At 36.7% G+C, this 72,089-nt stretch overlaps 2 protein-coding genes across 2 annotated transcripts; both read right to left on the bottom strand.

Moving 5' to 3' along the window:
- Positions 1-9,994: 9,994 nt before the first annotated feature.
- LOC112723165 (uncharacterized) lies at positions 9,995-10,456 on the bottom strand. The gene has a single exon (XM_025774424.1). The coding sequence runs from the start codon at positions 10,454-10,456 to the stop codon at positions 9,995-9,997; it is 462 nt and encodes a 153-aa protein (XP_025630209.1).
- Positions 10,457-43,720: 33,264 nt separating this feature from the next.
- LOC112723155 (uncharacterized) lies at positions 43,721-64,826 on the bottom strand. Its single transcript, XM_025774412.1, has 12 exons — positions 64,822-64,826; positions 64,499-64,735; positions 64,290-64,408; positions 63,945-64,175; positions 63,562-63,770; positions 62,740-63,153; positions 45,362-45,367; positions 45,028-45,242; positions 44,744-44,760; positions 44,402-44,424; positions 44,119-44,215; positions 43,721-43,836 (listed from the first exon to the last, which is right to left on the bottom strand). Exons 1-12 carry the CDS (start codon positions 64,824-64,826, stop codon positions 43,721-43,723), a joined length of 1,689 nt encoding a protein of 562 aa, XP_025630197.1.
- Positions 64,827-72,089: the final 7,263 nt, after the last annotated feature.

The following is a 72,089-nucleotide window of genomic DNA, read 5'->3' as shown; positions in this document are numbered from 1 at the left end:
TTACAATAACTAATAATAAGGCACACGTTTGCAATTCCCCGGCAACGGTGCCATTTTGATGAACGAATTCCTTGCGTGGTCTAGAATTTGCAAATACATTCTCGTTGAAAGTATAGCCTCTAGAACGACAAGGAGTCCTTTCATACAAAAGTTTGGTTGTCACAAGTAACAAAATCCTAATAAAATTGATAACCGAAGTATTTGAACCTCAGGTCGTCTCTCAAGGAATTGCAGGGAAGTGTTCTTATAATTGGTTATGTAAAGGTATATTTTGGGGTTTTTGAATAAGGAAACAAGAAAAGTAAATTGCAAAGGAAAATTAAATGACTAGAAAAGTCTTGGCAAGGTTTGGTGGTCAAGGATCTCTATCGTTATCACTAACCACAACATGAGAAGTGGCAAGGATCAATCCCATTAAGTCATCCTCTAACTAGTAGTAAAGGAAAGTTAAATGAGCTATATTGAACCAAGTCCATAAGTCCTAGCTCTCCACCAATTTAATTAGTGAGAACTAGAGTTAATAGCTCCTAATCATCAATTCCTTCGACATTAGTAACTCAAAAGTTTCTAAGTTACCATCCCAAGGCAAGAACATAAAAGTCTAATTTGAGATCCTCCCAAGCATTTTGTCAAACACTTGGAAGGCACAAAATAAAAATATAAAAAATTAATACGAGAATATTAAATCCAAACAATCAATTGAAAGCATCAATAACACAAATTGAAGAAAGCAATCATAAATATAAAATACCTCAAATTGCATTAAATAGAAAATCAAATCTAACATGAGAATTCATAAACTAAATAAGAAGATAAAGTAATCAACAAGGGAAATAAATAAACTAAAATGCTAAGACAAATAAGAGTAGAAGAGAAACAAGGAACATTGAACCTGGAATTAGGAAGAAATAAACCTAAAGACCTATGAGAAATCCTAAAACCTAGAGAGAGGAGAGAGAGACTCTCTCCCTATAAACTACATCTAAAACCTAAAATTATATGAATGAGAAGTGTGTCTGAATGCCTCATGATTCCCCCACTCTGCAGCTTCTGTTCTGTGTTGTTGGGCTTGGAACTGGGCCAAAATGGAGCCCAGAAATCGCCCCCCGCATTTTCTGTGTTTTCTGCACGTGGCGTATGTCACGCATACGCGTCAGTCACGCATACGCGTCGATGGTCTTCTTCGCGTGTCATGCGTACTCGTCAGGTACGCGCACGCGCCGCTGTGCAAATCCCCAAATCACGCGCACACGTCAGGTACGTGCACGCATCGCTCCTCACTGGTTATCTCCTTTAATTCTTGTGCTCCTTCCATTTGTGCAAGCTTCCTTTCCATCCTCTAAGCCATTCCTGCCCTATATAGCCTAAAAACACTTAACGCACGGATCACGGCATCGAATGGTATAAAGGGGGGAGTTAAAAATACACAATTTAAAGGCTTAGGAAGAAAGTTTTCAATCATAGAACAAAATTGGGAAGGAATTGTAAAATCATGCAAATTGTATGAATGAAATACAACCTATTTGTATGAATGCAGATAAATGAAAAATGCTTTTACCTACTTGGTGAAAAGTAAATAAATCTTTCAAGAACAAATATGAACTGGATTTCACTAATTCAAATCATAAAAATGAAGTACAAATTGACTTTCAGAAGAAAATAGCTCATGAAAGCCAGAAACAAAGATTGAGCATCGAACCCTTACCGGAAGTGTATACACTCTAATCGCTCAGGTGTTTAAGGTTCGATTCTCTCAATTCTCTACTAAGATTGCTTTCTAAGACTTGCTCTTCATCTAATAATCAACAAAAATTTAATGCACAAACACACAAATCAAGAGGTCTTTTAACGGTTATAATGGGGTTAGGGTCAATGTAGGATTGTATTTGGTCAAGTGGACTAAAATCTGAATCCTTAATTAACCTAAACTTCCCACCTAACTTAAGACAATCCATGTAATTACAATGCAAGATCTAACTGCCCATTAACTTTGTTTACCACACATTCATGCATCCCAAATTTAAGTACAACTCATATTCATTGATATTATTATTTAACTTGGGGCATTTTGTCCCCTTTTTATTATTTGTTTTTTTCTCATATTTTTTTATTTCTCTTTTCTTTTCTTTTGTTTTTCTCAATGCATATGATTAAAGTATTGCATGCATAAACATGTGCTTAACATTCTTGTTCATATTCTCTCAAGACTACACAACACCCACTTCTCAAACCAAATGTTTCCAAACCCAACTTCCCCACACTTAAATTATGAACACTCTCACTATTCTAAGCTAACCAAGGATTCAAATTAAGGACACTATTGTTTTCCGCTTAGAGTTAGTGATGTGCTAAAGTAAAGAACAAAGGGGTAAAATAGGCTCAGCTTTGGTTTGCAAAGGATAATGAAAGGGTAAGGCCATATGGGTATGTAAGCTAAGTGAAATAAGGCCTCAATCGTATAGGTATATGCATACATTAAACCATGGAAATATAGAATCAAGAAAGATATAGATCACAATTTTAGAGAGAAAAACACACACCAAAACAAAATATTGGTTGATAAAATGAAACCAATCAATACGAGAATATTAAATCCAAACAATCAATTGAAAGCATCAATAACACAAATTGAAGAAAGCAATCATAAGTATAAAATACTTCAAATTGCATTAAATAGAAAATAAAATCTAATATGAGAATTCATAAACTAAATGAGAAGACAAAGTAATCAACAAGGGAAATATATAAACTAGAATGCTAAGACAAATAAGAGTAGAAGAGAAACTAAATTAAAGGAATATTAAACTTGGAATTGGGAAGAAATAAACCTAAAGACCTAAGAGAAATCCTAAAACCTAGAGAGAGGAGAGAGAGCCTCTCTTCCTAGAAACTACATCTAAAACCTAAAATTATGTGAATGAGAAGTGTGTCTGAATGCCTCATGATTCCCCCACTCTGCAGCTTCTATTATGTGTTGTCGGGCTTGGAACTGGGTCAAAATGGAGCCCAGAAATTGCCCCCAGTGTTTTCTGCATTTTCTGCATGTGGCGTATGTCACGCGTACGCGTCGACGGTCTTCTTCGCGTGTCACGCGTATGCGTTAGATACGCGCATGCGTCGCTGTGCAAATCTCCAAATCACGCGCACGCATCACTCCTCGCTGGTTATCTCCTTTAATTCTTGTGCTCCTTCCATTTGTGCAAGCTTCCTCTCCATCTTCTAAGCCATTCCTGCCCTATATAGCCTGAAAACACTTAACGCACGGATCACGGCATCGAATGGTATAAAGGGGGTTAAAAATACACAATTTAAAGGCTTAAGAAGCAAGTTTTTAATAATGGAACAAAATTGGGAAGGAATTATAAAATCATACAAATTTTATGAATAAGTGTGAGAATAGTGGATAAAATCCACTCAATTAAGCACAAGATGTACCACGAAATAGTGGTGCATCACTTGTCCTCAAGCATCCAAAACAATATAGGACTAAGAAGAGAAGATGCTTAAGACTTTGAGTTGTCATTTAAGTTCAGGTCTAGTCACTGAATGGGGCTAGTGGCATTCTAATTCTGAATAACTTCAGCATCTCACCATCCTTTGAAGCCCAAAAATATCAGTATCATTCAGAACTAGGACTCGGATGATATTACAGATTCTCTTCTTTACGCTCTAATTGATTCTTGAACACATTTTTTTTCTTTCTTTTCACTGGTGCTTTACATCTTGAGCCTAGTCGTGATTTTAAGTTTTTTACTTGAAACAAGACCAACACAGGCATTAACTGGGGAACTCTTGAGTTCTATTTTTTTTTATTTCTCCCAAACAGTGGTGCTCAGAGCCTTAGACCTACTCTGTAACAACAATAGGTCATCATGACTTTAGGTGTTTAGTCTCAAAGGCTACTTGACACTTTCACACCAGAAGCATATGGTTAGGGAAAGCCACTCTTTTGAGCTTCAGATCCGTTTTGACCCTTAAAACCATTGATGCTCAAAGTCTTGGACCTTTTTTTATTTTTATTTTCTTTTCAATTCTTTTTGCTGTTTCTTTTGCTTCAATTATCAATCTTTTTATTATTTCAGAGAATTAACAATACTTTCCTAAGTTTATGCACCTCAAGAACCAATATTCTCAACTCCAATATCAAGTATGCACAGTTAATTCATACATTCAGAAATAGAGATAGTGCCACCACTTCAAAGTAACTAGAACACGCATAATATATACTCAAAATCTCATACATTTTATTATTTCTTTTCTCTTTAAAAATTTTATTTAAGCTTAGTGGGCAGTACATGAGACATCTTTTTAAAATAAACATAAAATACTAAAATAAAGAACTTAACTAGAAAATAAGGAAATCCTACTAGTGATCATGCAACTCAGAATAAAAAATAGAAAATAGAATAAAGTACTGAAAAACAGAAGTAAGATAAGGGAGACAAGGGTAAAACTCAACCACCTTAGTCATGGTGGCTGCTACTCTCTCCGGAGGGTTCTTTCTTCACTTCAGTTCTTCCAACTCGTGCCCTTGCTTCTTCTGCTGCTCTATCATCTTATGGAGGATGGTGGACTGCCTCTTGTGCTCTTCTTTCAGCTGATCCATAGTGGATATCAGCTGTCCAATACATATCACCAGCCGAGTCCACTACTCATGCGGAGGGAGGTCTTGCCCTTGAGGCCATTCAGGCTGTTTCCTCTGAGGAGGGAGAATTGTCTTCTGAGGTGGTGCTTGCGCAAGTCCCCGGGTGTACTCCATGTTCTTCTTAGTGATTGGGCTATCCACTGCAATAAGTACATCTCTGTCAATCTGGACCTTGGCCGCTTCACACAAGCGGGAGATAAGATGAGAAAAAGTTAGCCTAGAGAGGGTCAAGGTCTTTGCTACGATATTGTATATCTCTAAAGTGATCACTTGATGAACTTTCACCTTATTGCCAAGCATAATGCAGTGGATCATTACAGCTCGCCTCATAGTTACTTCAGATCAGTTACTAGTGGGGAGGATGGAGCATTGAATAAATTCCAGCCATCCTCTAGCAACTGACTTGAGATAATTCCTTCTCAGCTGAAATGGCTGGGCTTTAGCATCCTTCTTCCATTGTGCTCCGGAGAGGCATATGTCTTTAAGGACTTGATCTAACCTTGGATTGGCTTGGACTCTCCTATTGAAGGAGTGAGGGTCATCTCTAGATGGAGGCAACTGAAGTATCTCCCACATTCTTCCCATTCCGAATCGCAGAGTCTTCCCTCGAATCATAGTGACCAAATCTTGAACTCGGGGTGCTCCATCTTGTGTTTGTCTGCCATCCACAAATTTGCATAAAATTCTTGAACCTTTAGAACTCTGACTTCAGTTACGGGGTTGGCCAGAACTTTCCAACCCCTAATTCAAATTTTTGGGTACTCATCAGCCTTTAATTCGAATTTCACTTCCGGTATCACCGTCTTCTTGCTAACAATATTGTAGTAATGTTCCTCATAAAGTTTGGTGTAGAATCGGTGGAGTTCATGTAGGATTGTTGAGGGAGCTTTTTCTTTCCTCTTTCTTGAAGAGGATTCTCCAACCTTTGGTGCCATGGAGAGTTTGATGTGATTGAATAGCGGAGTGGGGGATGTAAATTCGGTCATGAGAGGGGGAGGGAAGAAAAATTATGTAGTGAATTTTGTATTAAGGATGAGATGATAAGAAAAGATATGAGTAGAAGATATGGGGAATATGAAAATAATTTGGACATGGAGGGGAACAAGTAATGGAGGAGAAAGGGGGAGATAAAATAAAAAAGATGTGGTATGAAAAAGATATGAAATGGAAATAAGAAGACATGGTATGAATTTAGAAGATTTGGTATGGAATTCACCCCTTGGTGGCGCTAAACGCCCTCCCTGGCATTTAGCGCCCATGGGGGGTCTCTGCCCCCTGCTGGCGTGAAATGCCACCACTGGCATTAAACTCCCCCAACGCTCCTTTTTTTAATCCCTTGGTGGCATTAAACGCCCATTTGGGACGTTAAACGCCCCAAGGGGATCCAAATTTAGAGTTGGGACGTCCAAATTGGGCGTGAAACGCCCAAATCATTACTCCCCCGCATGGCGTTAAATGCTCTCTCTGGCATTGATGAGCCACTATTTTATGGTTTATTTTGTACTAAATTGAGTGGATTTTATCCATTATTCTCACACTTATTCATAGAATTCGCATTTTTTACCTTTTCCTTCCTAATTTTGTGCTATGATTGAAAACATGCTTCTTTAGCCTTAAATTTACTAATTTTTATCATCTCTTATTACCATTCAATGCTGTGATATATGTGTTAAGTGTTTTAAGGTTTTATAGGGCAAAAATGGCTTAGAAGATGGAAAGAAAGCATGCAAAAGTGGAAGGAACACAAGAAATTGAAGTTTTGAGAAGCTGATCGTGACGCGCACGCATGCCTGACGCCTACGAGTGGCCAGTGAAAAGTCCTGCGATGAGTATGCGTGGCAGACACGTACGCGTGACGAGCGTCACATGCTGCAATTTACAGAAAAAGCTGGTGGCAATTTCTAGGCTGCTTTTGACCTAGTTTCAGGCTCGAAAATACAGATTAGAGGTTGCAGAATGGAGCTAGAATGGGGAATCCATCATTCATAATTCATTCATACACAAGTTTAGGTTTCAGATGTAGGTTTCTAGAGAGAGAGGCTCTCTCCTCTCTCTAGGTTTTAGGGTTTTTAATCTTGTTCCTTCTCAAATTCAGATTTCTACCTCACTTTAATTCAGTTTTCTTCTACTTTTATTGGTTCTAGTACTTTAGTTTATCTACTTCTCTTGTTGATCTCTTTATGTTGCCAATTTAGTTTATGAATTCTTCTTGTTTCCTTTAATCTATATTAATGCAATTTATATTTTCATGTTTATGATTGCTTTCTTTACTTTGTTGTTATTGTTTCCTCTTGCAATTGTTAGTCTTTGATTTTGCTATGTCTTGTTAATTTTTTACGTTTTTATTTTATGCCTTCCAAGTATTTGATAAAATGCTTGATTGGATTTTAATTTAGATTTTTATGCTCTTGACTTGGATTGATTATTTAGAGACTCTTGAGTTATCAAAAGTCTTTTATTGATTGATGATTGAATATTGCCGGTTAGCTTGAACTTCACCAAAGCTAGTCTCTCACTATGAGTTGACTAGGACTTGTGAACTCAAGTTGATTGTATGCATTTGACCTTCCTCCATTGGTTAGAGGTTAACTAAGTGAAGGTAATTCATATTTACCATCACAATTGACAATGATAATGAGGATATGACTTCTAATTCTCTTTCCTTGCTAAGAGCTTTCTTAGTTATTAGTTTATTTTCTCGCCATTTTACTTTCTTGTTTCTTATTACAAAACCCAAAAATATACTTTCCCATAACCAATAACAAACTACACTTCCCTGCAATTCCTTGAGAGACAACCCGAGGTTTGAATACTTCGGTTAATTTTATTGGGTTTATATTTGTGACAAACAATCTAAATGTTGATTGAGGTTTAATTGTCGGTTTAGAACTATACTTGCAACGCGATTATTTTATGAAAATCTTTACCGACATTTTTCCTCCGTCAAGTTTTTGGCGCCGTTGCCGGGGAATTGCAAATATGTGCCTTATTATTGGTTATTGTGAATATGTTTGCTTTTTGTTTCTTTGTTAGTTTTTGCTAGTTTTAGGAGTTTATTTTCATTAGTTTTTGTTAGTATTTGTTTTTATTTTCTCTCGCTATCTTGAATTCTCACCCTTTGGCTATGAGTGTGGTTACAATTATGTTGTAGGAAGTGGAGATTACAGTGAAGGCTTGCATCAAGGATGGGACAATCAAAGATGGGAGGAACCACAACGATTTGATCAACCCTCTTGGTAACAACCCCCTCCAATGTACTATGAGCAACAACCATTCCATGATGCATACCAAGACAATGGTTATGGTGGACCTCTTTGTGACAATCAACAACCACCACCATATACCTATGAATTCCCTCCTCAATATATCCCTCAACCACCATACTCACAAGCTCCCTACAACGAACCACCTTCATATGACCCTAATCCTTATCCACTATAACAACCACCTTTTGAGCCATATGAGCCATACTTAGAACCACCCACATCCCAACACAATTACTTTCAAGAACCACCATTCTCACATATACCACCTCAATATACACCATCTCCATACCCTTATCAAGATGAACCACCTTCCTATTATGAACTCTTTCTTCCAACCAATGAACCCTCATATCCACCCCAAGCCCTAATAGATGATTTTCTCGCTTCACTACTTCATGAGCAATGTGAAACTCAAAGGAAGACACTAGAATTCGTGGCTACCTTGACCGAGGTAGTAAATAATTTAGTCTCCCTACAGTTTGACACTCAAAGTACACCCATGGCCGCATGTGGAGAATTTAATGAGGAGCGTAGCATGAAGGAGAGATTAGAAGCTCCGATGGAAAATGAGGAATGTGATTTTGTACTAGAACAATTGGAGAAAGCCGTAATTATTGAAGAGGAAGAAGTGGTTGAAGACTTGGGAGATGTTGAGAATCCATGGGAACCTCAAGTCATAGAGCCTCCTTCCAAGAAGTTTGAATTTGATGATGAGGAGGGTGTACAACCTTCCAAAGCATATCATGGTTGAAGACTTTGAGGATGTTAATCAAGAGTTGGATTCAATAATTGATGAATTTCTATCCACAATTAAATCCCCCTTTATTGGACTAGAAAAAGAGCTTAAGGAAGAAGGTGCACAACTTCCAAGGCATATTCCCTATGAAGAATTGGATGGAATAGCTCAAGAGGCAAGCTCCCTTGGAGATGATGATCATGAATCAAATCCTCCTAGTGATGTGGAGATGGAAGTCTTTCGAAAAGGTTGGACGGGAGTTGAATATGCTTTGTCAAGATCATTGGGGACTTTTCTACCTAGGTTGCCGTCTACTTCTTTATTTGAGTGGGTAAAACTTATCTCTCTTAGCTTTATTGTCCCATTTAAGTATGGTATGCTTGAAATGGATGACCAACTTAAGGGGCTTTGTGGAATTAAGCGTAAGAGAAGGATGTTTAGTGGTTGGAGTTGCAAATCAAGACTCATCAAGGTTGAGATTTCCAGAGCTAGATGCAAGGGTTGGACTAGTGATCAATTGGTTGGATTTTAATTTAGATTTTTATGCTCTTGACTTGGATTGATTATTTAAAGACTCTTGAGTTATCAAAAGTCTTTTGTTGATTAGTGATTGAATATTGCCGGTTAGCTTGAACTTCACCAAAGCTAGTCTCTCACTATGAGTTGACTAGGACTTGTGAACTCAAGTTGATTGTATGCACTTGACCTTCCTCCATTGGTTAGAGGTTAACTAAGTGAAGGCAATTCACATTTACCATCACAATTGACGATGATAATAAGGATAGGACTTCTAATTCTCTTTCCTTGCTAAGGGCTTTCTTAGTTATTAGTTTATTTTCTCGCCATTTTACTTTCTTGTTTCTTATTACAAAACCCAAAAATATACTTTCCCATAACCAATAACAAACTACACTTCCCTGTAATTCCTTGATAGACGACCCGAGGTTTGAATACTTCGGTTAATTTTATTGGGTTTATATTTGTGACAAACAATCTAAACATTGATTGAGGTTTAATTGTCGGTTTAGAACTATACTTGCAACGCGATAATTTTGTGAAAATCTTTACCAACATTTTTTCTCCGTCAGGCATTTAGCACCCATAGCATGGATCCTCCAGGGTGTGTTATTTTTCTGTCTACGTCACCCTGTCCCTATTCTGAGTTTTGTACATGACCACAGAAGTTAGAAAGCCTAGGAAAACTATGGAAATCAATGAAAAATAAAATGCATTTCAATCAAAATGAAACAAAACTGAATTAATCTGAAACAGATTAAAGGATAGTTATGGTTGGGTTGCCTCTCAACAAGCACTTCTTTACTGTCATTAGCTTGACATTCACATCTGCTATGTTAGCAGATGGGTGGATATCTGGCGATCAATCTCATCTCCAAGATAGTGTTTCACCCTTTGGCCATTAACTATGAATTTGTTGTCTGAGTTCCTATCTTGAAGTTCTACATGACCATAGGGTGACACTCTAGTGACCACGAAGGGTCTTGACCATCTTGACTTGAGCTTTCCAAAAAAGAGTTTGAGCCGAGAATTCAATAGTAAAACCTTCTGGTCAGGCTTAAATACTCTTGAAGCTATCTTCTTGTCATGCCACTTTTTGGCCTTCTCCTTGTAGAGCTTGGCATTCTCATAAGCAGAGTGTCTGAACTCATCAAGCGCATTCAATTGAAGCAACCTTTTTTCTCCTGCAACCTTGGCATCAAAGTTTAAGAACCTTGTTGCCCAATATACTCTGTGCTCCAACTCCACTGGAAAATGACATGCTTTACCATAGACAAACTGGTTTGGAGACATTCTAATAGTGGTCCTGAAAGCTATCCTGTATGCCCATAGAGCATAATCAAGTCTCCTTTTCCAATCCTTCCTTGAGGTACTCACTATCTTCTCTAGGATCCTCTTGAGTTCCCTGTTTAAGACCTCAGTCTGTCCACTTGTCTGTGGGTGATAGGGGATTGCCACCTTGTGACAGACTCTATATCTTTGCAGAAATGAGTCAGCTGTCTATTGCAAAAGTGGCTGCCTCCATCACTGATCAGTGTCCTTGGGACACCAAATCTGCTGAAAATATATTTCTCAAGAAATTCAGCATGACTCTGGTGTCATTAGTGGGTGATGCTATTGCCTCCACCCATTTAGACACATAATCCACTACCACCAAGATGTAAGTGTTTAAGAATAGGGGTGGAAAAGGTCCCATGAAATCGATTCCCCATACATCAAATAACTCAATCTCCAAAATCCCTTGTTATGGCATTTAATGATTATGAGGAAGATTTCCGGCTCTTTGACACTTGTCGCAATTTCTAACAAATTGTTGTGAGTCTCTGAAGAGGGTAACCCAATAGAACCCGCTTTGAAGTACCTTGGTTGCTGTTCTTTCTCCCCTAAAGTGGCCTCTATACTCAGAACCGTGACAATGCCAAAGGATCTGTTGTGCTTCCTCCTTTGAGACACAACGCCTGATCATCCCATCTGAGCATCTCTTGAAAAGTTATGGGTCATCCCACAAGTAGTTCTTGGCATCATGTAAAAGCTTTCTAACTTGTTTCTTAGTGTACTCCTTGGGTATGAACCTCATTGCCTTATAGTTTGCAATATCAGCAAACTATGAGAATATCTGAATCATAAAGAGGTATTCATCCAAGAAGGTCTCAGTCACAACAGTTGGGGGTGGCATCCTTCCTTTAGGATCAATCCTGGATAGGTGATCCACCACTTAGTTTTCTGATCCTTTTCTGTCTCTAATCTCAATGTCAAATTCCTGAAGAAGTAGTACCCACCTGATCAATCTTGGTTTAGAATCCTGCTTGGTTAGAAGGTACTTGAAAGCAACATGATCAGTATAAATGATAACCTTGGAACCAATTAAATAAGATCTAAACTTATCAATGGCATAAATAATAGCAGTAATTCCTTCTCTATAGTGGTGTAATTCTTTTGCGCATTATTCAGAACACGACTCGCATAGTAAATGACGTGCATAAGCTTGTCTTGTCTCTGTCCCAAGACAGCCCCTATAGCATAGTCACTAGCATCACACATCAATTTAAATGACAATTTCCAATTGGATGGGGCAATGATAGGTGTAGCGACAAGCTTTTCTTTTAAAGTTTCAAAGGCATGCAGGCATTCTTTGTCAAAAACAAAAGGAGTGTCAGCAACCAACAGTTTACTCAGGGGTTTTGCAATTTTGGAAAAGTCTTTTATAAACCTCTTGTATAATCCTGCATGTCCTAAGAAACTTCTTATTGCCTTAACATTAGCAGGTGGTGGTAATTTTTCAATTACATCCACTTTGGCTTTATCAACTTCTATTCCCTTGTTTGAAATCAGGTGTCCAAGAACAATTCCCTTAATTACCATAAAATGACATTTTTTTCAGTTCAAAATGAGGTTTGTTTCTTGACACCATTTCAAAACTAAGGCTAGATGCTTAAGGAAAGAATTAAAAGAATCACCGAAAATAGAGAAGTCATCCACAAATACCTCAATGGACTTTTCAACCATATCTGAAAAAATAGAAAGTATACACCTCTGAAAAATTGCTGGGGCATTACAGAGTCCAAAAAGTATCCTCTGGTAAGCAAATACTCTAAAAGAATAGCGGTGAACAATGTCTTCTTATGGTCTTGAGGGTCTACTACAATCTGATTATAGCCGGAGTACCATCTAAAAAGCAATAGAACGCATGGCCTGCTAGCCTCTCAAGTATTTGATCAATCAAGGGTAAAGGGAAGTGATCCTTCCTGGTGGCGTTATTGAGCCTCCTGTAGTCAATACACATGCGCCATCCTGTGACAGTCTTTGTTGGAAAAAGTTCATTCTTCTCATTATGGATTACTGTCATTCCCTCTTTCTTGGGCACCACTTGCACTGGACTTACCTATGGGCTATCTGAGATAGAGTAAATGATTCCGGCTTCCCAAAGCTTCATGACCTCCTTCTGAACCAATTCTTTCATGGTTGGATTCAGTTGCCTTTGTGGTTGCAGAACTGGTTTAGCATCATCTTCAAGCAAAATCTTGTGCATACATTTGGTTGGACTGATCCCCTATAAGTCACTAATGATCCATCCAAGAGCTGTTTTATGACTTTTGAGCACCTGGATCAGCGCCTCCTCTTCCTCCTATTATAGGGCGAAACTTATGATCACTAGATAAGTGTCTTTGTCACCAAGGAATGCATACTTCAAGGAGGGGGGCAGTAGCTTTAACTCAAGTTTTAGGGGTCCTTCCTCAGTGCTAGGCGTGCAAAGCTTCTCCTTCTGAGGTATTGGTTCATCAACTTCAAGCAGAGTGTCTTCAAGGGAGGCATCTAGGTCATCTTCAAGCTTTTCAGCTTCAAACACTTCTTCAACTAGAGGTTCAATGATGTCGATCCTCATGCATCTTTCAGAATCATCCAGATGTTGCAAAGCCTCTAAAATGTTTAGCACAATCTCCTCTTCATTGACCCTTATTTTTACTTCGCCCATCTGTATGTCTATAAAGGCTCTTCCCAAAGCTAAGAAGGATCTTATAAGAATGATGGAAGTTTTCTTATCCTCTTTCATATCTAGTATCACAAAGTCAATAGGGAAAATAAAAGACCCTACTTTCACAAGTAAGTCCTCCACCACTCTGAACGGGAACTTGACAGAACGGTCAGCTTATTGGAGACAGATGTGGGTAGGCTTTACTTCCTCAATTTAAAGTTTCCTCATCAATGATAGTGGCATGAGATTGATACTTACTCCTAGATCATAGAATGCCTTCCGATAAGAGTGTTTCCAATGGTACAAGGAATCACAAAGCTCCCGGGATCCTGCAGTTTCTCAGGAAGATTCCACTAAATGACTGCACTGTACTCCTTAGTAAGCACCATTGTCTCTACTTCCTTCCAATCCCTCTTATTATTTAATATTTTCTTTATGAACTTAGCATATAGAGGAATTTTTTCAAGGGAATGTTTATCTCAAGCTTCCGAAAGATTTCCAAAAAACTTGGAGAATTGTTTGTCCTTTTCTATTTTCTGAAGCTTCTGAGTGTATGGTTGTTTAGCCTTGTACTCTGGGGCCTTGGGTAGTGCAGGGTGAGTGTCTAGAGTGACCAAAAGGTATTATCAGGGTGTCTAGGGGGACATCCTTCAAAAATTCCCATTCAGCATCCATATTGCTCCCTTCTAGGCGTTCAGCACCCTTGGTGGTGTCCTTTGCCACTGCAATTTCACTCTCTGGTGTTTCTTTTTCACCTGGTTCCTCCATGTTCTGATGTTGAGTGACTAATATTTTGCCACTCCTCAATTGAATTGCTTAGCATTCCTCTTTTATTTGCTCAGACATTCGCTGGTCCATTTGGCTCACTTGTATCTTGATGTCCTTAAGGGAGGCTTGGGCATCTTGCATAAAGCTTTGTTAGCTCTTTGAAAGTTTTGAAACCATGGATGCTAGGTTAGAGATGCTATGGGGTTGTTCTTTCAGTCCTTGGTTAACGCTCTGCGAGTAAGGAACATCATTGGGACTTCTAGGGGAACTTTCCATGTAATTTGTAAGAACCCGCGTTTTCACGTAAAAAATCATTTTAATAAAATAATTTTAAGTGCCCAAGATGGATTCAAAATTTAAAAGTCTTAATTTGAAAATATAAAGGTGAAATTTGGTTTCAGTGAATTTTTCTAAGTCAGAAAATGTATTTTCTGAAAAAAACCGAGTAAAGTCGAGAACCGGCAGCCGAACCGGTCGAACAGGTTTAAGCTTGTCCGGTACTGTGTTTTGAGAAAAATAAGATTTTGGAAAATTGGTTTATTGTTTTAAAAGGAAAAAAATAATTTAGAATTGAAAACCGGGCACTAATCTTAAAAGTTTTGGCCCAAAGTGGGCCAAATGAACCAAAACCACTTAGCGGGTTAGACCGGACCCAAGTGGACCCAAGTCCAACATATAAATGCCCTAACTAAGAGGCATTTGGCCTCATTTTTCAGAAATGAGGGAGAGATGGACGGTGAGAAGAGAGGAAGAGGGAGAGTACTATTCACTCCCCACTTCCGGAAGCCATAACTTGAGCTACGGAGCTCTGATTGACAAGCCGTTTGCGGCCATGCGAAGCTCTCGTCGAGCTCTATGTTTCTATTCAAAGATATCTGGTAAGATCTCTCTCTCCACGCTCCAGTTTCGTGCCATAGGTTCTACGCATTTTTATGTTTGGTTTTTGAGTAGATCTTGTGGTTTTGCTTGTTTAGGTGATCTCTAGTAGCGGGTAATGGTTAGATTTTACCCCTACTCACATTGGATATGGTAAGGTTCTACTAAACCCTTGTGTTTAGTTATTTTTTGTATCTTAAGTTTTGATTTTTGGTGATATATATGTTGTTAGTTTGAGATTTGGTGTTGGTTGAAGTTGGTTGAGGCTTTGGATCAAGCTTGGTGGTTTCGTTTTGGTGTTTGGTGCGTTTGGAAATTGGCCAAGGTATGATTTTGGTTTCCTTTATGTAATATGTAATGTTCATGGACACTTAGGCTAGTTGACCCTAAGATAGGATTGAATGTTGTTGGTGTATGAATGATTATATATGAATTGGTGCTAATTGTTGGTTGTATTGGATTAGTGTGGTGGTTTGGAATGAAGGATATTGATGATTATGATGTGTGATGATATATGTTATTGGTGATTATTTGTATTTAATGGTTATGAAGGTTGATGATGAATGTGTGAATTATTGTTGTTAATGAGAGTAAAGGTTTTGGTTGTTGAGGGTTGGTGGTGATTATAAGTGTAGGTTCATGATCGGATTGGCAATTATGATTTGATGGATCATTGATGTAGGAATTGTGTAAATTGTTCATGATTGAGAATTTTGATTGAGGATTATGGTTTTGTGTTGGTTTATGGAGAAAATGTTAAGTGAATTAGGTATGGAGATGATGAAAGTGTAATGGAATATTATAGTGTAGTGTGCAGTAGTGTTTTATGATGTTTGAGTATGTTTTAGATTGTTTTGGTTGTGAAAATTGGAAAATTGTGAAGTTTGAGATTTTGGGTAAAAATGGATTTTCGGTGAACCTTGCCTGATCATAACTTTTGCCTTGGTTTTCAAAATTTGTTAAAATTTGATTTAAATTAAAGCTTATTGAAAACTCTTCAAATTGATATAAAGTTTGTAAAATTTGAAATTTTGTAGAGGGAGTTATGATCATTCAAAGTTGGTGTTGAAAATCTGAAATTCTACAGAGTTGCAGAATTTCAGAATTTTCTGATACCACAGCCTTGTGCGCACACACAGCCTTGTGCTCACGCACATCCTTGTGCGCACGCACAACCCTGCAAAAATTCTATTCTGTGTGGATGCACAGAGGGAAGGGGCTCTGGTAGCAATGCTAGCACAGCTTGTACGTGCGCACATCAATGAAGAATTACGACTTGTGCGGAAGCACAGCTCTGTGCGCACGAACAAGTCGGGAAGGGACGTCTGTTAGGGGCGCTCGCACAGCTTGTGCGAGTGAACAAGCTTTATATATTTTAGTACCTGTGTGTACGCACACCCCTGTGCGTACGCACACTTTCAAAATATTCCTGGGCGTGCGCACGCACACCCCTGTGCGGACGCACACGCCCTGTTTCATAATTTTAAACTTTGTTTTCAACTATTTCACCTTGCCAACAAGGTTGTAAGCTTCTATGACACCATTTTAAGGCTTTTGGACTTAGATTTGAGTATGGGAAACGGGAAATAGGCTAAGAGCTTTAGTTGATGATTATATTGAAATGTTAGAGAACGGAGATTTAGGTTTCTGATGTATTGATGTTGAGTTTGGTTGAGAGAGAAGGAAGGGTAGTGAACTTGGTGATTGCTAATGATGAATTGAGAAACTAAGGGACTAATGAGTTCCAAATAGAAATGGTGAATGGCTAACGTTGAAGGAATGAGTATGAGTGGAAGTGTGTTATGAAGAGTGGCCTCTGAGATTGAATATGTAGTTATACTATGCATTGTTCTCCGTCGTATGGGCTGTGGCAGAATCCCGCCTATGTTCGGATGTGAGAGTTGAAGCTGGGCTTCTCACTCATACTTTCTCAACCAGAGGAAGGTAGTAGGGCACACTCCCTCAGAATATTTCTCTCTGAGAGGAGAAGGTGGTAAGGGACTTATCCCTCGGAATTATTCCTCCTAAAAATGCGACTTCTCTCAGATTGCAAGGTGGTAGGGCACTAACCCATGGAATCATGCGACAACCCATGGACACTCTCCCACGAAATTTTCCTCCTTATGCGCCACAGAGAGATTAATCCCGGAGTTGTCGACCAGATTTGCTGTAGGTTTGGCACAATAACTGACATGTGATATCACAGCCAATAGGACAAACATTCATCATGTGCATCTTCTATCTGCTTGCTTGCTTTGTTTACTTAAGTTTGCCTAATTGTATAACATGCTTACTTGCTTCTTGAATTACTTGCTGTATATGAATATTATCTGTGATTTACTTGCCTGCACTTATTGTGATTGTCTGGTGCTGAGGAGGTTAGGTAAGTGGTGTCGATGAGATCGCAAGGAGAGTAGGTTGGCGAGGGCTGTGGGATACAGCGGTGTGACTAGTTTAGTTAGAATTCTCCTAAGATTAGATAACCCTGTATATGGTTTAAGTTCTTTTATTTATTTTGCTCTAAGCTTGAATACCTGTATGTGATGTGGAGTTCTAGGATTGCCTTCGGCATCCCGGAGCCTTACATCTTACATCATTGGGCACTGTTACCATACTGAGAACCTCCGGTTCTCATTCCATACTTTGTTGTTGTTTTTCAAATGCAGGTCGTAATCTACTTCGGTGAGATTGCGGATATGGTGACAGAGCGAAGTATGGTTCCTCCTTGGTTTAATTTATAATGCTTTGTTATAGTTACTCTCACATCTTTTTGTGTTTTATCTTTATGGCCCTAGAGGCTTACTTGAGAGATAGGTTGTATAAGCTGTTTTAATTCTAAAACTTTGTATCTTTCTATTTGTAACTAGTCGGCTTAAACTCCGCAAGCTACGGCTAGTATTCTATGATTATTATATTCTTATATTTATATATGTTTTATTCTCTTATACCTATACCTCGTATCTCATGCGTTAGCTTTGTGTGAACGTCTCACAATTTTCGTAATTCGGTAATTTGAGCTTAATCCTTCATTAGGCTTCTAGAATATACTACTTCCTTATATATATATATATATATATATATATATATATATATATATATATATATATATATATATATATATATATATATATATATAATATGTATAAGCCTTAGAACTGTCATAACCTCTGATTAATCTTTGCTTTACGGCTAGAGGTAAAGTTTAGGGTAATAAGGGTGTTACATAATTGACCTGTTCAAGTACATACTGAGCATTATTGTAAGTTTCACCTTGTGAGTAACCACCATTCATATTACAAGGAACGACACCTTGAATTTTTGTTCTTGAGCTCTGCATGCTATTCAGTTGTTTAGTGAGAAGACTCATCTGCTGAACTATAAGCTTGTTCTGAGCACGAAGTTCATCTACAGCCTCCACTTCTTGAGCTCCTTTCCTAACTAGAGTCCTCTCAGATGAGTATAAGTACTGGTTTTTAGCAACCATCTTAATGAGCTCATCCGGATCTTCGGGTGTCTTTTTCATATGCAGAGAACCACCTGCAGAGTGATCCAATGACCTCTTACCCATCTCAGAGAGACCTTCATAGAAGATGTCTATTGATGCATGAGCATCTTTCCTATCTTTTCCTAGTGAATTTGCATCTAATTTGTTGAGTTTAATTAAGAATTAATTATGTTTTAGCCACCATGGATGCTATTTTGAGTTTTGTGAAATATTGTTTATTTTAGGTAGCATTCGACTGGATTTGATGGAGTTTCTGCAGCTCAAGAATCAAAAGAGATTTCAGCAAGGCGTGACGCGTACGCGTGACTAACGCGTATGCGTGATTTGGAGCTTTCCATGGCGACGCGTGCGCGTGACTGACGCGTACGCGTGATTTGAAGATTTGCTCAGCGACGCGTGAGCGTGAACGACGCGTCCGCGTGACGTGCGTAAAAGACCATCGACGCGAACGCGTGACTGACGCGTACGCGTGACATGCGCCACGTGCAGAAAACGCAGAAATCGCTGGGGGTGATTTCTGGGCCCCATTTTAGCACCCAAGTTAGGCGCAGATCCAGTGAAGCCAAGTGGTCCCCACGTTACAAGACGCGGAGTAGTTAGTTAATTCTGATTGAAATTGAAATTTGATTTTAAAATAGGAAAAGATATTATCTTAATTTAAGATATTAGATTTTAATTAGGATTAGTTATAAAAAGGGAAGACTTATCTTCTATTAGGTACATTACAATAGAGGGATTCCATTAGGAAATTCTATACAAATTTACATTCTACATTCCATGAGCAACTAAACCTCCACTGTTAAGGTTAGGAGCTCTGTCTATTTGTATGGATTGATTTTATTACTTTTTCTATTTTAATTTATGTTTTGGATTTATATTTAAGAATTGTTTTCGCTCTTTATCTTATGAATTTGGGTGGAACGGAAGTATGACCCTCTTTCTATTTGAGTTCTTGTAAAACTTGGAAAAGCTCTATACTTGAACAACAGCTTGAAAACATATTCTCCTAAATTCTAATTATCTGGATTTAACGGGATACGTGACATATAATCCTTTTATTCTTTGGGTAATTAGAGTTTTTGTGGCATGCAAACTGGAATGTGATCATGTACCCTTTAATTGGAATTAATTGACCAAGGAATTGACAGTTAATGAATTTTAGAGGAGACTAAGAAGGTCTAAGGAATTAGGGTCTAGTCACATATAGTTTGCCTAAATTAAATCCTACATAATTAAAATAGTTAGTAAGAAAAATTAATCCGGAAAAATAGATAACTCTAAAGCCTTAACTGTTTTCCCATATATATTTCTGAATTTCTTAATTTACTGTTTAATGCTTTTTGAACACCAAAACACTCTTTTCTGCTTGCCTAACTAATCATATCAAACGCTATTGTTGCTTAATCCATCAATCCTCGTGGGATCGACCCTTACTCACGTAAGGTATTACTTGGTACGACCTGGTGCACTTGCCGGTAAGTAGTGTGGGTTGTAAAATACCGCACCAAGTTTTTGGCGCTGTTGCCGGGGATTGATAGTGATTAACAACTATTTGTTGTTTGATTGCTTAGATTAGGCGTTTTAGTTTTAATTTTTATTTAAATATTGTTTTATTATTTTTCGAAAAAAAACTTATTTAATAGCACTAATATTTTTGGTAATTTTTGAAATTAAGTTTGGTGTCCCCGTAGTAATTTTTCTCTAAAAAAAATATTTCTGTTTTGTCTTCTTTGCTTTCCTGTTTACCACATGGTGCGTTTAATCCTTTTTGGTGTTTTGTGCTAAGGAAAAATATTGGAAAGAGATCACATGGGTTACTACTTACATCCAAGTAGTGATTCATACTATGGTGGATGGAGGAACTATCAAAATTTTGGTTGGTAAAGCCAAAACCAAAGAAACTTCAGTGCTCCATGTTCCAACTACCAAGAACCATCATCTTTCTACCCATGTCAAGAGCCACCATCAGATATTGAGACTTCTCAGAAGAAGAGTGTTATGGAAGTAGAAACTCTTAATGCTATTCTTGCCCAGAACAAGCTTATGACTCAGCAATTAAGTCTACTTACTCAACAGATGAGTGGCATGCAAGTCCCAACTATCAACACCCAACACCAAAATTTTGAGTGGGGAGAGCAACCTCAGAGGCCACAAAATTTTAATCATAGTTATCAGGGTGTTTTTCAACAGAATAATTCTAATAACCACCAGTTTCAGTCTTCTCAGTCCCAACAGAACAATGATTTGGAAGCAATCTTGAAAAGTTTTATGCAGGAAATCAGAGCCTCAATAAGAAACTTGGAAGTGCAAATGAGCCAAATAAGCAAGCAATTAGAAGAAGAGGAAGATGCACAACCTCCAATGCCCTTGGTAAGTAATGAAGAAGAGATTGCATTAGAAGAAAGCTACCAAGAGGAAGAGGTTGAAATTGAGAAAGCTTGCAAAGAGGTAAAAGAATTCAAAGAAGAACACAGGGAGTGGAGCTTGCAAAACCACCATCACCATCCAATACAACATTCAAGTGGATAAAATTTCTACCCTTAATCCTTACTTTTCCACTTGAATATGGCTACTAGAGACGGATGGTCAACTTAGAGCTCTTTGTGGCGTTAAGAGTAAGAGGAAGATGGTTAATGGTAAGAATTATCAAGCAAGGTTCAATATGGTTGCATGCTCCAAATTGAAGTGCAAGGATTGGTGTAGAGCTAATTTGAATGGGTTTAGAAGGTTGTTTGGATGACTCTGTGAGAATTCAGATTGCTTGCCACCAAGTGGAAATAATGGTGATCCACAAGAAGACGGACGTAAAAGCAAGATTTGGGACCCTGGAATTCATTCCCACAATCAACTCTTTTGGGGCCTTGTTACTTGCTTCAATTTGCTCAAAGGCATTATGCGCCTAGTTTGGGATCCCGGTAGCCATTGGAATTACAAATATTGGTGGCGATTCCTAGATCAGTACAAGCATAAGCCACCATGACAAGGAGATCACCACATGTCCAACTTAAGGACTTTAACTAAAAGTGCTTGGTGGCAGACAATCCACCGTGGTATGATCGTTTCTTTTCATTCTTCGTTGTTTTTCGTAGTAGTAGTTTTTGCATTTATTTTATTTTTATTGAGTTCTTACTAATTTTCTGATCATGCAGCTATTTTATCTCAGGAACCGAACACCTCAAGCTAAAAAAAAACGTGCACACGACGCGCAAGCGTCGCTGACGCGTACGCGTCAGAGGGGTGTGTGTGAAAAATAAATTTGACAGAGAGTTACGCAGGAGTGGCGCCAGAATGGAGCCTTTCACATAAACGATCCCACGCGTTCGCGTACCTGATGAGCGGATAATTTATACGCTTTTTGGCATTGTTTTTAGGTAGTTTTTAGTAAGTTCAAGCTACTTTTAGGGATGTTTTCATTAGTTTTTATGTTAAATTTACATTTCTGGACTTTACTATGAGTTTGTGTGTTTTTCTGTGATTTCAGGTAATTTCTGGCTGAAATTGGGGGATTTGAGCAAAACTCTGAAAAAGGCTGACAAAAGGACTGCTGATGCTGTTGGAATCTGACCTCCCTACACTCGAAATGAATTTTCTGGAGCTACAGAACTCCAAATGGCGCGCTCTCAACGGCGTTAGAAAGTATACATCCAGAGCTTTCCAGCAATATATAATAGTCTATACTTTATTCGGAAATTGACGACGTAACTTGGCATTGAACGCCAAGTACATGCTGCTGTCTGGAGTTAAACGCCAGAAAAACGTCATGATCCGGAGTTGAACGCCCAAAACATGTTATAACTTGGAGTTAAACTCCAAGAGAAGCCTCAGCTCGTGGATAGATCAAGCTCAGCCCAAGCATACACCAAGTGGGCCCCGGAAGTGGATTTAAGCATCAATTACTTACTCATGTAAACCCTAGTAGCTAGTTTAGTATAAATAAGACTTTTAACTATTGTATTAGTCGTCTTTTGACCACGTTACATCTTTGGTCTCAGTTTTGTATTATTCTTCATCTTAAGAGGCTATTGATCATGTTTTAGGGGCTGGCCATTCGGCCATGCCTGAACCTTTTACTTATGTATTTTCAACAGTGGAGTTTCTGCACACCATAGATTAAGGGTGTGGAGCTCTGCTGTACCTCAAGTTTCAATACAATTATTATTACTTTCTATTCAATTCTCTTCTATCCTTATTCCAAGATATACGTTACACTTAACTTTGATGAATGTGATGATCCGTGACACTCATCATCATTCTCACCTATGAACGCGCGTGATTGACAACCACTTCCGTTCTACTCTAGGCCGGGCGCATATCTCTTAGATTCCCCAACAGAATCTTCGTGGTATAAGCTAGATAGATGGCGGCATTCATGAGGATCCGGAAAGTCTAAACCTTGTCTATGGTATTCCGAGTAGGATTCTGGGATTGAATGACTATGACGAGCTTCAAACTCCTGAAGGCTGGGCGTGATGACAAGCGCAAAAGAATCAAGGGATTCTATTCCAACCTGATTGAGAACCGACAGATGATTAGCCGTGCTGTGACAGAGCATAGGAACGTTTTCACTGACAGGATGGGATGTAGCCATTGACAACGGTGATGCCCTACATACAGCTTGCCATGGAAAGGAGTAGGAAGGATTGGATGAATGTAATAAGAAAATAGAGATACGAGAGGAGCACAACATCATCACACACTTATCTGAAATTCCCACTATTGCTTTACATAAGTATTTCTATCCCTTTTTATTTTCTATTTATTTATTAATTTTCGAACTCACCATAAACCAATTTAATCTGCCTAACTGAGATTTACAAGGTGACCATAGCTTGCTTCATACCAACAATCTCTGTGGGATCGACCCTTACTCACGTAAGGTATTACTTGGATGACCAAGTACACTTGCTGGTTAAGTTGAACGGAGTTGTGGAAAGAAAAAGCTTCTCTAACAGTGCCTGGAACCCTTGTATCACAATTTCGTCCACCAGTACCCCACGCGTTCGCGTCGTTTGTGATGTTCACCATTCAAGCGGACGCGTCATTGACGCGGACGCGTGACCTGCAAATTCGATGTAAAAGAGTGTTTGGGCAGAGAGTTGTGCGGGCTTGGGGCAGGAAGTGTGTTAGAAGCACAAATTTGGTCATGCGGACGCGTTTCTAACACGGCCACGTCAATTGCACATTTGACCATCCACGCGTGCGCGTGCGTGACGCGAACGCGTCGTATGAAATTTTGGTTCCCAAGCCATGCGAACAGAAAGTCGCGCGGGCACGCGGCTGGCTTCGCGCGAATCGCACAAAATCCAGGGCACGCGGACGCGTGCTTGACGCTAACGTGTCATTAAGAACTTTCGCGACCCACGCGTATGCGTGCTGCACGCGTCCTCGTCGCTTGCGCCGCCCAGTTTTCTTTCTCTCTCTCTCCCAATCCTAATTCTCTCTTATTCTTTTATCCTTTTATTTTTCTCTCCTCATAATATTTATCTCTTCTATTTTCAGTTCTTCTTTGCTTGAGGACAAGCAAACCTTTAAGTTTGGTGTTGACGCTGCGCTTATTGGTTTTCTGGCACAAAAGGGAGGCGAATCATCTTCATTGAGGAGCACAACTTGAAGAATAAAGCGACAGCTAGGATAACTAAGGTGGTTGAGTTCCTTTCATTTTTATTCCTCCCCTCTTTTTCTATGTTATGTTCCGGTTTTTCTGCTATTTTGCGTTGTTTGTTGTATGATCCTTTATTAGTGAGAATCCTAGGTCTAGTTTAGTTTCCCCTTAAGTGCTTTAATTCTGAAAGATGTCTCATGTATTGCCCACTGAGCTTGAAATTTTTTTTTTTAAAAGTGATATATTGCATGAGAAATTGAGTTAATTTTAAGAATACTCTTATTTACTTAAATGTGGTGGTATTAATTATAATTCTGAATGTATGATATGAACAGTGCATATTTGAATTTGAATTAAGGGATGTTGATGTATAAGGAACATGAATTTAGAGAATTATTATGACTTCTCTGAAATAAACAAAAATTTAATCCTTGAAGCAAAAGAAACAACAAAAAAAATTTAATAATCAATAAATAAAAGCAAGGTCCAAGGCTCTGAGCATCAATGACTAGGGAGGTCAGACATGATTAAAAGCTCAAAGAGTTGTTTCCCTAGTCATATGTTTGTGGTGTGATTGTGTCAAGTAATCCTTGAGACAGAACACTTAGAGTCGAGACCAAGTGCGTGTAACAGAGTATGCCAAAGGCTTTGAGCACCACTGTCTGGGAGTAACTGAAAGAAAAATCAGAACTCAAAGAGAGTTCCCCAGTTAAGTGCTTGTGATGTTTCTGTGTCAAGTAACTCTTGAGACAAAACATTTAAAGTCACGGCTAGGCTCAAGGTGCAAAGCACCAAAGAAAAAGAAAAAAAATTATTAAATAAATAAATAGATAAATTAAAGTAAATTTTGCTGTGTTCAAGGATTAAACTGAAATATAAAAGATCACAAAATTCATAATATTATCCGGATTCTAGTTCCGAATGACATTAACATTCTTCTGATTCAAAGGAGAGTGAGATGCCAAAACTATTCAGGATTGCAGTTGTACACCCCACTATAAGAAGAGACATGAGCTTAATCGAACTCCCATTCTCATGCAAATTCACATCTTAAGCTTATATTAGTTTTGGTTGCTTGAGGACAAGCAACAGTTTAAGTTTGGTGTTGTGATGCGTGAGCATCTTTCCTATCTTTTCCTAGTGAATTTGCATCTAATTTGTTGAGTTTAATTAAGAATTAATTATGTTTTAGCCACTATGGATGCTATTTTGAGTTTTGTGCAATATTGTTTATTTTAGGTAGTATTCGACTGGATTTGATGGAGTTTCTGCAGCTCAAGAATCAAAAGAGATTTCAGCAAGGAGCGACGCGTACGCGTGACTGATGCGTACACATGATTTGGAGCTTTCCATGGCGACGCGTGCGCGTGACTGACGCGTACACATGATTTGGAGCTTTCCATGGCGAAGTGTGCGCGTGACTGACGCGTACGCGTGATTTGAAGATTTGCTCAGCGATGCGTGAGCGTGAACGACGCGTTCACGTGACTTGCGTAAAAGACCATCGACGCGAACGCGTGACTGACGCGTACGCGTGACATGCGCCACGTGCAGAAAATGCAGAAACCGCTGGGGGTGATTTCTGGGCCCCATTTTAGCACCCAAGTTAGGCGCAGATCCAGTGAAGCCAAGTGGTCCCTACGTTACAAGACGCGGAGTAGTTAGTTAATTCTGATTTAAATTCAAATTTGATTTTAAAATAGGAAAATATATTATCTTAATTTAAAATATTAGATTTTAATTAGGATTAGATATAAAAAGGGAAGACTTCTCTTCTATTAGGTACGGGATTCCATTAGGGAATTCTATACAAACTTACATTCTACATTCCATGAGCAACTAAACCTCCACTGTTAAGGTTAGGAGCTCTGTCTATTTGTATGGATTGATTTTATTACTTTTTCTATTTAATTTATGTTTTGGATTAATATTTAAGAATTGTTTTCGCTCTTTATCTTATGAATTTGGGTGGAACGGAAGTATGACCCTCTTTCTATTTGAGTTCTTGTAAAACTTGGAAAAGCTCTATACTTGAACAACAGCTTGAAAACATATTCTCCTAAATTCTAATTATCTGGATTTAACGGGATACGTGACATATAATCCTTTTATTCTTTGGGTAATTAGAGTTTTTGTGGCATGCAAACTGGAATTTGATCATGTACCCTTTAGTTGGAATTAATTAACCAAGGAATTGGCAGTTAATGAATTTTAGAGGAGACTAGGAAAGTCTAAGGAATTAGGGTCTAGTCACATATAGTTTGCCATAAATTAAATCCTACATAATTAAAATAGTTAGTAAGAAAAATTAATCCGGAAAAATAGATAATTCTGAAGCCTTGACTGTTTTCCCATATATATTTCTGAATTTCTTAATTTACTGTTTAATGCTTTTTGAACACCAAAACACTCTTTTCTGCTTGCCTAACTAATCATATCAAACGCTATTGTTGCTTAATCCATCAATCCTCATGGGATCGACCCTTACTCACGTAAGGTATTACTTGGTACGACCCGGTGCACTTGCCAGTAAGTAGTGTGGGTTGTAAAATACCGCACCATCTATCTTGACCCAATCTGAGAACATATCAGGGGGCACTTCCTGAGCATCAGCTCTTACATTTTCCAAGCATCATAGAAGGACTCACTCTCTCTCTGCCTGAAGATCTGAACGTCTGTCCTTAGCTTAGTCAGTCTCTGCGGGGGAAAGAACATGTTTAGGAACTTGCTGACAACTTTATTCCAAGTGTTCAAGCTCTCCTTGGGTTAAGCATCAAGCTATTCCTTTGCTCAGTCCCCCATAGCAAATGGGAAAAGTATTTGCATGTAGACCTAAGAGTCCACTCCATTGGTCTTCACGGTATCATAGATCCGCAGAATGTTAAAGATGAACATATTAGGATCTTTGCGCGGGAGTCCCTGAAATTGGCAATTTTGTTGCACTAGTATGATCAGCTGTGGGTTGAGCTCAAAATCATATACTTTAATAGGAGGCACACTAATGCTCCTTCCATAGAAATTAGGAGTGGGGGCTATGTAAAAGCCCAAGGTTCTTCTAAGTTGTGTATTCCCATTTGGATCCATAATGAACTATCCATGTTCCTGCACACACCAACAGAAAACCAAAGAAAGTGGGAGTGATAAACCACTATTTTATGGTTTATCTTGTGCTTAATTGAGTGGATTTTATCAATCTTTCAAACATTTATTCATATCATTTGCATGTTTTACAATTCCTTCCCAGAATTTGTGCTATGATTGAAAACATGCTTCTTTGGCTTTTATTTTCTTTTATTTAATCTTTTCTTATTATCATTAGATGCCGTGATATGTGTGTTAAGTGATTTCAGGAATTACAGGGCAGGAATGGCTTAGAGGATGGAAAGGAAGCATACAAAAGTAGAAGGAATACAAGAAGTTGAAGGAACTGCAATGCTGTCAGCCTGACCCTTTCGCACTAAAACAATCATAACTTGAGTTATAGAGGTCCAAATGATGTGGTTCTACTTGAGTTAGAATGCTAACATCCGGGGCATCGATTTGATATATAATTTGCTATAGTGTCCGTACAGTTAAGCGACGCGAACGCATGCTCTATACGGACGCGTCGCATCTGCGAAAATCAGCATGGCAGAATTCGTTTCCAGCGAATCCTGGGCTATTTTCGGCCCAGTCTCAAGCTCAGAAAACACAGATTAAAGGCTGCAAAGTGGAGGAATTAAGGGGACAATTTGGAGACGACTCATAATTCACTTTTCATAGTTTAGATGTAGTTTTTAGAGAGAGAGGTTCTCTCCTCTCTCTTAGGATTTAGGATTAGGATTTTTAGAATTTAGGAATATTTCTTCTTCATCTCAGGTTCAATGTTCTTTCTATTTATTTTCTCTTTTATTTGTTTAATGACATTCATGTTATGATTTTCTTAATACAATTTGAGGTATTTCAGACTCATAATTGCTTCCCTTTCTTTATATAAATAATTTAGATTTTTCCCCCTTTTGGCTTTGGTTAGGTAATTGGTAACACTTGAGTTGTCAAACTCAGCAGTGGTTGAAATTGGCAGATTCTAATTGATCTAGATCGCTCTAAAGCTAGTCTTCCCACAAGGATTGACTAGGACTTGAGGATCAAGCTAATTAGTCCACTTGACCTTTCCTTGTTTAATAAAGGATAACTAAGTGGGATTAAAACCCAATTCTCATCACACCTGATAAGGATAACTAGGATAGGAATTCCGATTCTAATATCTTGCCAAGAGTTTATTTTATCATTACTATTTTATTTTTCTTATCATTTAACATACTTGTTCTTTACCTTCAAAACCCCCAATTTACAAGACTCATAACCAATAATAAGAACATACCTCCTTTCAATTCCTTGAGAAGACGACCCGAGGTTTACTTGTGACAACCAAAACGTTTGTAAGAAAGGACTTTTGTTGGTTTAGAAGCTATACTTGCAACGGGAATTTATTCTGAATTCTAGACAACGCAAAAGTTCTCTCTTCAAAATGGCGTCGTTGCTGGGGAATTGCAAACGTGTGCCTTATTATTGGTTATTGTAAATATTTTTCAAAAAAAAATTTCAGATTTTTATTTTAAAATTTTTTATCTTATCTTATCTTATTTTTTAAAATTCAAATCTTTTTTAAAAAAATTATATCTTTTTCAAAACCTTATCTTATCTTATTTCAAAAATCATATCTTTTTCAAAATCTTATCTTATTTTTTTTTAAAAAAATCATATCTTTTTCAAAATATTTTCTTTTTGTTAGTTTTTGTTTCTAATTTTCTCCTACTACTATGAACTCTCACCCCTTTGGCTATGAGTCTGGTTACAACTATGTTGCAGGAAGAGGAAGCTATAACAGGAATATGCATCAAGGTCAAAGCAATCAAAGATGGACGGAGCCAAGAGGATCTGATCAACCCTTTAGGCAACAACACCTTCCAAGATATCATGGACGAAGACCATTCTACAATGCATACCAAGATGATAGATATGGTGGACCCCCTTGTAGTTACCAACAAGCCCCACCCTATGCTTATAAACCACCTCCACATCATACTTTTGAACCACCAAACTCACAAGCCCCTTTCCACCATTCACCTCAATATGACCCTAACCCATATCCACACCAATTCCAATCCAATTACTCCCAAGAACCACCACTTCCCTATGCACCATATCCCTATCCATCGACCCAAGAATCACAGGCTCGCCTCAAGGAAACAGTAGATTAATTTCATGCAACCTTTCATCAACTGGAGCAATAAATCAATTACCTTTCAGACGTTTGGACACTCAAGGAACCCCCACGGCTTCATGTGGAGAATCTAATGAAGAACGTAGCATGAAAGAGATACTAGAAATTCTAGTGGACAGTAAGGATCATGACTTTGTACTGGAACAAGTGGAGGAAGCCAGAATTATTGAAGAAGAAGAAGTGGTCGAAGGCTTAGGAGATGCTGAGCCTCCATTGGAAAGTCCATTCATAGAGCCTCATTCCAAGGTGTTTGATGTTGATGTTGAGGAGGGTGTACAACCTCCAAGGCATATCATGGTTGAAGACTTTGAAGGGGATGATCAAGAGATGGATTCAATCATTGCTGAATTCTTATCTACCATTGAATCCTCTCCCATAGAATTTGGCATGGAGATTAAAGAAGAAGAAGCACAACCTCCCATGCCCTTGGTGAACAGTGAAGAAGAGATCAAATTAGAAGAAAGCTATCAAGAAGAAGAGGTTGATATTAAAGAAGCTTGCAAGGAGGTGGAAGTTGTCAAAGAAGAGCCCAATGGGTAAATCACTTTGCCAAAGTTGTTGGATACCTCTCCCCCAAAGCCATCACCATCCATTCCTTCATTCAAGTGGGTAAATCTCTCATCTCTAAGCTTAATTAGCTCACTTGAATATGCTTTAATTGAGACAGATGGTCAGCTTAGAGCCCTTTATGGCATTAAGCGTAAGAGGGAGATGGTCAGTGGTGAAAATTGTCAAGCAAGGTTCAACATGGTTGTGTGCTCAAGGTTTAAATGCAAGGGTTAGTGTAAAGCTCAACTGAATGGGTCTAGGAAGTTGTTCGGCCGCTTTAGTGAGAATTCAGATTGCTTGCTACTCGGATGGAATCATAATGATCAACAAGAAGACGGGTGCAAAAGCAAGGTTTGGGACCCATAATTCATTCTGGCAATCAACACTCTTGAAGCCTTGTCACTTGCTTTAACTTACTTGAAGGCTTTTTGCGCCTAGTTTGGGATCCCGGAGGCTACTGGAATTTCAAACATTGGTGGAGATTCCTGGATGAATTCAAGCACAAGCCACCATAACAAGGAGCTCACCAGAATGTCCAACTTAAGGACTTTAACTAAAAGTGCTAGGTGGGAGACAACCCACCATGGTATGATCGTTCCTTTTTCAGTTTAAATTTTATTCTGTTTTTGAGTTTTGATTGAACCTGGAATTTTGCATAACATTCATTGCATTCTGCATAATGCATAAAAAAATTGCACGCGACGCGACAGCATCGCCGACGCATCCGCGTCGTAAGTGCCTTAGAAACGAGAAGAAAGGAACAGAGAGTCACGCGAAAGTGTGGCTGGAGGCGTGCCTTTGGCACAATTTGACCCACGTGACCGCGTCACTGACGCGTCCACGTCATGTGGAAAAAATGCCTCCCACGCGTCCGCGTAACCCACGCGAACGCGTACCTTGTAAATCAACGTATAGTGGTGTATGGCCGAAAGATGAGCTAGAATTGGGCTAGACTCATGATAGCAGCACAAGCCCTACCACGCGAACACGTGCCCTACGCGTCCACGTCGTTCTTTAAGAAAAAAGGGTCCATCCACGCGATCGCGTGACCCAAAATTTTGGCAAAATGAGCTTTTCACCAGAGAGTTGCGCGGCCGCGAGGCTGCACTCGCGCTGAAGGCACGAATCACTTCACGCGAACGCGTGACCTATGCGTTCATGTCACTTCATCGAAGCGCTGTCCGTGCAAACGCATCACTCACGTGTCCGCGTCACTAGCGGTGCACAGCTTATCCAGAGCAGCCGAATATCTTATCTTCTCTTCTCCATATCTAAATCTTTTCTTTCCTTCTTATTTCTTTCTTCCTCCTTTCTTACTTTCTTTTTCTTTTCCATTGGTGTTAAAATTTTCTTCTTCAACTATTGCATCTTTTCTTGAATTATTCTGGTGCTTCATGACTTATTTTATTCTAATTGGGTATTATTATTCATAAGTCAATGCTAATTTTTATAACACTGATATTCCTTTTGCATTGATACGCACTTACACTATCTTGCATTACCCACACTCTCTTCCCCTTTGTTGCACTTTCTGCACTATTGATATGCCAATTGCTCTCACTATTTTCATACTTGCATGTTGTAGCTACCATGTAATTGAGACCTTTATTATTTGGCATTAACACCCATATTTTATTTTTGTTCTTATCTTTATTTTTGGGTTACTTTCCTTCCTTTTTCTCTTCTTTTAGGATGGCCACCACGAAGAAAGAGAAAAAGCTTCTTAACGGGGAGACAGGCAAGTCAATCTGCACAATCTATAGAGAAAGACATCAGTTGAAGCAGTCCGTCCACTTGTACATCTTAGCATGCACCGAAGACGGTGCAATCTTTAAGTGTGAGGAGGTCGATACCGATCTTCACAGGTTAGTTATTCTTTTCTCAACACCAATATTCTATTTTCTTTGTTTGTTCATTGTTGCATTGCATAATAGATTGCATGTGTAGTTGATTGTTTGCATTTAAGTATTACTTGGTTGAAAAATAATAAGTTTCTTTTTAAGACCCTATTTTTGAAAATTTTCACTAATTTAAATTAAAAAAATAATAATAAAATAAAATTTTCTATATGTTAAATTTGTTTGAAGATTGTAAATTGGAACAAGGTTTTTGAGCTAAAGAACACACAACCCGTGAAATTTTGAGCTTCATTGCATGGTTACATTATTTAACCATAACTATTTTTTTCTTGTGTGTTTTCTTCTCTATGATTGCAATCTTTACTTTGTTTCAGTCTATATGTCCATTATTCAGTGTATTTACATGCTTGCATATGATTGAGGCCATATTTGACTATTAACTCACTTATCCCAAATAAGCCTACCCTTTTATGTCACCATTGTTAGCCACTTTGAGATTTTTAACCCCCTTCTATTCTATAACCACATTACTAGCCTTAAGCAGAAAAACAAAATAAAAATCCCAAGTTGAATCCTTGGTTAGCTTAAGATAGATATTATGTATAATTTAAGTGTGGAGAATTTTATGGGAACATGGGATGATAGAAAAAAGTAAAAAATTAAATTGAATAAGTTATTTGAAAATTTGGGAAGCATGCTCATGTGAAATCAAAATAATTAAATTACCATGTGCATTGATAAAAAATAAACAAAAAAAATTATTAAGTAATTAAATAAGGGGATACAAAAAAAATATTACCCCAAATGCAAAATAAAAAAAATCAATGCACATGGGACAAAAATCAAAAATAAGTTTGATACATGAGTATGTAATACAAAAGTGAAACAAAAAAAATATTTGGTAGCTAGGTAAAGCATTTTAAATTATATAAAGTGTTTATGTTAGGTGAGATCTTAGACTAATCAAGGATTCACTTTGTTAGCTCACTTAACCTTATATATACCTCCTTACCTTTACCTCAGCCCCATTACAACCTTGAAAAGACCTCATGATGATTGCATTGGTATACTAAATATTTGTTGATTGGTTGGATTAAGAATAAAGTTTAGAAAAGATGATTAGAGAAGAGTAAAGTGAATTACCCTATACACTTGAGAGACTAGAGTGATATACACTACCAATAAGGGTTCAATGCTTGATTCTATATTCCCTACTTTTATGAGCTATCTTCTTACAAGTTTACTTGTCCTTTATTGTGTAATTTGAATTAGTGGAATTTGATTCATATTTGTCTTGAAGGACTTATTTACTTTTAACCAAGTAGGTAGAAACATTTTGCATGTAGTTGCATTCACATAGATAGGTTGCATTACATACTCTCTATCATTCCTCTTCACTCCTTTATAGCTTCTCTTGAGCTTAGCATGAGGACATGCTAATGTTTAAGTGTGGGGAGGTTCATAAACCACTATTTTATGGTTTATCTGGGAGTCTCTATGTCAAAGTATAGAGAACTTCCGGTGAGATATCCTATAAAACTTAAGAAAATAAAATAATCTAAAGTAATAATTAAACTAAGAAAATTCGAATATAAGGAAAAAAAAAAAGAAAACTTACAATTTTCAAAAACTAAAACGAAATGAAAAGACCTTAAAATTTCGAAATTAAAAGGAAAGGAAAAATACTAAAGGGACACCAAACTTAAAATCAGAAAGTAATGGCAAATTAAATAAAACAAAATTCAAGAAAATAGAGAAAATAAATAAAATTAAAACTCAAAAATTAAAAGAAGAAGTAAATAAACAAAACTAATAAAAATACCTAATCTAAGCAACTAGGCAAGTGCACTGGGTCATCTAAGTCATACCTCAAGTGAGTGACAGTCGATCCCGCAAGGATTGTTGGACTGAGCAAGCAATAGTTGTCAGGTTGGTTTAGTTAGGCAAATCAGAAAAGGGTTTGGTGAGTTGAAATCGCATAAATCAATAAAGAAGAAAAAAAGGAAAGCAATAAACAGTTTGGTGTAAAAGCAATGTGAGAAAACAGTTAAGGTCTCAGAGATGTTTACTTTTTCGAATTAAAATATCTTACCAACTATTTTAACAATGAATGATTCATTCTATGGAAAACTATAAATGTCTAAACCCTAATCTCTTAGTGATTTAGCCTCCTCTAACCTTCATTAACTGCCACTCTCGTGGTCATTTAATTCTGATTAGAGGGTTAAGTTCAAAAACTAGTTTATGGCTACAAAACCCTAATTGCCTAAAGCTAATAGGATTATATATCACATATCCCAATTAGTTTATGTAATTAGTAATTTAAGAGGAATCTCTTGCTGGTGCTAAACACCAGTTGGGCATTTAGCGCCCAGGGAGGGTGCTGCTAGCATTCTTCTTTTCAACTCCAAACTCTGCCAAATTGCTCCGAATTTCACCTGAAATCATAAAACCACTAAAACAACTTGGTGCACGAAATTGTGATCATCAATGGCGCCATCAACATGGTACGCTCAATTGCAATCTCAACTCTTTATCACAACTTCGCACAACTAACCAGCAAGTGCACTGGGTCGTCCAAGTAATAAACCTTACGCGAGTAAGGGTCGATCCCACGGAGATTGTTGGTATGAAGCAAGCTATGGTCATCTTGTAAATCTCAGTCAGGCAGATTCAAATGGTTATGGATGATTTATGAATAAAGCATAAAATAAAGATAGAGATACTTATGTAATTCATTGGTGAGAATTTCAGATAAGCGTATGGAGATGCTTTATCCCTTCCGTCTCTCTGCTTTTCTACTGTCTTCATCCAATCCTTCTTACTCCTTTCTATGGCAAGCTGTATGTTGGGCATCACCGTTGTTAATGGCTACAGTCCCGTCCTCTCAGTGAAAATGTTCAACGCGCTCTGTCACAGCACGACTAATCATCTGTCAGTTCTCAATCAGGTTGGAATAGAATCCAGTGATTCTTTTGCGTCTGTCACTAACGCCCAGCCTTCAGGAGTTTGAAGCTCGTCACAATCATTCAATCCTTGAATCCTACTCAGAATACCACAAACAAGGTTTAGACCTTCCGGATTCTCTTGAATACCGCTATCAATTCTAGCTTATACCACGAAGATTCTAATTAAGGAATCCAAGAGATAAACACTCAATCTAAGGTAGAACGGAGGTGGTTGTCAGGCACACATTCATAGGTGAGAATGATGATGAGTGTCACGGATCATCACATTCATCAAGTTGAGGAACAAGTGATATCTTAGAACAAGAATAAGCTGAATTGAATAGAAGAACAATAGTAATTGCATTAATACTCGAGGTACAGCAGAGCTCCACACCTTAATCTATGGTGTGTAGAAATTCCACCGTTGAAAATACATAAGTGATAATGGTGATCATTGGCTTCGGCCCCAGAGAGGAAACCAGAAGAACCAAGATGAAAATACAATAGCAAAAGGTCCTATTTATAGAGAACTAGTAGCTTAGGGTTTACAAAAATGAGTAAATGACATAAAAATCCACTTCTGGGCCCACTTGGTGTGTGCTTGGGCTGAGCATTGAAGCGTTCATGTGTAGAGACTTTTTTGGAGTTAAACGCCAGCTTTTGTGCCAGTTTGGGCGTTTAACTCCCATTCTTGTGCCAGTTCCGGCGTTTAACGTCGGGCAGTCTTGAGCTGATTTGGAACGCCGGTTTGGGCCATCAAATCTCGAGAAAAGTATGGACTATTATATATTGCTGGAAATCCCAGGATGTCTACTTTCCAAAGCAATTGAGAGCGCGCCAATTGGGCTTCTGTAGCTCCAGAAAATCTACTTCGAGTGTAGGAAGGTCAGAATCTAACAGCATCTACAGTCCTTTTCAGCCTCTGAATCAGATTTTCGCTCAAGTCCCTCAATTTCAGCCAGAAAATACCTGAAATCACAGAAAAACACACAAACTCATAGTAAATCCCAGAAAAGTGAATTTTAAATAAAAACTAATAAAAATATAATAAAAACTGACTAAAATATACTAAAAACATATTAAAAACAATGCCAAAAAGCGTATAAATTATCCGCTCATCACAACACCAAACTTAAATTATTGCTTGTCCCCAAGCAACTGAAAATCAAATAAGATAGAAAGAAGAGAATATGCAATGAATTCCAAAAACATCTATGAAGATCAGTATTAATTAGATGAGCGGGGCTTTAGCTTTTTGCCTCTGAACAGTTTTGGCATCTCACTTTATTCTTTGAAATTCAGAATGATTGGCTTCTATAGGAACTCAGAATCCAGATAGTGTTATTGATTCTCCTAGTTAAGTATGATGATTCTTGAACATAGCTACTTTATGAGTCTTGGCTGTGTCCCAAAGTACTCTGTCTTCCAGTATTACCACCGGATATATACATGCCGCAGACACATAACTGGGTGAACCTTTTCAGATTGTGACTCAGCTTTGCTAGAGTCCCCAATTAGAGGTGTCCAGGGTTCTTAAGCACACTCTTTTTGCCTTAGATCACGACTTTATTATATTTTTTTGTTTTTTTTGTTTTTTTTTGTTTTTTTGTATTCACTGCTTTTTCTTGCTTCAAGAATCATTTTTATAATTTTTCAGATCCTCAGTAACATGTCTCCTTTTTTCATCATTCTTTCAAGAGCCAACATTCATGAACAACAAGTTCAAAAGACATATGCACTGTTCAAGCATACATTCAGAAATCAAAAGTATTGCCACCACATCAAAATAATTAATCTGTTATAAAATTTGAAATTCATGCAATTCTTCTCTTTTTCAATTAAGAACATTTTTCATTTAAGAAAGGTGATGGATTCATAGGACATTCATAACTTTAAGGCATAGACACTAAGACACTAATGATCATAAGACATAAACATAGACAAACATAAGCATAAAAATTCGAAAAAAAACAGGGAAATAAAGAACAAGGAAGTTAAAGAACGGGTCCACCTTAGTGATGGCGGCTTGTTCTTCCTCTTGAAGATCTTATGGAGTGCTTGAGCTCCTCAATGTCTCTTCCTTGCCTTTGTTGCTCATTTCTCATGATTCTTTGATCTTCTCTAATTTCATGGAGGAGAATGGAATGTTCTTGGTGCTCCACCCTTAGTTGTCCCATGTTGGAACTCAATTCTCCTAGGAAGGTGTAGATTTGCTCCCAATAGTTTTGTGGAGGAAAGTGCATCCCTTGAGGCATCTCAAGGATTTCATGATGAGTAGGATCTCTTGTTTGCTCCATCTTTTCTTAGTGATGGGCTTGTCTTCATCAATGAGGATGTCTCCCTCTATGTCAATTCCGACTGAATAACAGAGGTGACAAATGAGATGAGGGAAGGCTAACCTTGCCAAGGTAGAGGACTTGTCTGCCACCTTATAAAGTTCTTGGGATATAACCTCATGAACTTCTACTTCCTCTCCAATCATGATGCTATGAATCATGATAGCCCGGTCTATAGTAACTTCGGACCGGTTGCTAGTGGGAATGATTGAGCATTGGATAAACGCCAACCATCCTCTAGCCATGGGCTTGAGGTCATGCCTTCTCAGTTGAACCGACTTCCCTCTTGAATCTCTCTTCCATTGAGCGCCCTCTTCACAAATGTCTATGAGGACTTGGTCCAACCTTTGATCAAAGTTGACCCTTCTAGTGTAAGGGTGTTCATCTCCTTGCATCATGGGTAAGTTGAATGCCAACCTTACTTTTTCTGAACTAAAATCTAAGCATTTCCCCTAAACCATTGTAAGCCAATTCTTTGGGTCCGGGTTCACACTTTGATCATGGTTCTTCGTGATCCATGTATTGGCATAGAACTCTTGAACCATTATGATTCTGACTTGTTGAATGGGGTTGGTAAGAACTTCCCAACCTCTTCTTCGGATCTCATGTCGGATCTCCGGATATTCACTCTTTTTGAGTTTGAAAGGGACCTCGGGGATCACCTTCTTCATGGCCACAACTTCATAGAAGTGGTCTTGATGCACCCTTGAGATGAATCTCTCCATCTCCCATGACTCGGAGGTGGGAGCTTTTGCCTTCCCTTTCCTCTTTCTAGAGGTTTTTCCGGCCTTAGATGCCATAAATGGTTATAGAAAAACAAAAAGCAATGCTTTTACCACACCAAACTTAGAAGGTTTGCTCGTCCTCGAGCAAAAGAAGAAAGAAGAGAGTAGAAGAAGAAGAAATAGAGGAGATGAAGGTGGCTTTTGTGTTTCGGCCAAAGGGGAGAAGTAGTGTGTAGGTTGTGTGAAAATGAAGGAGTGAAGATGGGTTTATATAAGGGTGGAGAGAGGGGTAGGGTTCGGTCATGTATGGGTGGGTTGGGAGGGAAAGTGGTTTGAATTTGAATGGTGAGGTAGGTGGGGTTTTATGAAGGATGGATGTGAGTGGTGAAGAGAATAGTGGGATTTGATAGGTGAGGGGTTTTTGGGGAAGAGGTGTTGAGGTGATTGGTGAATGGGTGAAGAAAAGAGAGAATGGTGGGGTAGGTGGGGATCCTGTGGGGTCCACAGATCCTTAGGTGTCAAGGAAAATTCATCCCTGCACCAAGTGACGAGCAAAAATGCTCCTTCTACCAATTCTGGCATTAAACGCCGGTCTGGTGCCCATTTCTGGCGTTTAACGCCAGCTTCTTGCCCATTCCTGGCGTTAAACACCAGTCTGGTGCCCCTTTCTGGTGTTAAACGCCCAGAATGGTGCCAGACTGGGGGTTAAACGCCCATTCTGCTATCTTCACTGGCGTTTAAACGCCAGCAGATGTTCCTCCAGGGTGTGCTATTTTTCTTTCTGTTTTTCATTCTGTTTTTGCTTTTTCAATTGATTTTGTTACTTCCCATGATCATCAACCTGTAGAAAACTTAAAATAACAAAGGAAAATAGATAAATATAACATTGGGTTGCCTCCCAACAAGCGCTTCTTTAATGTCAGTAGCTTGACAGTGGGCTCTCATGGAGCCTCACAGATACTCAAAGCAATGTTGGAACCTCCCAACACCAAACTTAGAAGTTGGTTGTGGCCTCCCAACACCAAACTTAGAGTTTGACTGTGTGGGCTCTGTTTGACTATGTTTTGAGAGAAGCTCTTCATGCTTCCTCTCCATGGTTACAGAGGGATATCCTTGAGCCTTAAACACAAGGGATTCTTCATTCACACCGTTGAAAATACATAAGTGATAATGGTGATCATTGGCTTCGGCCCCAGAGAGGGAACCAGAAGAACCAAGATGAAAATACAATAGCAAAAGGTCCTATTTATAGAGAACTAGTAGCTTAGGGTTTACAAAAATGAGTAAATGACATAAAAATCCACTTCCGGGCCCACTTGGTGTGTGCTTGGGCTGAGCATTGAAGCTTTCATGTGTAGAAACTTTTCTTGGAGTTAAACGCCAGCTTTTGTGCCAGTTTGGGCGTTTAACTCCCATTCTTGTGCCAGTTCCGGCATTTAACGCCGGGCAGTCTTGAGCTGATTTGGAACGCCGATTTGGGCCATCAAATCTCAGTCAAAGTATGGACTATTATATATAGCTGGAAAGCCTAGGATGTCTACTTTTCAACACAATTGAGATCGCGCCAATTGGGCTTCTGTAGCTCCAGAAAATTCACTTCGAGTGCAGGGAGGTCAGAATCCAACAGCATCTGCAGTCCTTTTCAGCCTCTGAATCAGATTTTTGCTCAGGTCCCTCAATTTCAGCCAGAAAATACCTGAAATCACAGAAAAATACACAAACTCATAGTAAAGCCCAGAAAAGTGAATTTTAAATAAAAACTAATAAAATTATAATAAAAACTAACTAAAATATACTAAAAATAATGCCAAAAAGCGTATAAATTATCCGCTCATCACAACTCAAAGTAGCATCCAAAGGGAATTTTTGCACTAAAATCAAGTAAAACTAAATGAAATCTAATTGAAAACAATTGGAAAATTCTAAGAAAAAAGGAATAAGATACTCACGCATCAGAGAGCATGCTCCTTTGTACTCTGCACCTCCTCTGAAGTTTCTTTTTCAACCGAATTCTCAGTAACTTGAGCTTCTATACTTGCCACTTGTTCACTTACCATGATGATGGCCTTACAAATCCTCTCTTAGATTTGGAGTTGTGTTACTAGGGAGGGTAGTGTTGGACCTCTGATCGATCTTAGCAACTTTTGTGGCTATTTGATCCATCTGAACCTTCCAATTTTTGAGTGAAACTCTGGTCTCCTGCATAAAACTATGAGTATTCTTGGAGAGTTCTACAACTATAGAAGCCAAGTCAGGAGTGTTCTGAGGTTGAGAGGGTGCTTGCTGTGGTTGAGAGGCTTGAAACTAACGGTTGTTGAAATTATTCTGATTAAAACCACCTTGAGAATTACTGAAGTTTGGTTGCCTCTAAGATTGGTCTCTTCACCCAAAGTTTGGATGATTCTTCCACCCTTGATTATATGACTTAGAAAACGGATCATTGTTGGAGGGTCTAGAGACATTACCCATGAAATTAACCTGTTCAGAAGTAAATTGGCCATAGTCATAAGTCTCACCCTGAGGAAAGCTACTACTCATGTCATAGAAAACATGTTGAGCACTGACAGTTGAAACTTGCATCCCACTCAAGTGTTGTGTAATAGCATTGATTTGCTGAGACATAGCCTTATTTTATGCAAGAATGGCATCCAAGGTATCCAACTCCATGACTTCTTTCTTCACAGAAGTCCTCTCAGAATAATATAAATATTGGTTGTTAGCAACCATCTCAATTAACTCCATAGCTTCATCAGGGGTCTTTTTCTTGTGGAGTGACCCTCCTGCATAATTATCCAGGGACATCCTGGAGGTCTCAGAGACTCCATCATAGAATATCTGCAATTGAATCTAGTTTGAGAATATATTAGGAGGACACTTCCTGAACATCAACTTGTACCTTTCTCAGGCTTCATAGAGAGACTCACCCTCTCTGCCTGAAGGTCTGAATGCCTGTCCTCAGCTTAATCAGCTTCTGAGGTGGAAAGAACTTAGTCAGAAACCTGTTGACCACCTTATCTCAAGTGTCCAAGCTCTCCTTGGGTTGAGTATCAAGCCACTGTTTAGCTCGGTCCTGTATAGCAAATGGGATGAGAAGCAGCTTGCAGACATCAGGATAAACTCCATTAGTCTTCACATGTCACAAATCTGCAGGAAATTAGAAATAAATAAGTTGGGATCTACCTGCGAGAGTCTGTGAAACTGGAAATTTTGTTGCACTAGAGAAATCAACTAAGGCTTCAGTTCAAAGTTGTTTGCGGCAATAGGGAGGTACAACAATTCTATTCCCATAGAAATTCGAGCTAGGAGTAGTATAAGAGTCAAGTGTTCTCCTAGGTTTTGCAGGCATATTAGGAGGAGGATTAACAACATTGGCATTAATCGCATTGCTGTTATTGTTGAGCTCCATAGTGGACTCTTCAACTTCTTTCTCAAAATAATCCCTGAGGTTCTCACCGGCTTCATAAGCTCTAGCTTGTTGTAAACGCTACCTCAAGGTCCTTTCAATCTCAAGATAAAAGTCTAAAAGAGGTTCTTTGTTCCTGTTTCTACTCATAAACTACAGAAAATAAAGAGAATGTGGGAATCTCTATGTCAGAGCGTAGAGAATTCCAGTGAAGTATCCTATGTAAAAGAGATAAAATAAAATAAACTGAACAAATAACACTAAAATTTCGAAAATCAATAAAGAAGAAATAGACCACTAAAAATAAAAAATAATGAAGAGAAAAATAATAAAAATTAAATAAAATAAGATCACTATGGGGACACCAAACTTAATTTCAGAAATTATGAAAAAATAATTAAGACTATATGCGAAATTTTAAAGAAATAAATTAAGAAAAATTAAAGCAAAAATGCCTAATCTAAGCAATCAAATGACAAGTAGTTGTCAATCATAGTCAATCCCCAGCAACGGCGCCAAAAACTTGGTGCAGAATTTAAAGTCTACAAACTAGCTGGCAATTGCACCAGGTCGTACCAAGTAATACCTCAGCTGAGTGAGGGTCGATCCCACGAGGATTGATGGACTGAGCAACGGTAGTCAAATGAATTACTTAGTCAGGCAAGTAGACATTGCTGTTTTGAGAGTTGTAATTCACATCAAACAAAAATTCAGAGAGTAAGAAAGCAAACAGTGAAATTGGTGTGAAATATATGTAAGAAAGCAGTTAAGGTTTCAGAGTTATTTATTCTTCCGTATTAAGTTTTCTTACTAACTATTTCAATTATGCAAGATTCATTTCATGGTAAACTGTAATTGACTAAACCCTAATTCCTTAGTGATTAGTCTCCTCTAACCTAATCAACCGCCAATTCTTTAGTCACTTAATATAGATTAGAGGGTTAGGTTCAATTCTAGTTTATTGGCCACAAAAATCCTAATTACCCAAATATAAGAGGATTATATGTCACGTATCTTGTTAAGTCCAAGTAATTAGCAATTTACGAGAAATTTACTTTCAAGCTAGTATTCAAGTGAGATAACTTTTCCAAGAATCACAAAAATTCATATAGAATAAGGGTTGTTCTTCCGATATACCCATATTCATAAGATGAAGAACGAAAGTAATCCTTGAAACTGAATTAATACATTAATTAAAATAGAATAATAATAGTCTTAATCCATAAAAATAAATAGAGCTCCTAACCTTAACCAAGGAGGTTTAGTGGCTCATGACTCAGAGAGAAAACTAGGGTTTTGAAAAATGTAGCTGCGTAAGAGAGAAGATCCCCTAAAGGGCTGAATCTTTTCCCTTTTATATATAACCTAATTTGATTTAAAACTAAAACAAAAATAATAAATTCTAAACCTAAAAGATTTTGTTTGTAATTAAAAATAACTAAAATAAAATAAAATAGATTAATATTAAAAGCTAAATCCAACAAAAGCTGCTCCTTTGGTGAGGTGTGAATTCGGATCATTGGCGCTAAATGCTAGGCTTGGCGTTTAGCGCCCCAATGGGTAGAAGCTCCTCTTTCATTCTGAGTTGCTGGCACTAAATGCCAGGCTTGGCGTTTAGCGCCCTAATGGATAGCTTCCTAACTCTTCTCTTTTCTTGCACACGAACTCTGCCAAACTTATCCGAACTTCACCTAAAATAATTAAAATACCAAAGCAACTTAAAGTATAATCCAAAGAGGTTTCAAACACTAAAATAAGATAAAAACTTATTAAATTCTAAATTAAAATAAATAGAAAATAAAGAAAAGATGCTCACGCATTTGTTACGGACAAATTTTTCTGACGGTATTTTTTGCACACTATTACCGTTGGATTATTCTTACGGTAAATCTGACGGTAATGCCATTTTAAAAAATGAAATAAATGGTCAATTTTAATTTTAAATTTAAATTTATTTTTTACAAAATTAATGGTTAATTCGTAAATAATGAAAGCATATTATTTAAAATAAATAATATAATATTCAAATAAATTAAAAGTCAAGTACATCAAATATATACAATAAAACAATAAAACAAAACACTAATAACTACAGATCCAGGTAATCCTTGTCGTCCTTATCGTCTTCAATCCCGTGGCTCTGAGTCGGCAGCGTAGAAGGTGGTGATGTCCGTGTGCCACCAGCAAGACAACTGCCACCAACAGGGTTGATGTCAGTAGCGCACATCTGGACCTGGTACACCTCCATCTGAGCCTCCATATGCTGAAGCGCTCCAACGACTCCCTCCACTCTAGGCTGAGCTCATCCGTAGATGTTACGCGCATGAGGATCTTCTGATACCTCTTCCGATAATTGTTCAACTCCTGAGCCTGCTGGTAAAGGCTGCATTGGAGCTCCTGCACCTGCAGCCTCAAAAACACACTTTCCTTAGGCTCGATGGCTCGACTGGTGGCAGAGCCTGATAACGGCCTCAACGTGGAGGTGCAAAGACTGCTGGTGAAGAACGACCCCAGCCCTTATATGTGGTTCTTGTACAGCACTGAGGCAATCTCGCACCAACCCGCATCGGGCTTGATGATTGAAGCTGCAGAGCCATCGACAGCATTCTCCCCACTTTGCTGAAACTACTGAGTTGCGGCCTCTAGTCTCTCTTTGTAGGACTCTTATGTAACACGTGTTATTGTGATTAGTACGACAGATATACAGTTAATCTCTAATAATTTTATAGCAAAAGATCAGATGTATATTAACTCACATAATGGTTCTGAGACCGCTGATTAGAAATCTCGCTTTGTTCTCCTTCAACATGTGGATGTACTTGAATGTCTTCGCCAATGTCACCTCGCAATCCAACGACTTCTACTGCACATGTTGCATAAAACAATATGATTAGGATGCATAGTAATGATATGCAAAAAAAGATAACTAAGTTATTAACAAAATTAAGGTTACTACAAACCAGTCTGGCTTTAGTCTTCATGAAGGTCGCTGAGCCGCCATTATACTTGGACGACTTGGCTGATGCCCTCTTAGCTCTGTTGGTGAGACGTTGATGCCTGAACCCCTCAGTGGTCACCTAATAAACTAATAGAGCCTTCTTTATTTTCGATTGGAGCCAGCTTGTCAGGTGGTCCTGCCCCTCACAAACATCCTCCAGCATTTGCTGGAGCCCCTGACCCATTATATAGTCGAAGATCTTCCTTATGTTAAGATCATGCTCAGCGTCAAATATAAAGTGCAGCTATAACAAATAAACTTTAAAATTAGTTAATCAAGATAGAAGATATAAACTAGCTAAAAATATTAACTAAAAAAATTAACGCCCATCTCTGAAACCATCGCTCCTTGGTCTCAGTAGGGATCTTTTTGTAGCTCGGTCAGGGATGGTCGTACATCAGCTTGATGACATTAGTCATCTTCTGAGTACGTGTATTGTTGTTTGGCGCAAACCTAACAACAACCCATAAACAAAACAATATGGCATAACCATAATCAGGCAACCAAATAAACCTAAATTCACTAAGCAAAAATTAATTTTTAGGAACTTTCAGCAATAACCATAATCAGTAAACATGAATCACTAATCAAGCAACCAAATATACCTAAATCCACTAAGCAGGAATCAGTTTTTAGGAAGTTTCAGCAATAACCATAATCACTAAACAGGAAACAATAACCAGGCAACCAAATAAACCTAAATCCACTAAGCAGGGATCAATTTTCAGAAACTTTCAGCAATAACCATAATCAGTAAACAAGAAACACTAACCAGGAAACCAAGTAAACCTAAATCCACAAGCAGGAATCAAGTTTCAGGAACTTTCAGTAATAACCAATCAGAAAACAGAAAACACTAATCAGGCAACCAAATAAACCTAAATCCACTAAGCAGGAATCAATTTTCAGGAACTTTTAGCAATAACTATAATCAGCAAACAAAAAAAAATACAAACCATTCATTCAAACCTAAATCTACTAAACTAGAATAAATTTTCAGGTACTTTCAGCAATAACCATAAACAAAAAATATACAAAACTCAAAGTGATACCTACCCCGTGCCGCCATCAGGCCAAATGGTCAACTGTACAATGAAAGGTGGTGGAGGGGCATCAGCTGCCTCACTTCCATGGATGGACTCCGCGGCCATGGCATTTGTCGCTAGAGGCGGCATCACTGTGGCTACGGGCTGTTCAGTGGTAGGATGCGGCGTTGTCGCCGTAGGCAGGGGAGGACAATGATGAACGGCTAGTCTACTAAACCCCGCAACCTATGACATCACTAGGGTAGTCGAAGTAGAGGAAGAGGATCTAAAATTTTTGGGGGTATTGGAAGAAATCCTCCCTCTACCATGACCTCGACCATGACTAGTAGCCTAATCCGCAGTACCTCTACCTGTCGTCATATCTGCAAATAGCATATCAATTAACAGAAATTCATCACAACAAATCAACAACATATCATAACAATATCTAGGTAATTCTCATAACTAATACCACAACATTAAGTTCAACATTTGATTATCTGAATAGCAAGTATCTTAGAATACAACCATAATTTGCATTATTGGATCTAAATCAAATACTAAGTGTGGAAAACACTTCAATCAAACAACTTGGCATTTATACACAACATACATACACAAAACTCAATTATCAAATAATATCCAACACATTACATTCTTGTATCACAAAGACTCAACGAGATTTAATTAACTATGCCAAGTAAAAATCAGACATCCTAAATCACATGGTAGCTACAACATGCAATTTAAAACGGACAATAGAAATAAAGGCATATAAAACGAACACTTGGCAAGCACATACATCAAAGATGCAAAACCAACGCAACTAAGTAACAGTTGGCAGCCTCAAATTCAAGCCAATATTATTCAACCAAATTTTAGCAATTGTTCAACAAACAAATAGTCTTTTAACATCAATTCGCACAAATTCATAATATTCAACACAAAATCAGCAACATTATCCATCAATTTAGTCAATTTCCAACACTTTCAGCAATATAACACAAACCAATAATCTTAAAACTAACTTATCCTAACCATCTAAAATCTACTAAAATAAAAAATTAACTTTATCTAAATTAACTAACTAAAATTAGAATAATAAAACAACCTAACCAAAATAGAATTTGAAGAAGAAAGAGAAACAGAGTTAAAAAAACACAGAATGCAGAACGGCAAAACGGTGGTTGAATTGTGGTCGCCGAAGCTAGAAGTGGCAGAAGGGTGGTCATTGAAGGATGGGAAACTCGCTAAAGGTTGGGCAGCCATGGCGCGATGATGGTAGGGGCGACAGTGGTTTGGCAGTGCGAAGAGAGAGAAGAGGGGAATAAGGAGAAGAAGGAAGGGTCGGCGGTGGGTTGACGGCGACAGAGATGGGCTGTGACTTGGTGGTCTTGGCGGTGGCAGCAAATGGTGGTGACATAGTCACTAGAGAGAGAGAGAGAGAGAGATAATGGTGATGATTTTGAATGAGGGAGAAAAGGGTTCGTGAGTTGAATTTACATCCTTTTACCGTCGGATTTATTGTCGGAAAAATTCGACGGTAAACCATTGCGGGTCACCAAAACGCAGCGTTTCACTAATTGGAGTTACTATCAGAAAAATCCGACGGTAAACCTGCCGATAAAAGACGCGCCAATTTAATGTATTTTTCCTCCAAATAATACCGGCAGATTTACTATCGGAAAATAGAGTCCGCCGATAATTACTTAACCTTGCGAATTCGACGTCGTTATGCTGATAAATCCGTCGCTACTCTACGAATCTAAATTCGATGATAAATCTGACAGTATTCAATGTTTTTCTTGTAGTGTAGTTTGATAGCTTAAGTTACAAGTAGTTGACTTCTATACATACTATCTAATATCTATCCATCCTCTAATTTAATTTGCACAAAGGGTAAAATTGGAATTAATTAATTGAAATAAGGGTATTTTAAGTATAAAATGTTATTAAAGTTTCAATCTTCGTCTCTAAAAATTTCAGTCCCATGTGTCTCCACTTTTTGGAAGTACTGAAATATTGGAATTTTGAAGACAGAGACAGAAATTTTAGTATCAATCTCTGAGCCAACAAACATAATACTGAATCTCTGTCTCAATATCTCAAAACAAATGCTATCTAAAGAAACATATAATGATGAAATTTGGTATCCATTCTTTTTCTTTATTTGTCTGTCTAACTTTTTGGTTAATAACTCTCATCTAAAATAAATAAAAAAATAAATAAACTACCAACATTGCTTTTATGTTATTACGAGGGTAATGTTAGAAAATTAACTTTTTTTTAGCAAATATTAGTTAACTTTTTAAAATTATTTTACTTATCTTAAATTTTAGAGTAAATTATAAACTATAAAATATAAAATTAGATAATGTTAATTAATTAAAAATTAATTCTTTATATTTTTTCTTATTATAAAGACAAAAATAGATTAATTACATGTCGTTGAGGGAACGAAAAAATAAAGTGAAGAATAAGAGTAGAAATATTATATTATAAAAATTTATTCAATACAAAGTGATAAAAATAAGGAAATAAAAAAAGAGGGTTTTCACTTAAATAAATAAAAAGTATTTAATTATTTTTATATTCTATTTTTATCACATATATATATATATATATATATACTGTCTTTTTTTAAGTAAATAAATTGCACTGCAGCTATGACATTTTTAAAATTAACATGAATATCTATCGCACTAATTTAAAGATTACTTCTTAGACGAAAAAACATTTAAATGACACTAAGAAAGTAGGATTTAAAATCAACGTAACGAAAGATTTAAAAGGCACACGATATCTCATAAAAAAAATTAACGATTTAAAAAGAATAATAATATTTTTATAATATATAAAAATTAAATTTAATAATTTATTATTTAATAATAAAAAATAATTATAAAATTTTTATTAGAATATTCAAGTTCACTTGAAAAATTAAGACACACATAAAAATAGTTGAACTATCACATAGAAATAATTATGGCTGATTTTTTGTGTGTGAAAAAATTTTTGGTGTTTTTTCGGGAAATGAAATTATTTAATGTAATTACAGATGGGTGGATTTTATAGAAGAGAAGTCAACACGTGGGGGACGTGTTGCAACACGTGGGGCGTGTTGGATACATGGCAGTATTCTGGCCAACACGTAGGGATGTGTTAGACATGTGGCAACATATTAGCCAACACGTGAAGAACGTGTTGCATCACGTAAGGAACGTGTCGAATGATTTTCATAATATTATAATATATTCCAAATATCAATATTCAACCAAAACACTATCTTTCCTTTCATATTAAAAATAATTTCTGAATAATTAAGTATTTTTCTTTTTGAGTTTATTTAATTGAAAATTTTTAAAATAATTGTGGAAAAGAAGTCGTACACGTAAAGGACACGGTCAAGACATAATAAGGGTTAGTTTGATACTTTGATCAATGATCAGCGAGGCCTAGAAAAAAAATTATAAAGTGAAATTAGATTGGAAAGACAAAAACGACAATTCTTATCTTATTACCTATCACCTTCCATCATAACACGCAAACCAGAGCGGCGACCTTAGCTTATCTCACATTCATTCATTCTTATTTAAATAACCACAAACAAGCATCTCATCTATCTATCCAGTGTAGGCTATATCCGATGAAACAAATGGATCAAATAATATTATATTTTGTTTTACAATTTGTTGATTCAATTTTTTATTTTCTCGTTTTCTAATAAGTGAGATCTCTGATCAAAGTTAAAAAGATAATATTTATTGATATGATGAGCATGACTGTAATTTTGATTTAAACAATTTCTTAAATGGCTTAGTGCCACTTTAAAAAAAATTTGTTTGAAATACTTAATTTTAACTTTTTTTTTTAATTCAGTGCATATATAAACATTAATTTACGGAACCCTTATAAAGAAAAAAGTGATGCGTTACTGTAAAATAAAATGCCTACTATTTGTTCGAATATTAAGTATTTGTGAAAATAATTATTTCTACTCATGTTATTTCATATATTAATTTAAGTATTTTTTATTATTAGATAATATACAAAAATTATTTTATTCAAATTATATATTTTATTTTAAAATAAAAAATATAATTAACTAATTTAGATTGGTCAATTGATTGGTTCATTTATTCGCTTAAACAAATGTTAGGAGATTTGAATCTCACTTTATGTATATAATAATTTATTATCCAATAATAAATATTTAAATAGAATTTAGAACTATAATAATATAGTCTTTAATCTACTCGATTAGAAGATATCGTAAAAAAGTAAAATAAAAAAATATAAGCTGTTATTAATTAATATATTATAAAACTATATGAGTTAAAAAAATAATTTTCTAATCATAACAAACCCAACTAATTAATAATGAAACACCAAATAAGCTATAAAAAATTAGTGGATGATATAATTGGTATGCAATCAAGTAACCTGAATTTATTGAATGTTTATTTTTTAACAAGAGAGCTCAACACAATAAGTGAAGCAAGAACAATAATAAATAAATAAATAAGTCAAAAAAAAGAAAATTATAAAAAAATCCATCCACTATTTTTTGTGTTTCTCTTTTTTATAGTGTACTCCTGATTTTGTACTCCTAATTTTGTATTCGTGAAAACATCTTCAACCACTCCAATCTTATTAAAACTCTGTCAATCCAATTGTAAGATCGTTAAGCGAAAGTCCACCAGTTGCATATCTTCTTTTATCAATTTTTACTAAAACTCTGTAAATTTAACAACGTCCTTTCTCCCCTCTACCTGCACAATCTCGTTGAAGTCTCCCATAAAGGCTGACATAACTCTGCAATATAACTCAATTTCTCCCACACAACAAATTTCTCTTCTCTTGTATGAACTCCATACACCACAGAAAGCATAATTGAAATTATTTTTAGTAAGACCCCTTCAACACACAACCAAAACTCCCCTTTATGACTATGACTCATTTTAAACATTATTTCATCCCAAATTAATAGTAAATCATTTGAAGCACTTGACTCAATATATTTTTATCCCGCAACATCATTCTCCCGAATTCTTATTACATCAAATTTCGTCACTACCCACCACTTAATCTTAAACAAGCTCAACGTCACCATATTCTGTTAGCAATTGACGTAATCCAATACATCTCCAATTTTTGGCCTTTTGCTAAAAAAAAATGGAATGGAAATTGATGATGTTAGAGTAATATTCAAAGAATTTGGCTGATCGGCCAAATCTGATTCATTGTAGTTGCATTTTATACTTTTAGAATAAAACAAATTTGAGTGTGATTGGAACTGCTAAGCATGTGTCTTCTTCTAAAAAACTCTTAACAGTTTTGCATATGTCTTGCTTGATAATGTTAGAATAATACTCAAAGAATTTGACTGTGAATCCATCATCACTAGAGGGTGTCTACATGTTAATAGAAAAAATTGTCTTTTTAATTTCTTCCTCAATAGTTAGTCTTGTTAGTACCCTATTCATTTCAGCAGAAATCTTTCTTCTAAGATTTGTCATGTTATAGGAGGGGTCTTGCAAGTTTTCTGAGATAAATAAATTTTTCAAGTATCTTTGGACTCGGGCTCTAATCTCTTTTGAAGTAGTGCACCAATTTCCAACCTCATCTTCAAATTTTTAGATTTTATTCCTTCTCTTCCAGACTTGAGTTTTTAAGTGAAAAAATTTGGTATTTTAGTCTTTCCATTTCAGCCAATTTATTCTTAAGTTTTTCTACCAAAATCTATCTTTTCATACATAGGTTTTAGCTAATTCTTCTTCCAAAAGCACAATCTGATTTTTATCTACTATTACTAGATTTTTTTGAGCACGTGCAAGTGAAGTTTTTATATTCTCCATATCCCTCCTTGAGTTACTTGCTCCAGTGGCTTGCTATTTGACAATTTTAAATCTGCATTTTTTCAACTTATCAAATAATTGAAACATGGGAGAATCGTGAATGCTCTCTTGCCAAGTTTCTCTAACAATATTATTAATTATCTCCAATCCGCACCATCTCTTTTGAAAACGAAAATGTCTCTTCCTTTTCTATCCACCTTTAACTGAACTCAAAAAGAGAAGTCTATGGTCACTACCATTGTCTTCTAAGTAGATAATTGTTGTCATAGGATATTCCTCCTGTAAAGTGTAATAACTCAAATTTTTGAAACTCTGATTATAAATTATTTATGATCTATTTTATTAGTTTACATTATTTATTTAGAAGCTATTTTAGTAGATATCATCAATTTGATTTTTATGACTATTAAAATTTAAATTGATTAGGATTATTATATATAATTTTATTGAATGAGTTAATTTATATAATTAAAATTAGAATTTTGGTAATTTACAAATGATGAAAAGTATATGATTTAAATTGAATAATTAATATTTTGAATTCAAATTTTATTTTATAAAAAAAATTAATTTGATTATTGTAGTTTTAAATTTAAAATAATTATTTGATTTTATTAGTATGTTGATCGATATATTTTTATATGTTCCCAAAATAATTTTTTGTATCATAGTTAAATTCTAAATTTAGTTTAATCTAAAGATTTTGTAAAATTTTATACTATTAGTATGTATTTTCCTAATCCTAGAATTAATTACACAAGAAACAATACACTCATCTCACCAATACACGCGTATCATTTTCTCTTCTCCAACACATACACACACGTTCTTTTCTTCTCCCCCATCAGCATGACTCACTCCTAGTGATGCTTATCCCTTATTCACTCGGTCACACTCCTTCACTCCTCACCACTCATTCTTCTATATAATTCCTTATTACTTCTTGTTGATTCATAACAACAACACCTAGAAGATAGAAATACAGAGGAGAGCTAAGAAGAAAGAAAAGAGAAGAGAAGGGTTGGAGGGATTGGTGTCGCTACTGCACACGGTGGGAGAAGAGGGAGACCGTGCTATTGCTGTTGCTGATTGGAGTTGTCGTGCGTGGAGAGAAGAAGAGAGGACGCCACCAATTTTTCCCAAGAACCACCACCACCGAACCCCAGCTGCTGCTGTCGCAGGGAGGAGGGAAGAGCACGTGATGGAGTCAAGTTATTACTACCATGGTCATCTCTCTCCCGTTGTTGTCGTGGTTATCTCCATCAACTTTGAGAAGAGACGCGACTAGAATCGCAGATGTGCATGAGAGGAAGAACGTGACGATGGACACCTCTACTGCTATTGCTATCTTGGTTCTGCCACTATGACTGCAAATTGTAACAATGTTGCTGCTGTAAGAGGCATCAGAGCTATTGTTATTGCCACTGCTATAGGAGATTGGCGCTGTTGTTGTTCCAATTCATGCCGCTACCACTGTCCTCATTGAGTTGTTAACGCAATATCGAGATAGGAGATTTATTTTTAAAAGTAAAAATTTTAAATTATGAATGCCAATAAAATTAAATGAGTAACTGCAAATGGTTTATAGTTGTTTTCTGTGAATAATTAATGGAATTGAGTTTATTTGTAGCTGTAATTGGTGATTGGTTTGATGATTTAGTATTGTAATTGGTGATGGTCACGTTGTTGAAATTTTGTTGGGTAAATCGAAATTATGAACTTATGTTATTGATGATGGAATATTGATGAGCGGATAATTTATACGCTTTTTGGCATTGTTTTTAGGTAATTTTTAGTAGGATCTAGCTACTTTTAGGGATATTTTTATTAGTTTTATGCTAAATTCACATTTTTGGATTTTACTATGAGTTTGTGTATTTTTATGTAATTTCAGGTATTTTCTAGCTGAAATTGAAAGACCTGAGCAAAACTCTGATAAGAAGGCTGACAAAGGACTGTTGATGCTGTTGGATTCTGACCTCCCTGCACTCGAAATAGATTTTCTGGAGCTACAAAATTCCAAATGATGCGCTCTTAATGGAGTTAGAAAGTAGACATCCAGAGCTTTCCAACAATATATAATAGTTTATACTTTGTTCGAGATTAGACGACACAAACTGGCGCTCAACTCCAGTTCCATGTTGCATTCTGGAGTCAAACGCCAGAAACACGTCACGAACCAGAGTTGAACGCCAAAAACACGTTACAACTTGGCGTTCAACCCCAAAAGAAGCCTCTGCACGTGTAAAGTTCAAGCTCAGCCCAAGCACACACCAAGTGGGCCTCGAAAGTGGATTTTTGCATCAATTACTTACTTCTGTAAACCCTAGTAGCTAGTCTAGTATAAATAGGACATTTTATTATAGTATTAGACGTCTTCTTTTGACCACGTTACATCTCTGGATTATCTTTGGATCCTTTGATCACGTTTTGGGGGCTGGCCATTCGGCCATGCCTGGACCACCATCACTTATGTATTTTCAACGGTGGAGTTTCTACACATCATAGATTAAGGATGTGAAGCTCTGCTGTACCTCGAGTTTTAATGCAATTACTACTATTTTCTATTCAATTCAGTCTATTCCCATTCTAAGATATTCGTTGCACTTAACCATGACGAATGTGATGATCCGTGACACTCATCATCATTCTCACCTATGAACGCGTGACTGACAACCACTTCCGTTCTACCTTAGACCAAGCGCATATCTCTTGGATTCCTTAATCAGAATTTTCATGGTATAAGCTAGAATTGATGGCGGCATTCATGAGAATCCGGAAAGTATAAACCTTGTCTGTGGTATTTCGAGTAGGATTTAGGGATTGAATGACTGTGACGAGATTCAAACTCGCGATTGTTGGGCGTGATGACAAACGCAAAAGAATCAATGGATTCTATTCCGACATGATCGAGAACCGACAGCTGATTAGCGTGCTGTGACAGAGCATTTGGACCATTTTCACTGAGAGGATGGGATGTTGCTATTGACAACGGTAATGCTCTACATACAGCTTGCCATGGAAAGGAGTAAGAAGGATTGAAAGTAAGAAAGCAGTATGTTGCAGAGATTCAACAGGAATAAAGCATCTCCATACACTTATCTGAAATTCCCGCCAATGATTTACATAAGTATTTCTATCTTTATTTTATGCTTTAAATTATTATTATTTTCAAACACCATTATAAACCATTTGAATCCGCCTAACTGAGATTCATACCAACAATCTCCGTGGGATCGACCCTTACTCACGTAAGGTATTACTTGGACGACCCAATGCACTTGCTGGTTAGTTGTGCGAGGTTGTGAAGAAAGTGCTGAGTTAGTAGACGCGCATACCAAGTTGAATGCCATTATTAGAGATCACAATTTCGTGCACCAAGTATGTATTTACTTGTTGATGATACTGCTGGATTTTTTATTTTATTGATGCAGAAGTTATGCTTGTCTATATATATACTTGTTTTTAAGTGAAAGATATGGCTTAATGATAAAGATGTGTTGTTGTTTGAATGATATGTGCAGTGACGGACCCAGAAAATTTATGTTGGGGGGGGCAAAAATAATACACATTACTATTAAAAGATATATTAATTTAAATTAAAAAATATAAAAATACACATTAATTATTCAAATAAAAAAATAAAAAATTACATTAGCCGTGATGATTAGATTTTTGATGGTTTAGAATTTCACAAATGAATTCTTGTTGCAAGTATAGTTCCTAAACCAAACAATAATCTTTTCATACAAAAAGTTGTTTGTCACTAAAACAAACCCCTAAATTTGTAAACCGAAGTATTGAAATCTCGGGTCGTTCTCCCTAGGAATTACAATAGAGTGTCTTGTTATTGGTTGTGAGTTATTTTGGGGTTTTGATATGAAGCATGAAAGATAAATGGCAAGAAAGTAAACTAAGGCCTAAAAAGGTCTTGGCAAGGGTTGGTGGTCAAAGATCTCTATCCTAATCACTAACCACAATATGAGAATTGGCAAGGATTAATCTCATTAAATCATCCTCTAACTAGTAGTAAAGGAAAGTCAAATGAGCTATATCAATCCTAGTCCATAAGTCCTAACTCTCCACTAATTCAATTAGTGAGAACTAGAGTTAATGGCTCCCAATCATCAATTACTTGGACATTAGTAACTCAAGAGTTCCTAAGTTACCTTTCCAAGCCAAGAGTATAAAATTCTACTCTAAAATCCAACCAAGTATTTCATCAAACACTTGGAGGGTACAAAAGAAAAGCATAGTAAATTGATAACAAGAGTAGAATCTAACAACAATTATTGAAAAGAATTAATAACAACAATCAAAAGAAACACATCTATTATGAATCATCTTGAATTGAATTGGAAGAAAGTAGAAGAAACAAAAGTAGATCTACAACAAAAATACAAGAACAACATAAAGGAAATTACAACAAAAGAATAGAAGAAGATGAATATAGCAACAAAAAGTTGAGAGATAGAAGTAGAAGAAGGTGAATTGAAATCTAGATCTAAGAACTAAGCTTAATCCTAATCCTAATCCTAGAGAGAAGTGAGAGCTTCTCTCTCTAGAAACTACTTCTAAAACTAAACTATGACTAATGGTAACTAACATCTAAAGTATGAAAGTATGTTCATTCCCCCTTCAATCCTTGGCATAAATAGCATCAAAAATGAGTTGGATTGGGCCCACAAGGCTTCTAAAATCGTTGGCCACGTTTTGCTTTAAGTGAACCAAGTGGCAGCAACGGCGCGTGCGCGTACTATGCGCGTGCGCGCCACCATAAGTGTAGCAACTATGACAAATCTTATATCGTTTCGAAGCCCCGGATGTTAGCTTTCTAACCCAACTAGAACCGCATCATTTGGACCTTTGTAGCTCAAGTTATGGTCGTTTAAGTGCGAAGAGGTTGGCTTGACAGCTTTCCGGTTCTTTCATTTCTTCATGAGTTCTCCAACTTTTCATGCTTCTTTCTTCATTCCCTTGATCCAATATTTGCCTCCTAAACCTTAAATCACTTAACAAACATATCAAGGCATCTAATAAAATCAAGGAGAATTAGATTTAGCTATTTTAAGTCCTAAAAAGCATGTTTTCACTCTTAAGCACAATTAAGGGAGACGTTATAAAACCATGCTATTTCATTAAATAAATGTGGGTAAAAGGTCATAAAATCCCTTAAATCAAGCACAAGATAAACCCTACAAATGGGGTTTATCAACCTCCCCACACTTAAACCAAGCATGTCCTCATGCTAAAACCAAGAATGAAGTAAGGGTATGGCATTTATTCAATGGAAACTAACTAAATGCAATCTACCTATATGCACTATCTAAATGAATGCAATTTGCTTAGTCAAAATAAATCAATTCCCAAGAAGCATATATGCACAAGGTCTAAGGACTAGCAAGTCTAATCCACAATTGAATTGAGCTATTAAATATTTTTACAAACTTGCATGAAGAGTGATGATTGTAGGTGAAAACATGTAATTGAGCATCAAACCCTCACCGGAAGTGTTTGCACTCTATTCGCTCAAGTGTTTAGGGTTGATTCACTCAATTCTCCTCTAATCATGCTTTCCAATATTTGTTATTCTTCTAACAATCAACATATATCTCATGCATGCATACATCTATCATGAGGTCTTTTCCTTAGATTGTAATGGGGTTAGGGTCAAGGTAGGATGCATATTTGGTTAAGTGAGCTTGAGATTTGAATCTTTGATAAGCTTAGACTTCCCACCTAACCTATGACATCCTATACGATTAAGTTCTAACCAACTACCCATTCTTCACTTCTCCACATACTCATGCATTTCCTTTTCATTTCATAACACTTACGCATTGATTTTATTGAGCTATACTTTGCTTTGGGGCATTTTGTCCCCTTTTTTTTCTTTCTTTTTCTTCTTTTTCTTTCTTTTTCTTTCTTTTTCTTTTTTTCTTTTCCATATTATTTTTCTTTTTCTTTTCTTTTTTTTTCTCATTTTTTCTTTCTATATATAAGAGCATCAATGCATAAGGTCTATACATTTGATCAATACATGAGTATGTACCCAATTCCCAATATTTCCAATAATAATACAAAACTACCATTTTATTCACCCAATGTCCCAAGGTTCCCACACTTGAATGATACTCACATACACTAGCCTAAGCTAATCAAAGATCCAAATAAGGACTTTTATTGTTTTTTTTCGCTTAAAGGCTTGTAATGTGCTAAAATAAGAACAAGTGGGTTAAGCGTAGGCTCAAATTGGCTAACAATGGAAGATAAAAGGTAAGGCTATTTGGGTAAGTAAGCTAAATGAAATGATGGCCTCAATCATATAAATGCATGAATACAAGGAATAATGGACATATAGAATCAAACAATTCAAAGATTACAATCATAGAAAGAGAATAATGCGCACAAGAAGGAAAAATAAGTGGTTATAAGATGTAACCACACCATTAGGCTCAAGTCTCACTTGCTTGTGTTCTTAGCTCAAAAACATGATCCACAACATATATAATTCAAGCAAGTTCTATGAAAAGTTTTCACTCAAATCAATTGGTGTGCCCTATAGATAGAAATCTTGAAAATTCATTATTTTGACTAAGCTTATTTTGTATATATATGCAAAAACTAAGAAAATGCGAGTAAAAATCCTAAAATCCTAGAATGAAATGCAAAAGTGTTGGAATTAAAAACTTGTCACCTAAAATCGCCGACCGGTTGGACAACCTCCCCATACTTAAAAGTTTGCACCGTCCTCGGTGCACTCAAAGATGAGCAAGGGGGTACGGCGAGTCTCCGGATTGCTGCGTGTTCTTAGTCTTGCTTCTGTTTTTGCTTGTGGTGCATTGTGCATGGAAAACAAAAATATAACACCATAAGATGAGAAAACAAAAGCAAGGAAGCATACATTGTTGGAATGAGGTAAATCACTAGAAATGAGTGAGTGAATTAGTGTGACATTAATGACAAATAAGTGTGTGAATTCTAAATTGCGTGGTTTAGAACACACAATAGCATAAAAAGCTATGTCACAAAAGAAGCATGCACTTTACTCATTCTAGTGTGCTTGAGATGCTTTAAGTGAACTTGTAAGGTAAAACAAGTATTAAAGAAGCATGAAAGCATTCAAGCTAAACACATATGGATGCGTATGATCATGAAATACAATGCATTAAGGTATATGCTCAACATCATCCATCAAGAGGTTGCCTAATCAAGGAAAAGGATTCAAATTATATGGTGGCCAAATCATGCAATTCACGAAGAGTTACAAATTCGAAGGCAATTCTCATCACTTGGTATTTTCAAAAGGTAAGCATGAAAAATTCAAAACCAAGTTAAATATAACCTCAATCATAGAATCCAACAAAGATTATCTAAAAACATTCATGCTAAAATAGCATTTAGGCAATAAGGGGCAGCAATGTATAGTAAACAAAGTCAATAATCCAACACTTATAATGAAAAGAGAGAAAATAAAATGAAAACTAACTAATTAACCAACTAAAATAAATGGTTATCCGTGGTGTTTGGAAGTGTTGGATGAGGGGTAGAAGAAGAAAGGAGAAGGAAAGAAATGGAAGGAGGAGAAGAAAAGAAATGTGGTGAAGGAAGGAAATCCGCGCGTACACGCGCATGCCGCGCGTACACGCGCATGCCGCGCGCGCGCGGATGGTTTATTTCGAGAGTGGCGCGTACGCGTCATGTGCGCGTGCGCGCAAGTGGGGTTGTGCCAAAGGCACAACGTTGGCGTGGCGTAGGCATAACTCTCTGAAAAATATATGGAATGTGGAACTTCTTAATCCACGCGTACGCACGCATGGCGCGCGCACGTGGATGGTCCAAAACGCTAGATGCACGCGTACGCACGCAGTGCGCGTACGCGTGGATGGTGCTCTGTTTTTCAAAATTTTTCTATGTTTTTGCACCAATCCAAGCATTCTAAACCTCCAAACAGCTACCAAAACACCTTAAAACCTTATTTAACATGATAAAATACTAATTAAACTCAACCAACTAATTTAAACATGAAATTAAACTAGTTCTACCAATATGTACAAAAGAGAAAATGAAAGGATTTTACCATGGTGGGGTGTCTCCCACCTAGCACTTTTGTTTATTGTCCTTAAGTTGGACTTATGGGGAGCTCCTCATCAAGGTGGCTTGTGCTTGTACTCATCTTGGAACTCCCACCAATGCTTGGTTCTCCATTGTGCCCCAAGATTTCTTATGGATTGAGCCAAGTGTTGATGGAGTTCTTCACAAGCTTGGGGCTCCCAAGGTTGGTCCTCTTCTTGTAATCCGGGATCCCACACTTTCACACCTGTCTTGAGGTTGATCATCATTATTAGTCCAACCGGGTGGTGAGTAAGGTGAATTCTCTATATAGTGGCCAACAATTCTCCTAAGCCCATCTAATTGAGCACTACTCCAACCTTTATATCTCATGTTTGATGCATCAACCATAATGAGCCTTGATTTGCAACGCACACCACAAAACCTTTTCCGCTTACGCTTCATCCTACAAACTTCCCTAAGTTGGCCATCCGTTTCAAGAAAACCATATTCAAGTGGGATAATGAAGCTAATAGAAATGAATTTCACCCACTCAAATGAAGATGTAGATGGCAACCTAGGCAAAGATGCTTCCAAAGTTCTTGACAAAGCATAACCAACCCTCGTTCTTCTATTTCTAGGGACTTCCACCTCTTCACAAGATCTCTTAATCTCAATCCTTTGTTCAACAATTTTATCTAAACCTTTTCCTTTACTCAAATCGTAATAGGGAGGGTGAGAAAAATTTACCTCCTCAACGCTTTCAAATCCAACCGGAGAAGGTTCTTCATGCTCAAAGGATTCTTCACCACTAAGACTTGATGCTTGATCTTCATCACCAAGGGAACTCAATTCTTTCTCTATCCCATCCAAGCCTTCATATGGAATATGCCTTGGAAGGTGTGCACTTTCCTCCCTATCATCAATTTCAATCATCTTGGAGGGGTTTTCTTCAACTCTATGTTCCCATGGAGGCTCCGCATCTCCTAAGTCTTCTACCACTTCTTCCTTGTCTTCAACAATTAAAGCTTCCTCCAATTGTTCTAATACAAAGCAACTTCCCTCATTTCTCACTGGAGTTTCCAATCTCTCCTTCATGCTATGTTCTTCATTTGATTCTCCACATGTAGCCATGGGAGTTCCTTGAGTGTTCAAGCATTGGGAGGCTAATTGATTTGTTACCGCATCCAAGGCGGCCATGAAATTTTGCACATCCCTTTTCATCTCTTCTTGCCCTTGAACAAGAACACCAAGGGTTTCATCCATTAGAGATTGGGGTGGGTGGAAGGGTTCATCATTTTGGGGAAAGGGTTCATAATAGGAAGGTGGTTCTTCTTGGTAGAGTTGTGGTGGTTCAATATTCTCCACTCTTTCCACTTGTTGCACAACACACTCCATGGTTGCTTGAAATTGATCCAATGCTTCCTTGAGACGATCCCTTGACTCTTGTTCCACTTGGATATCATGATAGGGATCATATGGGTCTTGGATCGATGGACATGAATATTCTTCCATGTGGGGTTGTGGTGGGAGGTAGAATTCATCTTGTGGTTGAAAATTTTCATATATTGGGGGTGGTTCATCTTGGTAATAATGTGGAGGAGGTGGCTCTTGAAAATGTTGATGTTGGAATGGTGGTGGCTCTATATGTGGTTCATATGGCTCATATGGTTGTTGGTAGGATGGATATGGACTAGGGTCATATGAAGGTGGTTGGTGAAAATGGGCTTGTGAGTGTGGTTGAGAGTTATGTTGAGGATATGGATCATAGGCATATGGTGGTGGTTCTTGAAAGTCACAAGGAGATTCACCATAGCCATTGGATTGATATGCATCATAGGATGGCTCTTCTTCATAGTGCATTGGTGGGGGTTGTTGCCATGAGGATTGATCATAAGCATATGGTTCTTTCCACCCTTGATTGTCCCATCCTTGATACACTTCTTCATTGTAATCTCCACTTCCTACAACATAGTTGTAATCACACTCATAGCCAAAATGAGAATTCATGGTAGCAAGAGAGAATAAGAAATAAAAACTAATAAGAAATAATGAAACAAAATACTAAGACTAGCAAAAACTAACAAGCTATTCACAATATTCACATATATATAATAACCAATAACATAACACCATTGCAACTCCCCGGCAACGACGCCATTTTGATGATTAGATTTTTGATGGTTTAGAATTTCACAAATGAATTCTCGTTGCAAGTATAGTTCCTAAACCAAACAATAATCTTTTCATACAAAAAGTTGTTTGTCACTAAAACAAACCCCTAAATTTGTAAACCGAAGTATTGAAATCTCGGGTCGTTCTCCCTAGGAATTACAATAGAGTGTCTTGTTATTGGTTGTGAGTTATTTTGGGGTTTTGATATGAAGCATGAAAGATAAATGGCAAGAAAGTAAACTAAGGCCTAAAAAGGTCTTGGCAAGGGTTGGTGGTCAAGGATCTCTATCCTAATCACTAACCACAATATGAGAATTGGCAAGGATTAATCTCATTAAATCATCCTCTAACTAGTAGTAAAGGAAAGTCAAATGAGCTATATCAATCCTAGTCCATAAGTCCTAACGCTCCACTAATTCAATTAGTGAGAACTAGAGTAAATGGCCCCCAATCATCAATTACTTGGACATTAGTAACTCAAGAGTTCCTAAGTTACCTTTCCAAGCCAAGAGTATAAAATTCTACTCTAAAATCCAACCAAGCATTTCATCAAACACTTGGAGGGTACAAAAGAAAAGCATAGTAAATTGATAACAAGAGTAGAATCTAACAACAATTATTGAAAAGAATTAATAACAACAATCAAAAGAAACACATCTATTATGAATTACCTTGAATTGAATTGGAAGAAAGTAGAAGAAACAAAAGTAGATCTACAACAAAAACACAAGAACAACATAAAGGAAATTACAACAAAAGAATAGAAGAATATGAATGTAGCAACAAAAAGTTGAGAGATAGAAGTAGAAGAAGGTGAATTGAAATCTAGATCTAAGAACTAAGCCTAATCCTAATCCTAATCCTAGAGAGAAGTGAGAGCTTCTCTCTCTAGAAACTACTTCTAAAACTAACATCAGAAATGAAAGTATGAAAGTATGAAAGTATGTTCATTCTCCCTTCAATCCTTGGCATAAATAGCATCAGAAATGAGTTGGATTGGGCCCACAAGGCTTCTAAAATCGCTGGCCACGTTTTGCTTTAAGTGAACCAGGTGGCAGCAACGGCGTGTGTGCGTACTATGCGCGTGCGCGCCACCATACATGTAGCAACTATGACAAATCTTATATCGTTTCGAAGCCCCGGATGTTAGCTTTCTAACCCAAATAGAACCGCATCATTTGGACCTCTGTAGCTCAAGTTATGGTTGTTTAAGTGCGAAGAGGTCGGCTTGACAGCTTTCCGGTTCTTTCATTTCTTCATGAGTTCTCCAACTTTTCATGCTTCTTTCTTCATTCCCTTGATCCAATGTTTGCCTCCTAAACCTTAAATCACTTAACAAACATATCAAGGCATCTAATGGAATCAAGGAGAATTAGATTTAGCTATTTTAAGCCCTAAAAAGCATGTTTTCACTCTTAAGCCCAATTAAGGGAGAAGTTGTAAAACCATGCTATTTCATTGAATAAATGTGGGTAAAAGGTCATAAAATCCCTTAAATCAAGCACAAGATAAACCCTACAAATGGGGTTTATCAAGCCGCTAACTTTCTTCGCTTCAAATCTTGAAGGTACGTCTCTTCTTGTTTTCATATTTTGAAAATGTTGAATAATTATTTCATTATCAACTTGATTGAATGTCTCTCTTTCTATATATGTAACCAAACAATCATTCAACCACTCATCTCCCATTCGATTACGAAGTCGACTCTTTATGATATTCATAGTAGAAAATGTTCTCTCAACTGATGCCGTTGCCACAGGTAGAATCAAAGCTAATTTCAATAGAAGAAACACCAATGGATAAACAACATGCTTTTTTGTCTCAACTAATTTTTGAGATAGTCCACTGATTCCATTTATATTTGAGAATTGATCATCAAGACGCATATCCAATATAAAATTCTCAAGTTGACTATCAAGTGCCAAAAGTTGAGTAGAAGAGAATTCATGTGGATAAAATTCAGCTAAACGAAGCAACTTCTCCTTATCAAATGCAAAAAATGAGTCACTTGGATTCAAACAAGCTATACAAAGAAGTAGCTCGGTATTTACCTCTGTAAAACGATTGTTGAGCTCTTGAAGTTGTCTATCAACCACTTGATAAAATAATTCAACTTGAAAATGATGCAAGTTTGAGACTTTTTGGATTTTGCGCCTTGATCTTCCTTGTGTTACAAATATCTCATTCATATTTGGAACAAGAATATTGTGACTATCACAAAATAGTGAAACTTCATTGAGCAAAGAGGACCAACCATCGTCTCTTATACTTTGCAATCGTTGCTTGGATACTTTAACCAATGTCATAGCATTTATAATGTCTTGATCACTTCTTTGTAGAGCTTGAGACAACTCATTAGTAACTCCTAATATACTTTTCATCAAATGTAAATTGAATACAAATTCAAAAGATTGAATATGATTCAATAATTGACATGCTTAAGCTCTTTGTTCAGGATTATTTCCATCTTCCTCAATCACTTCAAGAACTTCTATCACGGAAGAAAAAATAGAAATCAAGCTAAGTATTGTACCATAATGTGAGCCCCATCGAGTATCACCTGCCCTTTTCAATGTTGTTTCTTGATTTAAGCCACGCCCACTAGAAACATCTCCGTTTTGTAATGCAACAATTGTCTTTTGCATTTGACTTTCACGAAGCATGTCTTTACGTTTACAAGAAGCTCCAACAATATTGCAAAAACTAGCAAGCAAATTAAAAAGTAGTGCAATTTCAACCTATTTCTTTGCAACAACCACAAGTGCTAATTGAAGTTAGTGAGCAAAACAATGAACATAAAAAGCACAAGCATTTTCTTTCAAGATCAAACTTTTTAAGCCATTAAATTCTCCCTGCATATTACTAGCTCCATCATAACCTTGTCCACGTATTCTTGCTAAGCTTAAACTATGCTTTGCTAATAAAGATTCCAAAGCTACTTTTAACGACAACGCATTTGTGCTAGAAACATGGACAAGGCCAAGAAATCGCTCCATTACAATTCCTTCTTTATTCACATACCGCAAACAAACAGCCATTTGCTCTTTAACAGAAATGTCTCGAGCTTCATCAACTAAAACAGCAAATAAATTATCTCCAAGATCATCAATAATAACTTTAATAGTTTCACTTGCAGCAGCTCTAACAATATCTTTTTGAATTTTAGGTGCTACTAGTTTAAGGTTTCCACGAGCATTTTTGAAAACACGATCAATCTCTGTATTATGTTGAGCAAGAAAGTCAAGAAGCTCCAAAAAATTACCTTGATTGTTTGAATTGTGCGATTCGTCATCACCACGAAACGCCAATCCTTGTTGCAATAAGAACCTAATGCACTCAATTGTTGCTGTTAAGTGAGTTCGGTAATCTTTTTTAGCTTGATCTGAATGCTTTTGAAAAACAACTTCAATATGTTACTTTTGCTTTATGAGTGCTTCGCATTTTCTTCGAGCATGATTATGAGCACTATCATGATTTCCAACATGTGTTTGTAATCGCTCCTTCTTTTTCCAATTTGAAAAGCCCTCTTTTACAAAAGCATCACCACTCGCACCATCAGGTTTCCTAAGATAGCAACAAAGACAAAAGACAGCATCTTTTGAAATACTATATTCCAACCAATTGCCAAATTCATCAAACCAATCAGCATTAAATCTACGGAGAGAAGTTCCAAAATATGTTTGTGGAAAATCATGTTCTCTTGGTTGACAAGGACCTTTTTACAAATAAGCTCGTCTAACTTCATCCCTGTCATTTGGATCATAATTTGAAATTTTGGGTCGTTGTCTAGGATCAGCTACCAGACTTTCCACATTGAATTCTAAGAACTTCTTTTTATTAGAAGAGACTAATGGAGTGATCAATTCACTTTAAAAATTTATATGCAATATAATTACATATAATAGAATAGAACGAAAGATAAATAAATAAATAATAAGAATAACTAAATTGAGAATAAAATAAAATATATAAATTCATGAAGAGAATAAAAAATAGATTAATACCTAAATTATAATTATTTGAATTAAAATTTGCAATTGAAAATATAAAAAAGATAAACAATGAAATTGAAAGATACATAGAGTCATAAAGAGCTATATAAAACAAAATAGAAAATTTAAAATTTACCTTTTGATGAAGCAAAGATGACCACTAGATAAAGAATAGAAAAAGAAGATTGAAAATATGAAACTAAGAAAAGGGTTTAAGAGAATAAATGAGTGACAGCTAGAATTTGAGAATAGAAGAAGACTAAATATAATTAGGTTAGTTAATAGTCAAAATAATAGAAAGATAAAACGGATTTGGGGCTTTTAATAATTGGGCTTAGTTTATTTGTAGTGGGGTCATTTAAAATTTAAAATGGGGGCATATTATATTATATTATATTATATTATATTATATTATATTATATATATATATATATATATAATTTGTTTAAAATTATCAAATCAGAGTGGGGGCAAGTGCCCCCCCCCCACCATGATGTTTGGGTCCGTGCCTGAATATGTGTGATGGAATATTTAATGACAATGATATTAATGATAAATGTTGTTGAGTTGTGAAAGTATGTATGTTTGCTAGGAACCTTATTAATGATTACTGATGAGATAAAAAGAGCTGAGCTCTTAGGGCCTAATTAAGAACACACGAAACATATATTGATTTGAATCTATTGGGCTATGAAGTCGCTAGAAATATGAACTAATAATGATAAGGAATGAGAATAGTTGAATTGTTATATGTTAGAACATTAAGGGAATCAAAATTAGTTGTTGAACATTAGGAAGTGATGCTGTAGAATTTCTGCATAATTTTGGGCAGCAACGTGACGTGAAAACTAGAAAAAATCTAGACATATTTTCTACACCACATTATTTTTCTAATAAACTTTAAGATGTTTAGATTAGATAGACCATAAATATTTTAAGAATTTTTTTAAGTGGTTGTTGGTGGCTCCCCAACTATGTGGGACCTACAAGTTAAAAACAAAAAAAATAATAAAAGAAAGGAGAAGTGGCTTGAAGCCAACAAAAGAGAGAAGCTCCTTTCATTCTTTTGAAAGAAAGAAAAACTGGGAAAAAGAGCATGCCATTTTGATCTGATTGAACCGGTAAACTTGCTCCATTTCTTATGAAATTTTAGTATGTTATTTCTAGTGTAGAGACGAACATTAGAATATATCAATATAACTTGCTAGTTGTATTATCTTCTCTCTTGTCTGATTTAAGATACCCACTTTTATGGAGGATTTATGTTGATTCCATCAATTTTGATGATGTATTTTGTTGATTGTTGAGATGCCATAGTGCCATTAGAAAGACTAATTATGTACCCATTATTTTGATAGTGAAAGTTTTTACTGGACTAGGTCTCATAAATTTTTGTCCCTCTTTTGGGGATTTTTTCATGATAAAATTCTGGTGTTTGATTATTTAAGTTCTGCCAATTATTTGCTACTTGAAGTATCTTTGGTATTGCCTACCTAATCGGACAGGTTGTGAAAAAATATTTTTGGTACTTCCACCGTTAGACAACAGGTTCTTATTGAACCTCAGTATTCCTAACAGTGGTTTGGGAGATATGATTTTTCAAAGTTTGGTGTTTTGTGCTAAAATTTCTGTTTTTCAGTTTTTAAAATTTTGTCTTCCAACTAGTGTAACTTTTGATTTACTTAACGTTTTAAGTTGTAACTAACAGAATTATGAAGTTCTATGTGTTTAGTTTAATTAAGCATAAATTTCAGGTTCATAACTATGTTGTAGAATTAATAATGTTACCTGAAAGGTGTGTTGCTCACTGGATTTTCAGAAAACTAATTTGTGAAAACAAGACATCACTTCCATCAATATTAATTGCTCATATTAAGTGATATAAAACTAAAACTTATTTTAAATGAAAATTAGATAAGTTTGGTATGTCTCCAAAAAAAATTCAAAAGAATCAGGTTAAAATTGGATTTTTACCAATTTTTCTAAAAAACTTGCTCCTTACTGCTTTTCTGAAATTTTAATGGCAGAGCTAGAACTTCTAAATTTATTATAAAATTCAATTTTAACTCGAATGCTATGGAACTAGATTTAAATTAAATCTTATAATGCATAGTTTGACCCATTAAAAGAGATGGATCGTGCGCAAATTTTTCGCGATGTAAAACCACATAACAAGACAACAAGGTGCTATTTCTTCAATAGCTAGAGCTAGACCACCCAGAAAAATATAATTCAAAATTTTTTAGAAACTTTAGTTCGATCTGGATGCATGGATATAAAGTTTGTATAATTTCAAGTCCATTTGATATTTTTAGTTTTGAACAGAAAATTGGTCGCCGAGAAGGCATTAGACTAAGTGGACTTAATAAAATAATTAAGAATATAAGTTGCTAATGAAATAATTATGTTAAGATATCGAAATTATAAGAAAGCCCCAAGATGCTAAGAGAAATTCCATTCGAAAAATCGTATGAATCGGGTAAAGACCCCAATTGAAGAAACGTATTGATCGGGTAGAGACCCCAGTTAGAAAAAATATACTAGTCGGGCATAGTTGCTAAGTGGGGACACCCACTTTAAAGGCAAGTGGTATCTGACTTATATGGTTTTACCCATATGGTACCTTGTTTTTCACTAAATGCACATATGCTATAGCAATTATATGATTATGATTTTAGCCTAACTGACACCGGTAAACCCGTGTGGTTTTGGTATCTAACTGACGTGGACCTTTCCATGTAAACCCGTACTAATTGATTCATTGGAGAAACTATATTTGGAATTTGTTCCGGGTAATGTCAGGCTACGGATAGATAACCAACGCGTGAGCTCATGGTTTGCACTAGGGACAGGCATGTATCAGATTGCTTGCGCATTTGCATTTGATTGTGGTTGTTTATTTTATTTTTCTGTGATTGTGTTGTTTATCTTGGTGACTTGCTTGTGTACTTGATTGGATATTTTGTTGATGCTGTGAACTTAGTAATGTATTAAGGAGAGATATTTGTGTATTGGGTTTATGTGTATTACTTATGTTACTGATTTACTTAGTTATTGCGATGATTGAAAAATGTTGTTTGTGGTTGATGAATTGTCAATGTGATTAAGACTTTCTTTCAAGTGTTATATTTTTACAGAGGGATAAGTTTTATATTTGAGCTTTGTATGAATAATTATTATATATTAATAGTAATCATACGAGTATATGTTTATTTGATATCTTTGATCTTCAAGTATAAAACAAAATAAAAAGGAATTTTGTTTTCTAAAAATTGTCGACAAGTTAACGTGTAGAGACTCAATATTAAATAGTTAATAAAAGAAAAAGTATATTAGTAACACCTTATTTTCAGTATGATCATGACGTGCTGAAAATTGGGTCGTTGCACAAAGTTAGCGAAAGTAAATCCTTATCTATCCTTTTCCTGGCCAATCTCTCTCGGCAACTTCTATTTCACTTTGTGAATTTTAAATCAATTTAATACATATCAACTAATAGAGCTCTGTTAAAAAAATTCAAGAAATTATAGATTGTTTGTGGAGATTTTTCTTGCCTCCATCATTCTTATAAGTTAGGATTGCGTTAAAATCTCCAATTATTAAATACATGTCCCCAAATGTACCGATCAACTCCAATAGTTTCTCATATTGCCTATTCTGATTTAGCTTAATCATGTGGAGATGCACTCCTATTATCTTTTAGGTAATCTATCTTTCCTGGTCTATCACAAAAAAAATGAATAAGTATTGTGCACACCGTATAACTTCCACTTCAACTTTCTCCTTCTATGTAATAGCTCTTCTCCCTACTGTTCCTATTAATCCACACAAAAACATGCATTGTAACCACATTTGTTCAATTGATTTTTCACAAATGAGGTAGGTTTTTGGTTTCACATAAGAAAACCACCTTGGGGGATTGGAAAACTCGAGTCTCTTTCATGTGGTGAACTGTTAGGGATTTTTTCAAACTCCGACAATTCCACGCCATCATCTTCAAAACTCCATGGGTGCCTTTAAATGGTTGGAACCCACACTCGCTTCAGTTTTTTGCTCTCCTTTTGTTTCTTCTTCCATGTCCTTCATCCTTTTCTCCAAAGCTTCTGTGGTTCATTTAACATCAACCATCTTACTAGTACTCTCACCTATTCCTCCTTTTCTTGCAAGATGTTTCAATTTTTGTCTTTTGTTACTGTCTTTTTCTATTGCCTTATTGCTTTCCAATTAAAAACTTTTGAACCTTCCAAACTACTAAAAATCTATTAAGGTTTTAAGGGTGTTTGTGTAATGTGGGTTAGGTTGTGTGGTTTGATGTTGGGTGGTGTTTAGGTTATTGGTTTTATGTTGAATTTGGTGATGTGATCAGCGTGGTGAGTAAAGTGATAGATTTTGACTATGAAGATATATTGGTTGTGTGGAGTTTAAGTTAATTGTGTTTGCTAGTTGATCTTGGGTTGAAAGTTGTAGTTGAAACTGGGTTATGTTATTGTTGTCATATTACAATGGGGTATTTGGGTGGGATGTGTAAAGTGTGTAGTTCTATTAGTAGGCATAAGCAACTTGTTTTGGCATTATTTTGGTCATATGAGCTTGGTTGTGAATGGTAGTGTATGTAATTTTGATTTAGAATCGTATTAAATTGGTCTCCAACAGGAAGTTGTGAGAAAGATTTTAATAGGCTAAAAAGTGAAGGCCTCTTTCTTGTGTGAGTAACTCCTCCCTCCAATCCTCAAAAATTAGGGTTGTTCTCCTTTGAATCCTCCACTTTCCATCATATTTCATCCGCCTTTTGATTTGTATTCTATCTCAATTCTGACTATTGTTGATCCCTTGAATCTTCTAAGAATTTATTGTAGTTTCTGGACTCATGACTGATGAGGTCATAATAATTGCTGTAACACCCTAATATTCAAATCCTTATGCTCGAGTCATAAGTCAATGATATTACGGTGGTACGACTCTCAAGTATATTTTTAATATATAAATATAGGTAATTTCGAAAGGAGTATTAATCGAGAAGCCTGAAAAGAGTAGAAATAAAATCGCAAAAACGTATCACTCACGTTTCAACAACGAAAAGTTATACTGTGAAGCTGAAAGCGATATACGGACAAGGCATAAAGGAGATTAAGAGATAGATAACAGATGGATATATATATATATATATATAACATAAGTAAATAGCCACTAATCGCGACCCGCGAAGTTTAGGCCGGCTAGGGTACAGTATGAAAGTAACTGACAACAGTACATCCTAATCTCTCCCAAAGGAAACATAAGAGCCTCTATAGGCAAGTTCTAAAAGAGTTCAACACATAATATAATCTTTTCAAAACAAGGTGGAGAGATTCTAAGCAAAACACAAAGTAGAGAAAATAACTATCTTCGCCGTCTCTCAGACGAACCGCAGCTCACTTCTGAGCACCTGAACCTGTATCTGAAAAACAAGAGATATATACAGAATGAGAACCCCGGGCCCATGGGTTCCCAGTACGGTAAAAGTGCCAAATAAATACAATGCACTGCAATAAAAACTCACTAAGCATCCTAAACTCCTTTTCACCAAGTATCCAGCCTAGATTCTCACTAATCCATAAATAGGCATCTGTCGTAAGGGGATACTAAATCTAGTTCATGTTACACATGTTTCCCAACTCGCTGATTCTTCCACGAATCAGACTCAGAATCATAAGCAAAACCATCACCAGTTGTTCTGCCTCAGCAACTCTATATCAATATATCATACCCTCGCCTGGAGCTAGTGAAATCACATCACTGCGTCTACCCAGGGGCTCAAATTATCTCATTCAAAAATCATCATCATCATGCAATCGCATCATCAATTCATCTCATCAAGAACAGCCCCCAACATCCACCGACACCAACATGAGGGATCTCTCAATTGTACAAACACAAGCAATACAGACAAGTAATACACAAATAAGGTACAAGTAGAACAAGTAGCACGTAATCAGGTAACATAGCATATATGATATAGAAATCCAAAACAAATAGGCAAACCCAAACAATTCAAACATATGCAAATGATGTATGCCTGTCCTATGGCTGATGATATCATTTGTCAGTTATATAGCCAACCCGACATGTCCTGGTAGCTAACCATTGGACAGAAACACCCCTTGCGGAGCAAGTAGGTTTGAGCTACAACCCCCTTGCTACTACCCGCTAAACCTAGAGTCAGTGAAACAACCACTACTGCGGCTACTACCAAGGCGGGTGTTTAAAAGCTCAACCCGGAGCGAGTGGATTCACCACTACTGCCGCTACTACCCAGGCGTCACAATCTCTGACCTGGAGCAAGTGGGACGAACCACAATCCTTACTGCTGCCCAGGTATCTTAGGCATTAACCCGGAGCAAGCGGGATAAACCACAACCCTTGCTACTGCCCAGGTATCTCAAGCATATATTCATTCAATCTCAATTCATATTATCAATCCTCATTGTTATCAAATCTCAAACATTAACCTGGAGCAAGTGGGACGAATCTCAACCCTTACTACTACCCAGGTATCAGAGCTACATTCATTCAAAACTCCATAATTAAACTCATTTATTATAAACATCCTTTTCTGTCTCATACCCGGAGTAAGTGGATAACGCCACTGCCTACTACTCGGGGTTACACATCACATTTCAACATTTTCCATTATTATCCATTTAACACATTCATTTATTAATCATATATGCATTTATACTCAGCCATAATCAATAATGGCTTTGCCGTGACCTGGCAATAACTCAGCCATCCATCTCATGGTTCAATCAAGAACCAGCCATTTATCAATAAATATAGCCCTTCGGCTCATGGCATACACGGTACTTCTACCGTCATCCTCCATATCGCATATAATCATCGTTGATCATCATTGATCATAACTTTTCCCTTGCTTCACTCGCAAGTTACCACATCCCCTAGCTCCTTTCTCATTGCTAGGCATATCATAATGATTTAATACATAAGGAATGAGATCGGAGGCTTAAAAGTATGAGATT

This window comes from Arachis hypogaea, chromosome 2 (assembly GCF_003086295.3).
Source record: "Arachis hypogaea cultivar Tifrunner chromosome 2, arahy.Tifrunner.gnm2.J5K5, whole genome shotgun sequence".
Lineage (NCBI taxonomy): Eukaryota > Viridiplantae > Streptophyta > Magnoliopsida > Fabales > Fabaceae > Arachis > Arachis hypogaea.
This window is presented reverse-complemented; position numbering and strand designations above follow the sequence as displayed.

Excerpts from the sequence above, each read along its gene's own strand:
- LOC112723165 (XM_025774424.1), bottom strand. The coding sequence starts at position 10,456 with ATGTCTCCAAACCAGTTTGTCTATGGTAAAGCATGTCATTTTCCAGTG.
- LOC112723155 (XM_025774412.1), bottom strand. Across the intron at positions 64,409-64,498 it reads GAAGCACTCATAAAGCAAAA|GTTCTTATTGCAACAAGGAT; the intron begins GTAACATATTGA and ends TGAGTGCATTAG. Across the intron at positions 64,176-64,289 it reads ACATAATACAGAGATTGATC|ATAATTTATTTGCTGTTTTA; the intron begins GTGTTTTCAAAA and ends ATGATCTTGGAG.